Source organism: Cydia pomonella, chromosome 17, assembly GCF_033807575.1.
Source record: "Cydia pomonella isolate Wapato2018A chromosome 17, ilCydPomo1, whole genome shotgun sequence".
NCBI classification, from domain to species: domain Eukaryota; kingdom Metazoa; phylum Arthropoda; class Insecta; order Lepidoptera; family Tortricidae; genus Cydia; species Cydia pomonella.
The window spans coordinates 2,200,033-2,272,121 of record NC_084719.1 but is presented as its reverse complement, the minus strand read 5'-3'; the positions used below and the strand labels follow the sequence as shown (position 1 = coordinate 2,272,121).

At 38.8% G+C, this 72,089-nt stretch overlaps 4 protein-coding genes and 1 long non-coding RNA gene across 7 annotated transcripts in view; 2 read left to right on the top strand and 3 right to left on the bottom strand.

Annotated features, from left to right (window-relative positions):
- LOC133527192 (uncharacterized) overlaps nt 1–9,920 on the top strand; it is a 16,443-nt gene extending 6,523 nt beyond the window's left edge. Inside the window, exons 2-4 of the long non-coding RNA XR_009800836.1 lie at nt 362–428; nt 929–1,033; nt 8,838–9,920. This is a non-coding gene — a long non-coding RNA (uncharacterized LOC133527192). The remainder of the gene's footprint in view (nt 1–361; nt 429–928; nt 1,034–8,837) is intronic.
- On the bottom strand, nt 1,724–5,132 carry LOC133527298 (uncharacterized). The gene is made up of 2 exons (XM_061864276.1): nt 4,544–5,132; nt 1,724–3,503 (listed from the first exon to the last, which is right to left on the bottom strand). Exons 1-2 carry the CDS (start codon nt 4,866–4,868, stop codon nt 2,542–2,544), a joined length of 1,287 nt encoding a protein of 428 aa, XP_061720260.1. The 5' UTR covers nt 4,869–5,132; the 3' UTR covers nt 1,724–2,541.
- Nucleotides 9,921–12,895: 2,975 nt separating the features above from the next.
- On the bottom strand, nt 12,896–55,038 carry LOC133526975 (heterogeneous nuclear ribonucleoprotein 27C). 2 transcript variants are annotated; one of them, XM_061863849.1, is made up of 11 exons: nt 54,905–55,038; nt 49,030–49,233; nt 41,886–42,076; nt 40,769–40,851; nt 34,947–35,155; nt 34,295–34,491; nt 30,721–30,887; nt 27,620–27,689; nt 20,098–20,174; nt 16,506–16,587; nt 12,896–15,373 (listed from the first exon to the last, which is right to left on the bottom strand). In XM_061863849.1, the coding sequence occupies exons 1-11, from the start codon at nt 54,940–54,942 to the stop codon at nt 15,255–15,257; spliced, it is 1,437 nt and encodes a 478-aa protein (XP_061719833.1). In that variant the 5' UTR covers nt 54,943–55,038; the 3' UTR covers nt 12,896–15,254. The 2 variants fall into 2 exon arrangements, with proteins under 2 accessions (XP_061719833.1, XP_061719832.1); XM_061863848.1 differs by lacking the exons at nt 16,506–16,587; nt 20,098–20,174; nt 27,620–27,689.
- LOC133526976 (arrestin domain-containing protein 5-like) lies at nt 54,905–57,130 on the bottom strand. Of its 2 annotated transcripts, XM_061863852.1 has the most exons (6): nt 56,945–57,130; nt 56,582–56,716; nt 56,292–56,497; nt 56,020–56,187; nt 55,764–55,937; nt 54,905–55,678 (listed from the first exon to the last, which is right to left on the bottom strand). In XM_061863852.1, exons 1-6 carry the CDS (start codon nt 57,060–57,062, stop codon nt 55,583–55,585), a joined length of 897 nt encoding a protein of 298 aa, XP_061719836.1. In that variant the 5' UTR covers nt 57,063–57,130; the 3' UTR covers nt 54,905–55,582. The 2 variants fall into 2 exon arrangements, with proteins under 2 accessions (XP_061719836.1, XP_061719835.1); XM_061863851.1 differs by having other exon boundaries at nt 54,905–55,937.
- Nucleotides 57,131–57,532: 402 nt separating this feature from the next.
- LOC133527056 (importin-11) lies at nt 57,533–67,446 on the top strand. The gene is made up of 9 exons (XM_061863942.1): nt 57,533–57,749; nt 60,613–60,753; nt 61,320–61,540; nt 62,107–62,266; nt 62,964–63,210; nt 63,756–64,034; nt 65,194–65,375; nt 66,487–66,687; nt 67,162–67,446. The coding sequence occupies exons 2-9, from the start codon at nt 60,619–60,621 to the stop codon at nt 67,282–67,284; spliced, it is 1,548 nt and encodes a 515-aa protein (XP_061719926.1). The 5' UTR covers nt 57,533–57,749; nt 60,613–60,618; the 3' UTR covers nt 67,285–67,446.
- The last annotated feature ends 4,643 nt before the right edge of the window (nt 67,447–72,089 follow it).

Below are 72,089 nucleotides of genomic sequence, written 5' to 3'. Positions count from 1 at the left end.
TATTAAATTAAACATTTGAAACTACATAAGTAGATAAACTTTTGAAATCTGTTTTGTTGCTAGAATTATTTTTAGATACGGTCGAATCATAGTCCGTTTCTGATTTAACAATTTGCTTAAGTTTTCATTTTGTTTTTCCACGAGTCTGATTGCTGGCGTTGCTCGGTATACGCGAAATACAGACATTTGGCATTTCGCTCGCGCTTATGAATGTCTAATAACATCAAAAGCAAATAGTTAACGAAGAAATTACAAATTCAATAAAAACTAGTAAGCTGCCCAGTTTTTATTGAATATTTAATAGGTGTATCTTTCCCACCGTGCTGAGCTTAAAAGTGAGATTGCTATTGTAACGTTGCAGGACCACTCGGACGGGGCGACCACTCCGCGCGACAAGTCCGGCGGACACTCGCCCGCTGCCAGCGAAGGTAAGGCCGCGGACTGGACGCAAATCGAGGCCATTCATACATTTCGCTCGACTAAATATATAAACTTTGTGTCTCTCTGTCGCTCTTCCATATTAGTGCGAGAGTAACAAAGTGAAAAAGTGCTACTATAAATTAAATTACTATGAATATTTTACATTTATTTTTCGCTTACATACCTATTCGCTTGTACACAGTAAGCTTAGAAGGACTCTAGCCATTATTTTACAAAACTATTTGTAAGCGGAAAAATTAATACTTATCTAGTTAGAATACATTTTAACCAGCTACAGCTGTATAGTATTATTAAAACCGGGCCATCTATATAAGTATATTTGTTCGTGTAAGTTCCCCATATTTCGACATTGTTGCAATTGACATGTCATCTTCTCAGAGTACCTACTAGTTACTAGAAGATGAAGGTGCGATATGGCACGAGCGGTGCATTGAAGCAAACTAAACGCACTTTAAGATGACTTTAACGTCTGTTTCTAAATCCGCAGGTGTAGAAGGCGAGGGCGAGCGGTGATGGTCGGCGACAGTGCTGTTGGACCGCCTGGCGCAGCGCGGCTTCGCGGCCGACACGCGCCTCGCCCTGCCGCCCACAGGTGGGACACTAGGCCAGGCCTCACTGTAGTGAGCCATATGTAGAGCAGTCCACGGCCGATCTGATGGACCGCCTGGCGCAGCGCGGCTTCGCGGACGACACGCGCCTCGCCCTGCCGCCCACAGGTGGGACACTAGGCCAGGCCTCACTGTAGTGAGCCATATGTAGAGCAGTCCACGGCCGATCTGATGGACCGCCTGGCGCAGCGCGGCTTCGCGGACGACACGCGCCTCGCCCTGCCGCCCACAGGTGGGACACTAGGCCAGGCCTCACTGTAGTGAGCCATATGTAGAGCAGTCCACGGCCGATCTGATGGACCGCCTGGCGCAGCGCGGCTTCGCGGACGACACGCGCCTCGCCCTGCCGCCCACAGGTGGGACACTAGGCCAGGCCTCACTGTAGTGAGCCATATGTAGAGCAGTCCACGGCCGATCTGATGGACCGCCTGGCGCAGCGCGGCTTCGCGGACGACACGCGCCTCGCCCTGCCGCCCACAGGTGGGACACTAGGCCAGGCCTCACTGTAGTGAGCCATATGTAGAGCAGTCCACGGCCGATCTGATGGACCGCCTGGCGCAGCGCGGCTTCGCGGACGACACGCGCCTCGCCCTGCCGCCCACAGGTGGGACACTAGGCCAGGCCTCACTGTAGTGAGCCATATGTAGAGCAGTCCACGGCCGATCTGATGGACCGCCTGGCGCAGCGCGGCTTCGCGGACGACACGCGCCTCGCCCTGCCGCCCACAGGTGGGACATTAGGACCGACCTCACTGTAGTGTGCCATATGTAGAGCAGTCAACGTTCGATCTGTTGGACCGTCTTCGCAGCCGTCTCGCGCCTCATCCTGCCGTCTATCAGGTACCTTATCTATTGGACCCTCAGTTCGATACCTTGGGACTTTTGGCTGCATGCTGTTTGTTGTGCTCGAGCGTCGGCGTCCAGCGGGGCGTCAATGTCCGGTCTGACCTAGTTCTCATAGTACAAGCTTTGATCTTTGATTCGTTTGGGGCTAGGTTGATCTGTGTAAGATTATTCCCAAATATTTATTTTATTTTATTTATTTAATGTTAAACAAATGCAAACATAAGCGTGTAGCCTTAACATACACTGCCTAGATTCTTTCCCAGATCGGCGGAAAACATAGGAATAATTTTATGGACGATTTACCCACGCCACGCCTTATTTTTCGAGCACCATTAAAAAGATTTAGAAAGTGTGACGTTTCGCTTTAAGGAGACATGAGTCCTTGCAACTCCCACAGGGCACTGTCACAACATTTACTTTTAACCATACACACCCAGCTTTTGGGTAGACCCAGGGGATCGAAAAAATCCCTAAGAGCGGTGGTATTTAAAAAATAATAAACTTTGTGATTAAAATGATATATATATATAAGATGAGAATTATGACAATAACAGTAGAAATACTTAAATAGTACAATAGGCTATAGGTCTAGCTATTTTCCTATAGATATCTTGTTAACTAAAATTCAAAATCTTAAAATATCTCTTTTATATTTCAATTTCGTTTTCATTTAGAATGTATTGTTCAATAAACTCTTCAAGCACTTCCAGTATAACATTCTTGTAACCGTCATCGTTTTCCATCATGTTCTTCATAAAAGTAGTTTTGTCATTCAACATGATCTCGTCGAACAACGCAGAATCCTTGGATATGTTTGTCATCATATCATCATTCAGCCAAAACGTTTGCATTAAGCACGCGTGCGTTACAAGACCCCACAGATTCAGTTCTTTTGCTGAACTCATAAAGTCATCCTTAGTTAAAAATTCTTCAATATCGATGTTCTGATTCCCAAGCACAAGTTTAAGTTCGTCATAGTAATAGGACAGAAAGGTGTCGAGATTTTGTTTGCGATAATGAGGGGTCAAGTTACAGTGAAGAAGTTGCATGACATCGCCCGCCGGCGGCATGCAGCGCACAGCAGCAAAGTCCACGAGCACACAATTGTCAGGCACTACACTGCCGTCTTCTAGTTTCTCATAATGGAACAGCATATTATTATTCCACAAATCCCTATGACATAACACGTTCCGATGCACCTTAGATGGCTCGGCTAGAATCAAAATGGAGTTAAACACGGTGTTCCACCGTTTTTCAATGATTTTCATGACATCCAAGTTCCTATACTTTGAGAAAGTTTTAACAGCTTCCAAAGCTCCTATTCTGCATTGAATAAACCAGGAATCGGTTTCAACGAAGCCTCCTGTCCCCAATTTTTCATTATACTGCTCTTCAAGTGTGTAAGGTCGCTGTAATTCTTTACTCCGGGTCTCCTCAAAGATGATGGAGCTAGCATGGAATCTAGCTAGAGCTTGAAGTGCTTGCTTTGTGTGCTGCTCGTCAAACTTGGCAAATCTACTCCTCATTTCGTATTGTAGTGCTGACAAATCTTCGAACACCACTGCGTTTTCGAGGCATGACACAAATTTTGCACTCCATGGCTGCATACCTAGAATTAAATATAATTATGAAGTACAGTCGAGTTAATAAATATGTATACTATTATTATATACTAGACTAAATATGGATATATATATATACTAGATGCCGCCTAATACCATTACAAGCATTGCTCAGTTGTTAATGATTACGTTTTCCTATATCACTATTAATTTTGAAAATCGCTTTTCCTTCGCCTTGCATTTATAATATGCTCTGCCACTAGTAATACGTATCCTAGTACGTAATGATGGGTGGTAAGATAATAATTATGCTCGTTACTAGTATTCGGTCTCTATTCTATACTGGTATTCTATAATGGTAAGTACTAGTATTCGGTCAGTCGGAACAATTCGCGCCATTGTCAACTGCGTCTACCTTAAATGTACACAACTGTAAATAAAGGGCTAACCCTGTTTTCCCTTCCACCTTAGCCGTTTAATAACGACAGGACCAGGTTGATCACGGTGGAAGGTTTTCTAACCCTTTATGCCGTACCTATGCGAGAACGGGGATCCACGTACTAGAAAACTATTTGAAATAAATCCCGACACACGAGAGGTCAAGAGGATAGGCCACGGCCGCTTCTATACTATACGTAGTCCCCATTTTCTTCTTTGGATATTGACATTTTTCTTACACATTTTGATGTATTTTTACAAATTAGAAGCGAAAAATGATTTCATACTTGACTGGTAGAATTGACTTTTAAATGATGATTTTGAATGATAAATATTTAATAACATTAATTTTCAATTGATTTGGTTTGATATTTTACAATTAGTATTTTCCTTTCGTTGGTGTGGTAAAAAACTTTGTATTTCACTCGGTGGCAAAAATTTGTTTAACCCTCGTCCCTTGAAACCCTTAAGATTCCACTTTTCGAACCACTCGCTAGCTCGCTACGCTCGTGGTTCAATTTTGGAATCTTGCTTTCTAGGGTATCAATATTAGCACGAGGTTAAACAACCTTGCCCCCTTGTACAACAAATAAGCAAAAAGCTATGTATTTACTGTAGGCAGACAGGTATCATCGAAGGTATTTCTTACCTGGTATTGCAATATTCCTTTGGATAACATCATGAAATAATCGTTCATTATCAAAGGTCCCCATCTCCTTATCCATATTCGCCTTAGCGGTATTCGTCTGAGAAACCGCTTTGATGAAAAAGTAGTGCTGCCTTCTCTTATTGTTGGATGTCACAGGTACTTGCAACTTCAAGTAGTCGGCTCCAAATCCAACCATTTTATCGCCAACATAACGCACTGAGTAGTTTTCTATTACACTATCCCCAAATCCGTACTCGCTCAGAACTAGTTTGATATCTTTTTCTGATATATATTGGACATCGCAAGAATCCCCTTGAAAATTCATTATTGCATTTGATTTCACACAGAACGTTATGGGATGAAATTTCGATCTGTACTGCGTTAGGCAGGAGATAATCCAAGTGTGGTTTGCCAAAAATAGACTGGAAAATCAAGATCAACATTTTGTTTGCCTTAATGTGACGTTCGTGCCCTGACCTTCGGTTCTCACCTTTTAGTGTCCAGTTTTTTTTTTACCGTGAAATTGGTATTCTTAATTAAAGATGCCACTGCACCAGTGGCAGAGAGATGAGGTGCTATTAAGTTTAAAATCTGAACCCTCCTCCTGCGTCGTTTACAAACAAGTCGTCGCAAACAAGCATACGGCCGGCCTTATGGTAAGCAGTCACCGTAGCCTATGGACGCTTGCAACTCCAGATACTGTATAATGAAATGTATTTATTGTGGATATTGCAGCGCTCGCACTGCGCCTCCACGCCAGTCTTCTGCGTTGAACTAAAGTGGTTTGTGTCGCAGCTTTTATGAGGTCTGTCCAACACGTCTTTTTTTTTCAGGTGTCCCTGATTTTGCGATTTTTTTAATTAATTACGCATTTATATATATTGTTATGCCCTCTGATTGTAGAAATTTCTTAATTTTAATCAACATTCAGTATTTAGGTACATATTAGGAGGTTCAATCAGTCGCCATGTATATAGTATCGCCCGCGTCAAGGCTACAATGCAACAGCAACGATTCTGCATGTCGGGATGTAAGATCGGAACGTACTTTAAATTACGCGATGTGAAACCCAATGAACGGGTTAAAAACGAGTACTTCGCGATATCGTTACAAATACAAGTATATCGTTAAGTATGTACTCATTTTTAACACGTTTCAGTGGGCACCTGCCTTAAGGATGACTTGTTAGGGTTCCGTAGCCAAATGGCAAAAAACGGAACCCTTATAGATTCGTCATGTCCGTCTGTCTGTCCGATGTCACAGCCACTTTTTTCCGAAACTATAAGAGCTATACTGTTCAAACTTGGTAAGTAGATGTATTCTATGAACCGCATTAATATTTTTACACAAAAATAGAAAAAAAAACAATAAATTTTGGGGTTTCCCCATACTTAGAACTGAAACTCAAAAAATCTTTTTTCATCAAACCCATACGTGTGGGGTATCTATGGATAGGTCTTCAAAAATGATATTTAGGTTTCTAATATCATTTTTTTCTAAACTGAATAGTAAGAGCCACTTCCAAAGTGAAAAAATGTGTCCCCCCCCCCCCGTAACTTCTAAAATAACAGAATGAAAAATCTAAAAAAAATATATGATATACATTACCATGCAAACTTCCACCGAAAATTGGTTTGAATGACTTGAACGAGATCTAGTAAGTAGTTTTTTTAATACGTCATAAATGGTACGGAACCCTTCATGGGCGAGTCCGACTCGCACTTGGCCGCTTTTTGTTGCTAACATATCGTCTGTCTGCATCAGTGACTTAAGCGACCGCGAACTCGTTTGACTCCTAATTTATTTATAGGTACATTGTAGTGGTCAGTAGTCGAAAAGGTATAGGAAAAATACTAAATATAAAAACTAGATGATGCAATTTATTTTGATTACGACGGTGCCAAACAAGCATACGGCCCACCTGATGGTAAGCAGTAACCGTACCTATGGATGCCTGAAACTACAGAGGTGTTATATATGCGCGTTCGTACACTCCTTTTTTGAGGAACCTCATACTGTAGACCCTCGGCAGGTAGCTCATTCCATAGCCGGAGCGTCCGCGTGAGAAAAGTTCATCTTAAACCGCACAATCGCGTGGTCGTAACTCGTAATTCGTTAATAATTCTGTTGACAGTTCCGGTATCAGGTACCTCCTTCGCATAAGGTTTTCTTTGGTGAATTTTTACTTACTAGAGAGTTTTTTCCTAAATAAAGTGTGCGAGCTGTAGACCTCGCGATAAGCTTAGAAAATGTAAAAGTGTAAAATAGTTCGTCGAGTCATTATTACAGTGAACTTACAATGGTTTTTAGCGCCGCCAACATACGCATTTAAAAAAATACAAAAACTGAGTCGACAAAAAAGATATCTTTAATCATAGAATCTGGTCACAAAATTTCACCAGAATCGGTTGAGAATTGCGATCTGTATAGGAGAAGAGAACATCTGGATATAGGAAAAGCAAATTGCCAGAGTTAAAACAGAGACCTTCGCTAACGCTTTGGTCAAAAATACTAATGCTAATTACTACTATTAGGTACCTATATATATACTAATACTTTATTTAATATTATACCTAAATGCAAAAGTACCTCTATCTGTCTGTTACCTCTTCACGCGCTTCTTCCTCTTCGCTGAACTGATTTAGGGGGAAATTTGGGATGGAGATAGCTTGAGGATCGACGAAGTCGCTGATACGATCGGTAGATTAGGTAGTTCGCTCCCTTAACTCAATTGCTTTTTCGAAATCTGATTCGGGAGTCGGAATTTAATTGTTCAAAATTATTGTTTCTCAATCCGTTCAGGGGGCCTAAGACAAGATAGCAATCGTTCGCAGCGAAACAAAACTAAACCCTGTCTCTATCGCACTAATAAAAAAGTGATAGAGACAATAGCGTTTCGTTACGTTTTCTGCAAACGCTTGTCTTGACTAGGCCCCCAGAACGTACACAATGGCATGCTAACGCCATCTATAACTATTTATAAGAAGCCCATAGTCACTATGATACGCTCCTAAGACGAAGTTTTACTATGAAGTTGAGGGTAGCGGTAGAAAACAGGACTATAACCGCGAGAATCGAAGTTCGTCAATTGCGGGCATTTTTCTCTGTCACTCTAATTTGCGAATTTCGGTTTTCGCGGTAGGCCCCCAGGACCGACCCGACATAAACAATAAACGAGGAGAGATACGTATGAGGCGTATGTAACTGCAATGTCAGACGCAATTCATGCAATTAAATGACGCATTACATAAAACAACAACAAGCAACAAAATATGTTTTATTATTTTCTTATTTGTTTGTTTTATTTTTTTAGGTATATTTTTCCTGTTAGAGAGTTTTCCCACTGTCCCATCTCATAATGTCGGTCCGACAGCTGACGGGGTCCAACATGGCTGAAATTATCGGCAGTGCCTCTCCGATATCGGATGGTGCCTATGAGAAAAACAGCTGCTAGGGCCCTATGGCATCAAATCCGCCTTTTTTGCATTATGTTTTTCTTTTATCAATAAAGATTTCTTGTTTTAATAAATAAATACAGAAAAACACATTTTACTTTTATCGGATATCGGATCGGACAATGTGAGAGACCTCTTAGGGTACCTAACTTTAATCTACGCTTTATTTTTAAGGTTTTTTTTCCCTTTGGCCCACCTTGATTTTAATTTGCTTGTAGGTTTCCGCTGGCCTTTTTTAAGTACCTAATTTTTAATTCTACTCATAATTATTTTTTGTAAACTACATTTATATTCATTAATATAATTATATAGATTTGGAGTACCGCTTGCAGACGTATCTGCTTGTTAATTGGTTTATAATAATATGTTACTATCAACTTTGTCAAGTTTCTTTGGTAAATATACAGTTCCCGAACCCTGACCATTAGGTACAATATTATCAACACAACCTAAGTTTTCCTCGAAACAGCTATTAAAGCTCGACCAGAAATATATGATCATTGTCAAGAGGGCGCTGTTATTCTCATGTATAGGGTGACAGTTCAGTTTAGTATGAAAAATTTAGTTCCAATGAAGTTCCGCAATATGGCGCGTGATCATGTATTACTGGTCAGGCTTTAACTAGGTATGACTTTGACTAGAAGTTAAAACCACCTTATGAATGGGTTTTACCCTGAGGTAAAATTCACCATTTCATTTTGAGGTAAACCCTGAGGTTTATTTCCTTTCACACACAATAGCCTTGTTTTACAAATTAAGTTCGAGCCAAAAAAATCACCTATCTCTACTACTTACTTATAATTTTATTATGTTGCCCTAACAAGGTTATATTGTGGCAGGTTGCGCGCGCTACCGCGAGCTGTGCTACCGGGCGTCGCACGCGCACCTGCCGGACGAGGCCGCGCCGGCGCCGTGCGAGTGCATCAACTGCCGCCGTCGCCCGTGAGACTTCCCTCATCCCGTCACTGTCGCCGGCCCCGTGCCGTCCGTCCTGTGGCGCGGATGACATTATTTGACTGCGAACGTATCAACTGCCGCCGTCACACGCGACTCCACGTCACCGTCGCCGGACCCGTGCCGTCCGTCCTGTGGCGCGGATGACATTATTTGACTGCGAACGTATCAACTGCCGCCGTCACACGCGACTCCACGTCACCGTCGCCGGACCCGTGCCGTCCGTCCTGTGGCGCGGATGACATTATTTGACTGCGAACGTATCAACTGCCGCCGTCACACGCGACTCCACGTCACCGTCGCCGGACCCGTGCCGTCCGTCCTGTGGCGCGGATGACATTATTTGACTGCGAACGTATCAACTGCCGCCGTCACACGCGACTCCACGTCACCGTCGCCGGACCCGTGCCGTCCGTCCTGTGGCGCAGATGACATAATTGACAGCATTTTGACTGTGAACGTACGAACTATGTACGAACGTATCAAATGCTGCAGTCACCCATGAGACTCCACGTAGCTGACGCCGGACCCGTGCCGTCCCTCTTCTCTCAAAAGTTTGCTTTCATTTAATCATCTCGTTTTGCTTTATACCTCTAAGCGTGTTCACAAAACGCAATACAACAACCAAGAAAACAATACAACAACGTCAACAACCAACTTGGTATGTAGTCTCGTCTCTACGCCAAGAGTATGAAGAGCAAATTGTAGAGTCAGACCAAGATAAGCTGGCAGCGATTTTGATAGCCCAGTGTAATTGTTATTTTAAACGTTTAACTTCTGGTTTGCAATATCCGCCAATTTTTCAGATCCGGATATTTCGGATATTAAAATTTTACGGATTCGGATATCCGGATAATACGGATCCAACATATAATCTAGACTGCTAGAGTGAATTGAATAGCATTCGATTTTAGTTTGATATATCATAATCATAGTTTTTTATTTGCTAATTAACGTTTGACTATCAAAAACATTACTCACTTTTAAACTTAAATTTATACAATATCTTTTCAGCTTCCAACTGCCGTGTTCTTCGCGTTCCATGCACCTTAGTTAGATTATGATTATTTTATGTTATAAATTGAATTATTTATCTATTTTTAACGAGTTGCCTTTTTATGTATATATGCTCTACTACCTATATATTAATATTGACTTTACCTGTTTATATTTTTATATATTTTTAGATATTCCCAACCCACTCACTTCCACTTTGAAATTTTTCCGTGCATTAGTTTCTAACTTGTGTTAAATATTAATACTTGCTAAATCACTGTCTGACACTGCCTTTACTGTTCCGAGCTATCTTCTTGCCCTGGGCTCCACGGAAGACCAGCGCTGTAGCATATATATGTTAGATCATATGCTGAGTGGTGTCCAATTGTAGCCTCTATTACAGCATCATCACTGTAACTATTGCATGTTAGTATAAGTTACAAGTAGTTATAACTGTTTAGTGTATTAGATCTTCTTTCTTACTTTTTTTGTTTTCTAATGTGGTGCTATTTGTAGATGGTTTTGCAATAAACGTTTTTCTATTCTATTCTATTCTAAAACATGGCGCCGTACAGCGCCATCTAGTTAAGCTGTCAAAATCTGATCTGCATATAACCTAGCCTTCCTCATCACTGTTGTATATTAAATTAATGTTATTTTAAGCAGAAACGTGTGCAAACGATATCATAATGCTTAGAAGGAAAAGTGCCTCAGGCGAGACTCGAACTCGCGAGCCCGGATCACTACCCCATCGCTCTGCCAACTGAGCTACCGAGACTTACCCGACGACGGCGAGTGATATTTCTAAGAATTGCTGTTGTATATTGTTGCCAGCAATTAAGAGTCCCCAGCAAGCTCGGCCGAATTTCTCCTTCCCATACAAACGGACTTTCCTTCTCATTTTAAAACTACGTGTTACATTGTAATGAAACTTTGCACATACATATTGAAATTAGTTTATATTGCTCCACCTTATGAAAGAACCTCCACCTTACAGAAAACCGCAGCCAAATAACATTAGACCCTACTCATTGTGTTGTGTTCCTGCTGGTGAGTAAGGTTGCCAGAGCTCAACGAGGGTGTAGTGTTAGGGTCGGCAACACGCATGTAACTCCTCTGGAGTTGCAGACGTCCACAGGCTAAGGTGACCGGTTACCACCAGACCGGCCGTATGCTTGTTTGCCACCGACGAGTATAACAAAAAAAAGAAACGAAATAAAGTAAAAACAAGTTTTGTGTGAAAAACTTAAATTCGCTGTCTTTTTTTAACTAGGGTATCTGAAGCTTTTGGGCCAGGTGTTCAAGTCGAGCTTCTTCGAAAGTAGCTACACCTTCTCTTACCATATTGCGCCATTCTGATCTCTGAACCGCAAGCTCCTCCCAACGCTCTAATGGAATGTCGCAAGCTTTGAGATGACGCTTCAGAACGTCTTTATATCGCAGAAACTGTCCCCCGTGGCTACGCTTCCCATCCTTCAGTTCCGAATAGAAAACAGACTTAGGGAGTCTACAGTCATCCATGCGACAGACGTGTCCACTCCATCTTAGTTGGCTTTTCATTAAAATGGTCTCCATACCGGACATATAACCAAAAGCGCCTTCAACGGAAGTCTCGACCTAAGCCGTCCTACGCATACACATATAACGACCAAGGGCAGCTTTATTGTGCACAGTGCGACCGGGCATTTAAGACTAAGTTCGGTTTCGCGAGCCATATACGTGCTCATCACAGGAAATTGTAAAGGTCGCCGTTGTCGGATACGACATGGAGGACTATATATCTGAAGCTACATAAACTAATTATATATATATATATATCTGAAGCTACATAAACTAATTAAGGCCTTAGATATACTTTATCCTATTGTAAGTATCAAGTTTCGGAGCTATCTAGCGAGTCGTTTTAAAATGAGAGCATAACTACGTTTGTATGGAGAACCGAGCTTGCTGGGGACACTTAACGTGTCCGTTTTGTGATAGAGACCTGAGGGAATTTTTTGCACAAAATGTATTTAACTAAAACGTAACAATATTTACTCCGAAGCGGCGTCCAATATAATAGTGGCCTAATTTTATGGATGTATTTAAACGGGTCAGTACTTACGGTGTGATGCGACTCAACAGGGCATTTGCATTCAAAAGGACCCGTATCATGCACTTAATCTTGTTGTGTAGCAGAGGATCGAGGATCACCCAGAAAGTCAAAAATCAAAATTTGGTTATAGCTCGAATATAGACGCTGATTTTTTATTTTTCATTTTCGCGGTAGGCCCTCTGGATCCTGGCGACGGAATGACATCCTGGCATTTTACAAAATCCGTAATATATATTGTGATAGATATACGTACCTTTTCCAGGCCGCACCAATCTACAAGGTTTTCCCAAAAAATTCAAATATATGCCAATAACTCCAGCTTTGATGTTTAATTTGAAGACAAGTCACATTTTCCGAAAGTGCAATCTAATTTGAACCTTAAATCGGATGGCTAAGGTTGAAATTCTGTTGGCGCGTATGTGGTCGATAAATCGTACTATGCCTGGAAAAGGATTAAGTGATTGGTGAATTTGCTTTGGCTGGTATTTTGACCATATTAAAAATATTAATCATTTGATAATGTAATGAATTAAAAAAAAATTGTGTGAGGTCAAGACGGACCGTCAAGAAGTTATTAAGTAATAAAATAAACAGATGGCACGTTTTATAAATAATCTCACGTTTTGGAAAATTAATGATTGTTATATAAATTATGTTAAATACATAAATATTTTGCAGATCCAAAATCGCTTTTATAATTAAGGAAGTAGCGCGCAATTTTGTGTGCGGAATATATGTAATGCCTTAGCTTACTACTACATGTCAAATTCAATTTGTCTGTCCATTATTGTACTAATAAGTATTATTATTATTACCGTAGAGTAAGTTTACTGTAAACAAACAATGTGGGAATTCTCTTTACATAATTTATTCAGATTATACATAAGAATTTTCGTATTCTATTACTCTATTGCAAGAACATGTTTTTATAATTATAAAAAATCTAAGCCAAAATAGAATACTTAGAATTAAGTGTAAAATTAGTGTAGGTGGCTAACTACTCCGTGGCGTGGTCCAGAAGTGCTAACTACTCCGTGGCGTGGTCCAGAAGTGCTACCTACTCCGTGGCGTGGTCCAGAAGTGCTAATCTAACGTAACGTAACCCTGGCTGCTAAGTGTTAATCCTCTTCATTTTATTAGTGCATAATATTAAAGTATATCTAGTAATTTCTATATTATAAATCTCAGTAATCTCTATGCCTGTTCACGTGTCCGAAGTCTATTAAATTAATTAAGAACTTTATGATAATGTACATTAAATCTATTTTATATTACATCGATATAAATATAAACATTAATTTTAATTACATGCTTACCGATGTTTTTAAAATTTATTCGTACAGTATTTAAATATATTCACAAGGCCTACCTACGCGCGTTGTATAAAATGTAGTTTAAAATGATTCAAAAATAAAAGGATTATTATAAAAAAATATCGTCTAGTTATTTATACCCGTCGTCGAGGAGCGCGGGCCCGAGCCCGCCAGTCTACTGCCAGTGATTTTAAATAAAACTTATAATTACTTATTACTTTTATTGTAAATACAAGAAATACACAAGGGAACCCAGTGCTTCGTCACAGGACACATCTGATTTGACACCAATTATCGATCTTAGGTACCATTTGTTTGTCGTCCGCCAAATGACATCGGAAAACGGAATAAGTAATAGATATTTCATGTCATTGGAACTTGGAACATTAGGTATTAATGATGTGTCTTTTTATCAATAAATGCATTCCTAGCTTGGCCAGTCCATTGGACACGATTCTTAGGCGATTTACTTACGTTAGAACATGCATTTCAGATAGATGCAACAATTACAAATAATTTGTAAACCATGGATATGGTTACTTTTAAATCTACAAGTAATATGTATAGAAAAAATACCGATTCATTCAACATTTCTTGGCAACATTAAACGCCCAAAACATTTAACCGTGACGTCACCAAGTGATGATCCCACAAACTCCCTATTGCTTTAAATACATCGCAAAAATAGTGTCTGCTTACAGGAAATATCTTTATATAACAATACTAAAGTATACAAGATTCGGTATGTGTTTAAACATTCACTGGATCGAGTCATCCCACCCACGCTACACAAATGTATGTCCAAAAAAAACTAAACTAACTTAAAAGTACGAGACAAGAAGTATATAAGATCAGGCTTCAATTGCGTTTTCGTTCTAAACATATGCACAATTTCATTAAATATATGGGGTCAGCACGGAACATTAGGTACATCTTCATCAACAGACAGAATCGTCAAAATAATTTAGTTTGTATTGAACCTCCTTATATACTTCAGCCCATTTAAACAACATTTACAAACACAATGATTGCCTTCATTGAAAGTAAGGTACAATAATATTTTACAAGTTCAGTAAATTGACAACTGCCTGACAATTAGATACTGTAAACTGCATGCTGATGAATACAGATGAAGATTTGAAATAACCGTTTACATTTCTATGGACAATATAACAGTTAAACATGACGTAAATATCAATTTGTCCAGAAAAAAATACTTAATCAATTGATGCAAAAAAAAAAACGTCTTGTTGAACTTAATTTTGGAACTAGTGGTTTTAAGTAGGGGTCTCCAGACTACAAACCGAGAAAAATAAAGAGGTCTGGCCATGGCCCTTACCTTAACCCCAGTCTAAGCTAATTACTGAGCCCTTGCGAAAGGAGGGGGGGGGGGAGTCAACGGGTGCTACCACCTTATAGTTAGCAATAACAGCAGTTTTCCGATCCAGGTAATATTAGGACTCCGTTACCAATATACTTAAAAATAAATATAAATTACTTCCACAATCGACATTTCTAGTTAAGTTTAAATGTTTCAAACATTGCTAACGATGTTCTGATATTTTGTGAAACGGAAAACTCAGCCCGGTCATCGGACATCCATAGATACCGGCTCCCTTTCGCAAGTGCCCAACGTGTAGATGTAATAAGTGCTCAAGGATGCGTTCTCACCAGAGCCGTGCAAGCTGTGCGGGGATATTTGGTAAGAATCAATAGAATATTGACCACTAGAGCTGCGCTGAGAATGGAGTGATTCTATAGGTTCTAAACGCATCCCACGCGACGCATCCTCGCACTTCTCTAGTGCAAACTCGACCTAAAGAGTAAGAATGGTAAAGGAAGTTTCGCAAGCAGTTGTCAGTTGATTGTATACCAGCACTCGATGCGGGGGTCACTCGTTAACGCCGATAGGGATGGTACGAGGCGGCGGCGGAGCCCGAGCCGGCGCCGTGGTAGCCGCGCTTGGCCGAGCGCGGGCAGCCGTCCCCCGACCCGCCAGTATACTCGTAGTCCTCACCTACGCAGAACACCAGGTTAGCGGGAGTCTAGGGCGTGAGAATAGCAATTTCATAAAGCGATTGTAATGGGTTTAAAAACAGAACTTGCTACAGAGGGCGCCACTTGTATTATATATTTAAATTACAGTACGATTATCCATAGACTGCTTTCAACTGTCATTAACACAAAGTCTATGCCTAGTCTGTGGGTTGTGTTTCTACGAATTTGGTATGACCGCTAACGATTGAGGCCTTTGTGAGTACAAAGTTTTTTTTAGAAAGAATCATTGTTTAGCCATTTTTAATGCGTGGACAATAAAACAATGTTTATAAAATCGGGCGGCATAACTAAGCGCCAATTAAGATAAATTAGCAAAAACGTTCAGAAGAGTTTAAAAATATTTTTTGGTGCATATGTAAGTAGGTACCTCATTAATCTCATTATGTTTAATATAATAATTTTGTGGCTTCAGTAACGCCCTCTGTAGCTGTCAGTTACTAACCCGATTTACTGTAGCGAAATAAAATAAAAACTTACCGCACCACGCACCAATCCGAGCATTCAGTTTAACCTTTTTTACGAAAACAATTCTAAACATAGGTACGGCTACAAACTACATGCCACCATATTGTACAAACAATGCTATTCAAATGTAACTTGCAACATTTATTTCACCTTTATCTCTAATATTAGGTAGGTACAATTTTTCAAAATAGCGCTCAATAGAAGTGTAAACATGTACACAAACATGTTTGTTAAGGCAGGATTCCACCAAAATGCGTTACGAGCATATTCAGTACAAAAATGCTTGTGCCGTACACTGGAGATCTTTAGTAAACATAAAAATTTTAAACCTCCACCACTTCAGTTGAACACTATAAGAGCGGTTGCAGTTTTGTGAAATTCTATCCTGTAGGTACATACTCGTACTTAGTTTGAACATCTACTCTAGCTAATATAGGTATTTAGAGTTATCGCTTAACTCAATCAGTTTCCTAGGCAGTAGGTTGCGAGGAACATCACGTAACACTTCACGCTACGCGTTGATACTTCCAACTGAACTCTACTCTCACGTCAGCTAGGGAACCGACCGAGTCAAGCGGTCGACTTGGAAACTAAGTGAATAGGGGAATAAGGATAGAGCAGGTAACCTGAGGCGGACGCAGAGATGTCGGAGACGTTACAAAACGACTGTTGGGGGGACACCATGGCACCACAGTATATCATGGGCACCTGTTAACAGTTACAACAGTCAGTACCAGAAGTGGTTAAAAGGCAACTCAAATAAGTTGTAGCGATCCCATACCAAATTTTTGTAGAGAGCTCTTATCTTTGGTGAGCTCGATTGTATGTGATTCGTCTAGTAGTTGAGGTCTGTGGTTCAAAATGTAGAAGACCTCTGCTTAGTACACTTCTGTTGCCGAGTGTGTGTTCATAATTAGAGGGGGGCACACTAGTATCTAACACGAGGGACTAATTTCTCGTCAGTAATATTATTTTTCTACAATCTGACAAATTAGATATTTTTATCTATCCGAACTAGGTATTTATCATCCCAAACATCCCAAAGATGATGTAAGTTTAAAAAAATTCTATGATTTCAAATTTCTTTCTCGAAACTCGGCCTAACCTTGATGTTTCATGCTTGTCTCGATTTCCCCTGCTAGCATCAGTCTCTAGTTAAGCCATTATTTTTACAGGAATTACAGCCTGTGTAGTTTATGGTTTTAGGTTTTCACTAAGCCCGCACTGAGGTTACACGCCCAATAAAGATTCCTAGACATTTGAGGATGAAGTTATTCTTGAGCCCATGGTCGCATTATCACGAGATAAAGACAGAATAAAGCACTCGCCTGTTTTTGGATCACAATACGGTTGCCATACATTTAATTAGCAATCTTGAGACCTTTCTCGAAGGACTGTATCAATTCGAATCCTGTCTAAGACTTTCGCTCCATAGAACAAAATCACGAACATAGGTCTAAAATGCACTTTAAAAATTTGTAACAAATTATGCACAGAAGCTAAAAAATGAAAAATGCTTCTAAAAATCGGCAATATCATACAGAACGTATCGATTGTTTTTTTATTTAAGCGCTCCCGGGAACGCACTTCCATCTCGCTCATACGCTCAGTGAGAGTTAGATAAGAACACGCACTTACTGAAATGCAACAAAACTCCAAAAATGGTGGAGAATCTTACGTCAGCGCATTTAGTGACAGCAAATGAAAAGGCTGAAACTGCCATTTGCAAAAATATTACAAAACCAGTAATACAGCTACTTATCTCGTTTTGTTATTAAATCGAGCACCATGATCGCAATTGAGACGACGCACTTTTCTTACCGAAACAAGTCGCGCTTTCATCACGCTGAAAATTGTAGTGTTGAATCTGTGGAACATTTCAACTGTTTACCTGATAAAGGTAGCTGTCACAATTTATTCTGTGTTTATCCCTTGAACACTCGACCAAGGGCCAGCTCATAAAATGCATGTAACTTGTGATACAAGCGAGTGTCTGAAGGAGGGGACTAAGTCTATCTCCTTTCATTGAACGACAGCGGCGAGAGTTACCATTGTTCACATCTTAACTGACCATTTGTAAAACTTATTACAAAGCCTAGACGAATAAATCAAGAGGACTGATGCGAGTACAAAATCGCGTTCCTTCGAATTTAATGTTTTCTCAGGCTATTTTGATAGATTCAATTCAAGCCTTGGAGACCCTCTACATCTCTAAGGATAATTTAATATCTTTTTTTTTTATATTTCATCTCTTTAGACTTATACATCTCTAAAGAATTTTAGTATTTGTTGGTTTTATTTTTTATCATAGTTTTTTTTTGTGTAATTTGACATTTAGAGACCGTATACATCTCTAATAAAGTATTTATTATTTCATCGATTCCATATTTGTAATTGTTTTTTGTAATTTTTATTGTTTGTAAAAATGGACATGTAAAAGTGCCCCTGTGGCCTATTTGGTGAATAAATGTTTGATATTTGATATATTTGATGGCGTTAGTAACGTTGATCGTAGGTCAATTCATTTTGTTAACAGGTTAGACCTCTGGGGGCTGATTTTTGAATTTCGAGCGCTCGATTTAGTCACTCGCAAATCTGTGGAAAACAGCGAAATGCTATTTTTGAAATACGAGCGATAGAAAGTAGGAATCTAGTGGTATTGACTGTTCGTTTTCAATTTTATTAATAGAATTTAAATGGCTAGCAGTGGAGATAGTACTGAAGGGAGCCACACGAAATTTAAAAAGCGCCACCCTGGTCGTATATTTTGGGTTTCACTGGCGCCATTTAAGCACCTAACAAAATGAGTGGAAATACCTACATCAGTTGCGCCATCTACCATCTATCTAATAATCTTGCCGCTTTGCCGACTGGTGAGTACGAGTACAAAAACGGTAGCACTCATTGTCGAGCATTAGACTTCGTTTCGCGCGACATCTATTGTCAGGTAGCAGTACTGATAAATCCGCTACTTGGCGGTAGATGTCGACTACTAAAATAATAATCATTTTGGTAAGAAAACTGATGTATGGAGTGAGCGCTCTATGCTTACTTATTGTTATTTTTCTGTGGTTATGTGCGAAGTTGGTGGCGGGGGAAATATAAGCGACGCCAACGCACGACGTGGTGAAAATAAAAAGTATGACCTTCGTGGGACGATATCTTCACACTATTTAGCAGCTGTCACCTGTCACATAAGCAATATGTCCAACTCCCTAGGGCGGCGCGGTCAGTCCTCTCGATTTATTCGTCGGTAATACAACGTAAGATCTATAATATTGATGTAGTACTCCGCTTATATCGCAAGCTAAGCGTTTACGAATCTCGCTAATGTAATGTACCATCGCTCACACTGTTAACTGACTATTCGTAACCCTTATTACAATGACGTAAGGAGGCCAATTACAACTTGCATTCTGATTCCAATCCGATCCGATTGTGCGTACGTATTCGAATACCGGACGCACGGGCAAATCACAATAAAATTGACAAAAAAAAAAAAATTTTATACAAGCTTTTATAGCTGACTGTACTTTTCTTTCAACAGGCAACTAATGTGTATCGAAACAATTCTAGCAAACCGAAACACAATTAGGTTGCATTATTTTATCAAAGCGTCCCTATGGCCACCTGCTGTGTCCATCATCAGATCAGCTCGATGGTACTATCTGAAGTTTTAACTCAATCGAATAATCAGCAGTCTTTCTCTTCTAAGATTTGACCCAAACAAACAAATAAATAACAAACAGAGAAAGCAGAATAAAAGCTTGTAATAAAGTAAGGACACTTAGCACGGAGAATTTCGTACATTGACCCGCCATTTCCTATCTCTATCGCACGCGCATACTTATATTGGTGTCCCGCTCGCACAGTGGCATTGACCGCAGGCATCATCGGCGGGACAGCAATATAATTATGCCCATGCCATAGATAGGTACAGTCAGTGTCAAATACTTTGTAGCAGTCAAAGTGGCCAAATAGTTCGGTACACCATACTAAATATATGGTGTACCGAACTATTTGGCTACTTTGGTTGCTACAAAGTATTTGACGCTGACTGTACAGGCGGGTCAATGAACGAAATTCCTCGTTCAGTCGCTAACGTTACTTTAACAACATTTTGATATCGCAATGGGAGTTGTAATTGGCCTCCAGGTCCGATGGTCAGTCAGTGTAGTTGGTACTCGTACATTGAAATACGAGTACGTGGCTATCCACCTGGGGCGGCGCGCAGTCGCTCAGCGGCCCGGCCATGAACTTGGGGCTGCCGGCCGAGCTGCCGACGCCGTCGCCCTCTGTGCACACAGCTGTTACTTCATTATACTACCTACTTTATTCAATGGTTTCTACAATTGTTATTCATTATTGATGGTACTAGTAAAAGAAAAGATCGTTTGTAAAAATAGCAGTGTCATTAAAGTCATATTTTATAGAAAGGAGGTTGGAAACTGGCCTATGAACCACTAAGAATAAGCGGCATACCAACGGAAAGGTTTTTTTATATATTCAATTTTTTTGTATGGCAAGACTTGACAAATAAGTAAAAAAAATAAGACATAAAGGTAAGAATACGAATAAAAAAACTAAAATATCATGACACAAACTCATCGACAATAGCTAAACCTTCATGATCATGAACTCCCTATCGAGTGAAAATGATGAGAAGTATGAAACTTTGATGTTTTTTTTTTTTGTAAAATATGAATTTTAGCCGAAATAACAAAACACGTGTCCATTATTTTTTCATGTTCTCCAACATATATTTAAAGTAATTAACTAGCTATTTGCTTAAACAAAACTCTACGGAAATTAGGGGGCGTCCATTAATCGCGTCATATTGTATAGGGGGGGGGGAGGGGGTCAGCAAAAAATCACCAATGATCACCACAGGGGACGGGGGGTTATGGACACGTATCACGTGTATTTTTTTTTTCATCTGTGCTATACTGTATTATAGTCAATAAAATAAAAATAATAGTTTTCCGCCCTTCAATTAACCAAACTGTCAAAACACGTGTACTTAGGTTCATTTGTTAGAAAACTGTTCTTTAGTTATCGAAAAAAATACACGTCACATTGGATGGGGGGGGGGGGGTCCTGAAAATATCACCAAAGATCACCATGGGGGAGGGGGGGGGGGTCTAAAAACAAGCCAAAAACGTATGACGCGATTAATGGACGCCCCCTTAGAGGGTTTTGTCACTTTTCAGTACTTTGGAGGCCAATTTCTCCGAGTAAGTTGAATTTGGGCAGCTAAAAAAAATACGTATGTTATTTTAGATTACTCTATAACATATATAAAAATAAATCAAATCGGAGCCTGACAGTTGGGTACCCTTCCTTGTTAGTATCGAAAAAACTATATAGTTACGTTTCACACAAAGATTGGGGCTACCTGCCATAGTAAAAGTTTTACAACTTACAAGGAAAGGTACCCAACTGTCCGGTTCCGATTTGATTTATATTTATATATGTTATAGAGTAGTCTAAAATAACAGACACGTATTTTTTTTAGCTGCCCAAACTCAACCTATTGGGAGAAATTGTCCTCCAAAGTACTAAACCTTCTAACTCCTATAGAAAGTGATGTTCAAGCAACTTGCTAGTTAATGGCTTGTTTGAGTATATGTTTGAGAACAGGAAAAAATAATGTACACCTGTTTTGTTATATCTACTTAAACTCAAGTTTTCCTAAAAAAACATGCGTCTTTTTGTGTAACTTTAGCGACAAGATATTATAAAACTTCAAATGTCGATTTTTTTAGGAAAAAAGAGTTTAAGCTGATATAATATAACAAAACACGTGCTCATTATTTTTTGCTGCTTTCAAACATATACTCAAACCAGCCATTAACTAGCAAGTTGCTTGAGCATCACTTTCTATAGGAGTTAGAAAATGTTGTAATTTTTTAGTACTTTGGAGGACAATTTCTCCCAATAGGTCGAGTTTGGGCAGCTAAAAAAAATACGTGTCTGTTATTTTAGACTACTCTATAACATATATAAATCAAATCGGAACCGGACAGTTGGGTACCTTTCCTTGTTAGAATTACTTATCCGGTAACATACCGCTTGCCCTTATTGGTCAAATAGACCAATTTGCCCACCCTCCTTTGACATGAAATATGACATTACCACACTGTTGGAAATGCAGTTAACTGGATCTGACTATGCTTAGCATTTATAATGGTATTCTGAGGGCGGAAAGTGGAGCCATCTACAATGTCGCTTACGAACAAACCATAACTTCTTCGTAAGAATTCTCAAGCGACATTCTGATAATTCTATATAAACGAATATTACTGTTTAAGATTTGAGAACACCGACTAGTCAGACCACGATAAGTTGGCAGCGATTTGATAGCCCAGATTATGACGTTTACTTGACACTAGCACCGTCTGTGCTATCAAAATAGCTGCCAACTTATTTTGGTCTGACTCTAGATAAAATACCATTTTCATGGCACGACAATCAAGTATTCCTACTACGCCGTTATGGCGTGGTGCGTGGTTTAATTCGTCACAGGGTGGAAATTTACGAATCAGCAGCTTTTTTAATTGTTGATAAAATGCGAAAATATTTCTTAAAAAATTTAACGGGATACCTACTAATAAATATCAATTTTCGTCAGTATTACCTACTTACTCTCAGTACATCATTAAAAATTAAGATGGCGATAAAAAAAATACTCGACAGATGGGGTAATATTTTTTTCACTTTACCTACACTTTCCGCCCCTAAAGATATATATAAATTTTGATAGAAAATTAATCTACTAATCAAATAATGAGGGTAAGTTCTCTGAAAATACTGTTTCTATAGTGGTGGTTACGAATTATTACATATTATGAGATGGTTTGAAATTAGATGGCAATAATGTTACACTATGACAAATCATACGATTCTACATCATTATGAAAAAGGGCGATAGTTGATGAGAATGGAAAGTGTTAAGACAGGACAAGCGAATTTACAGCAGGAAATGTAAAAAATATGTAAATAAATAATTATGGAAATAGATATAGAGAGTGTTGGGAGAGTTCCTGGTCAGTGGACACTACCTAGTGTTAAGTTATTGGTTTTAGTGGTGTAAGACTATTACGCGGGGTACTCTATGCCCAAATATAAAAACAAAAATTATGATGACCCGCAGTGCCCCGGGGTCAACTAAGAACTAAGGGAGGGACTCAAACATTAAAAATGCCAGTTTTATTTTGAATTTTTTGATTTCTTTTAATTATCTACGTTTTATAATGTCCTTAAAGTAGATATATATTTCATCATAAGATATCTCAAATATTTGCAGTGGTAGATAATATTAATATTTTAATTAATCAACCAGTAGTATTATTTAATTCATTAAGATAGAAGAAGCTTAATAATAGGAAACTACGACAAAACTGTTTTTTTTTTTTCATTACAATTACAAACTACGTACTTATATTTACCAGTTAAATCTAACACTAATATATACCCAAAATACCTAATATGAATAATGCATAATTTCTACTTCAAAAGACCAGTGTTATATTCTGTGATAGCACTTTAATCATTACATCAAATACTTATTAGCTTACAAGCTTTTCGTCTTAATATTTTAGAGTTTCGGTTAAATTAATAATTAGAACCGTAATTAACTAATTATCATTAGGTAATGTAAAAAGAACAACAAGGACGTTCTCGAGAGAGTCTATCATAATTTTCCTTTTTATAAACGAACATAAAGTAACTTATGTAGGCCGCCGTGCGGCCACTAGGCTCCCCTGCACGAGGCGCTAGGGCTAGCTATAGTAATATGTAGTTACATTAACATTACAACACATCTAGATAATAGTCTTACAATCGTAACATGCTGACCTGCGCAGGCGCCGGGCGGCGGGCGCGGACGACGCTCTCATACATTTTAGGAAATTAATACAAGTCTGTATAAATACAGCCCGAGGAGGGCGGCGTAAATAAACTTATATACTGCCGTAAGTAAATATTACTTTAAATATTGTACATCAGTCGATACTTCACCTAACAATTTTGTAATCTAATCAATCGAGAATTATGTACTTTAATTCACTATTAAGAAATCATAGTTTAAAAATAATCAACATCATTTTTAATTAAAACAGAAATAAATAACAACTTGCCCTAAGTTTTTTTTATAATAATTAATGTTATAATTAACTGTAAAGCCCGTGCATATTATTTTACGATAAAATGGGTCTCATAATTACATTTATATTTAAATTCTAGTATAAATATGAGGTTGTATATTAATAATACCTGCATATTAAAATAAGTATCGAAAAGACTACAGTAAATCGACTTCGCGGGTACATTAAATGCAGAACTAAACAGTCGAGTAGAGGTCGGGTCACTCTCGGCTAACCTAAAGTTAACACTAGGGTCTCTTGTATAATTAGTCAATTACGATCATAAATATAGTATAATGGGTCGCGGCCGAGCGAGTCGACGGCGAGATATCAAATACCAAAATACACTTTTACACAAACATGTTTCCTTTATATTATACCTACTACAGAATAAACATACACATATAAAAACCGCGTACACTATAATATAAAGTAATACAAACAAGAGTCGGAAGGTTAACTACACAACAGTACTACAGTTAAGCCATGATTAAAATATTATTCCATAAGACTACAAGATACATGTATATGTATAGCAAGCAGCCGCCGTGGCGCTCGGGCGGCGCCGGCGCGTGGACACTTGACAGACGAACCTCGAACGAGTCTTAACGTATTTGTATTTTGCTAACTATTTTTAATTAATAAATTCATCCAATATTTTATGCTCATCTCCTATATAATAATAATTAAAAACCCATATAAATAGTCTTCGATTGATTTCCACAATAATTTGCACTAAGTTTAATGTTGAGTAAATCTAAAATTTCTAATACATATTATACTTTATTTTAAATAAATTATACTCTTTATGTTAATTAGAAGATTGCCACGACGGTTCATTACAAACTAAGTTCTTAAATTGTTCCGAAGGTTTGTGAGTGTGGCCGAAGGCCGCTTACGCCTTAGTGCTAATCGTTATCACTGAAATCAACACAATATAAAACATCTCTATAATCACTTAACTTTTTGTAAGGCATCGTTTCCTAATATTAAACAGATGTGAACAATTTTATCGTATTATATCGGTGGTTGTACATTAGCCTACGGTGTCGGTAGCGGTACAGAGTACAGTACAGTAGGGTCCCGCGCGCCCTACTGTACAGAGTACAGTACAGTAGGGCCCCGCGCGCCCTACTGTACAGAGTACAGTACAGTAGGGCCCCGCGCGCCCTACTGTACAGAGTACAGTACAGTAGGGCCCCGCGCGCCCTACTGTACAGAGTACAGTACAGTAAGGCCCCGCGCGCCCTACTGTACACAGTACAGTACAGTAGAGCCCCGCGCGCCGAGCGGAGCGTCAACAAATGCGAGTAAAAGCTGGAGGTACGACCGAAACGAGAGACAGTCACAGGAATGGATAACACAAATTATAATCTAACTAACGTAGGAACAAGAGCAAACGAAACGATACCAAGCCGTACTATATACGTAACCTAGTGGGCAGTTAGGCACCGACGTTTAGTTAACATTATTTCATTATTGTTATTAAGGTACGAGTCGATTGGCTACACACTGATCGCGTCAGTCGAGTATGTACTATATAGAGCTATAAGAATGTACCAATATGCGAGTTACCTATGAACATCACAATGTAAGGCGTTTCACTATGTTTTACCGTTAATTTGGGACTACGCACCCCTCGTCGCAACGCATTACTTATAATTTGCTTATACATCTCACAATACTTCTCATAGATAAATTATAATTTACTTATGGAGCGATCTTACATAACCCTATTCTAAACGATCAAATTATGCATTCATTGTAATCATCAACAATTCGTCTATTTAAAAGTTATAACAAATCCTATCGGGCTCCGCCGCCGAGTGCGCAGGCGCGGCCGGCCGAGGCGATGCTTCGGAGCCGGCGCCCGAGGCCGCGCTCCGCTCCGGATTACTTAGCTTACCACTAAAATTTTAATCAGTCGATCGGTCAAATGATTGAGCGATATAATACAGTAAAGGACTAATATTAAATTTAATCTAACAATGTTATTTTAAATTATAACTCACTTTGTGTGGAGCGGGGCGGCTGGCCCGAGGCGGCCACCGCCCACGGGACCGGGACCGATAGCGACGGACCGTACCGCCGACGGGACCGGGACCGATAGCGACGGACCGTACCGCCGACGGGACCGGGACCGATAGCGACGGACCGCATCGCCGACGGGACCGATAGCGACGGACCGTACCGCGAACGCGGCCGTCGCGAACCTCGCGGCCGGCGGGGCCTCTATATACTTTTAAAATTATTTGGCAATCACATAAATTAAAACTTTAAAACTATGTGACGAGAGACTTGATTAAAATTATGCTTTACACACAAGTAAGTATATATATGTATATGTACAGGCGCGGGGACGAGAGGCGGGCCGCTATATCCTAGTGCTTGAGCGTCATCACTTAACAAATACGTCATATTATCATTTACTTTTGCTCATTTTTAACAATTTGGCAGGTAAATTTAATTCATTAAAGTATAAAATCCGTATTATCAACTTAAAGTGCGTTAAAAAACTAAAATGCGTACTAGAAAACGAATTAAAATTACGAATATTTATACAGAATTGATCCCTTTACAAAAAAAACGGGAAAAATTAAATATTAAAATCACGTTCAGTCATACTATGTTTTGTTAAATATTAACACATAATTATTTCATTACATCCCTACCGTTTCCTAAGTCTAGTGGGTGGTAAATAACCAAAATTCTAATATTAAACATACATACCGATATATATATACCATATTTATACATAGTTATTAGCTTAAGTTAAGTTGTTTTAGGTCACTTCCCTAAATTGGCCTTGTATTAGAGCGTCTGTCAAACGTCACGCGAGCGGCCGGCGCGGCGCGAGCGCGGCTGCGACCGATAGAGATCCTACCGAATCTACTCACAAATATTAAAAGAAATCATTTAAGAACTACAAAAAAATAAACGACAATCTGAAAAAGTGTAAAGGGGGTCCCCTTTACGAAAGCCCGCATCCAAAAGAATAAAAGCAAAGTGAAAAAAGTGTATAGTCATACACTGTCGGGTCTGCGAGGGAGGTCGCTTGCGGCCTTCGCGTGTCGCGGATACTTGCAACGTCAATACTCTTACGAAATTAGTATACAAGCTTAAGTTTAACACCTAGGAGCCTGAGGTTCGTTAGACTATGTTAAATTTATTAAAATTAACGTCCTTACTTACGCGTGTGGGTTTGTGTTAATGCAGTCGATAGCGAACTATAACAATAATGAAGTGAGTTCCGACGCGTCGCATCCGATCCAACGAGTCTGATATCGATTACGTCGCATATGTAAACTTACTCTTTTAAATTTATTGATAATTCGCTCGTAAAATATTATTACTTAATTTAGTTTCGAAAAGAATTGACTTTTACAAAAAACTTTTAAGAGCTCGAGAATTGTATAAAAATGAACTCTATATCGAACCGTTAAACTACAATATGTAAGACGTTGTGTAACGTTGCCGAGGCGTGTGTGTGTGTGGGGGGGCGGAGGAGGAGTGTGGAGTGTGAGCCTACGCGGCCGGCCACTCCTTGCTAAACTCCTGGTTGAAGTGTTTGGGCGCGTGGTGCGGGTGGTGCACACCTGGCTGCTGCGCGGGCGGCGCGTGGTACTCGGAGCTGTAGGCGCGCGCCGCGCCGCCGTACGACGAGCCCTGCGGGGGACCGCGGGGGTCAGCGGGGGCGGCGGGGGCCAGCGGGGCCAGCGGGGCCAGCGGGGGCCAGCGCGGCCGGCGGGGGCGGCGCGCGCGGGCGCCCCGCACCCGCCGCGGAGGATCGAAATGAGGCCATCGGTTCGTACACTTCTCAAACTTTTTATTGTATAAAAATCGAGAGGCCGCATTCTGAGCGCCCCATGATACTGTTATGCTATTCTAATTTAACGTGATCCCTTTACATACGGTACGGTCGAGTCATCTCTGAACACTTAAAGTACAGCTCTTAAAATTATATTATATAGATTATATTAACTGTTAATGAACCTGTAACAATACGAGAAACATCCAAATTTTACTAATTTGTACTTTAAATGCCAATTTACAGGTGTCGAGATGAAACGGAGCGGCGGGTCCGTCTCGCCCGGCCGGGCCGGCCGGATCGGAACCGGACGCGGGGGTAACAATGTAACATAGTGCGATGCGATGCCTTTTTGATGAGCGTAACCGTCGCAAGAACCGACCCGTCCTCGGGGGGAGACCCCGGAGTTTCGCGACTTTCCCTCATCCGAGCCCCGCCCTTATTAATTGTCTTTCGGGATGAGCCAATCTTGGGGGCCCTGATCGACCAACTGGAAAAGAAGAACACTCTGTAAAGTCCCAGTCGCCAATGTGTGAGGCGTTAGCATGTAAGTAGCGCAGCGTGATCATGGCCACAAGCGTGAACCCCGGGGAGGGAAGGGAGGGCGGTGATGAGAGACCTTCAGCGAAACGACTAGTACTGCTGCCCCGGCGGGCGGCGGCGCCGCCGGATCAAAAAGACATCGCACGTTAACCTTCTGAAAACATGCAAAGGCGCGTCGTCTGCAAGCACTCACACGGACACGGCACACGGATGCAGGGGTCAAACTAGTGGCTCTATCATGCGCATTCTGCCCGATCGGCTCCTTGGCACCGATGTTCGCTGAATTTCACTCGCTCACCGACATTCTTACACCGTTCATTCACAAGACGGAAGTACAACCAAATGGAGCTACTCGCACACTCGCTCCTCGTTCACTGTCGGACGGATGATACGAATGAAAGGAAAATTCATCACTCATGCACTTCATACATACTAAAAATCACGCCAAATAAATGAGGTAGATGCGGGATAAATCAATGAGTAAGCGAGGGAAAATGGATACTATGGAAAAGGATGCAAGCCCCGAGGTACTCGGCAAATTAGATCGTAACAAGTAAAGCTGTTCCAACTTGGCTGTACTTTCGTAAGATGCATTTCACCATGGCCATCGTAAACGTAATACAGTAGAATTTTACCTTGAATATCGAATTGGCTATGCAATTTAATAATCTTCAATATATTTTGAAAGGTATTTAACTTATGCATTTCACGGAGCGTTATTAAAATTCATGGTTACATCATTAGAGTAAGAATATTTCAGTATGTATTTGCCATTCTGATATTCAAAATAAAAGCATACATAGCATTCCCTCGTATAAATGTTCTAATTAAATGGAAATTCATAGAGTGTAAATACAAACGAAATGAAAGCAGAATTTCCAGTCGTTTTATTTCAAAACCAAACATGGAATATCTTCATTTTGACGTAGCGCAAACAGGGAAAACACTACAGGGAGCAACTCAATCTAAATTGTCATTAAAATCTTCATTCCAAAAACACAAGTGTTGTTCCTTGATGAATAGGCAAGTCATTTTATACGATGCAATGTCTCTTGAATTGAGTTGAGATATTCAGCAGGTCGTCCTATGGAAACCAACACCGGTAACTAGCACTCGCCAAAGCACTGACCTGACTCAAGGAACTTGTCTCTGTGTGCCGGTCCAGCGTCTTGTCTCTTGCGTTAGATCAGGCCGATACATGCTTCATGGCAAATCCTTATAGTATGCCTTCTTTTGGATACATTTGAAAGGGTAGAACTCCAAAACTAGCCGCTTGATGTAAGTAATACATGTTTATAGGTGTAAGTTTGTTGGCTTTTCAATCGAACATATCCAAAAGATGGGAGCCGACGACGGCCAAAGTCAGTATTATGTTATTTGTATACCCCCTAGTACTACGACGGAAAAAGCACAATTCTTGAATCCTTTTTCTAATGACCAAGAATATCTGTCAGTCACAGATGTTCTGGATCATGGCATGACAACATTAAGGTCTCCATTTGAAACTTTAGTGTTGTCATGGGTGTTAAAATTCTTGTCTTGTTTGTTCTGAAAGATAATTAAATTAGAAGGAAGCTTTCAAGTCTTTACTAAAAAAAGCTACATTTTGATAAAATCTGGGAAATGACTTCTTTATTACATACCTTTTTGTATTTATTTCACACGATTTAGTAGAAACTTGAAAGTAATTTTAGTTAATGTAATCTATTATAGGTTTATTAGTGTTTCGAAATTTTCGTTTGCTTATTGTCCTTAAATTTTTGTGTTTATTTTGCGTTCACAGTAAATAATTGCAAACGATAATTCGGAGACACGTTATATCGATGCATGTTTTAAGTGTTATTCATTAATTTGATGCGAGAAAATGCCGACAAGATGATATATAATATTATGAACGTGTGGCAGAGGAAAGGTGGCTAAACTTTTGTTTAAGAATTGCTTACGTAGATAATTTAAGGGTACCTGATTTTTATTTCCATATCTAACGTGAACGTTCGCCAGGTGTCATCACGGTCAAGTTAAGATCGCGTTTAAAAGACCATTTAAGCGACGAACCATCGCCAACAGCTACACTGTTAACTGATTATCGGTGGACCTTATTACAAAAGGCATAAGGTCCACCCGTCGACAGTTAATAGTCCCGCGTTTGGAGACGTTTCGAGTCTATATTACCGCGCGTTTTATTGACCCATGTAGTTAGTTGCACACGTTTAAAATCCGTCTGTCTGCTCGCAGGCAAAACGCAGGCAGGGTGTCGACTAATTGTAAGCCACAAGTTAAAGTTAGGGGCACCTTTCCTCGGTGTGTTCAGGTGTAGGGTGCAGGGTGCAGTCAGCAGCGGGGTACCTGGTCCTGCTGGTAGGCGGGCGGGTACTGCTGGTAGGAGGAGTAGTCGGCGGAGGAGGACTTGGAGAGCGCGGCGGCGGAGGACAGCGCGCCGGCGAGCGCGGGCGCGGCGCCGCCGCCCGAGCGCCCGTACATCTCGCCGCCCTCCGACAGCGGCACGTACGAGCCTGCGCCAACCACCCCGCTTAGCCAACTCCACTTGCACGTCACGTCCGTTCCACCAAAGTGGCCATTGTCATTTTTTCTCAAAAAACTAACAACTCTTGAGTTATTTCGACTTTTTGTGACGGTCCTTCCGAATTATGTGTAAAAAAAGCGTCACAAAACTGTATTTATTATTTCGATTATTACCGAGAAAAAAATATCTTTAAATCAATCGTGACTCGGAGTACAATTACCCAAAAATTGATGGTTTCGCGAAAAAAAGTAAATGATACTTTATATAAAAATGCCAATTTTCAAAGACCACACTCGAATGCTACCCTGATAGATCACTGGATAATCTGGCTAATCTGTAATGACAACTTGTTCTCAACGAAAATATTATACTTCTTGCATCAGGCTTGCTAAACCATCAGGCAACTAAAGCTTTAAAGTTAACATTCGGGTGGATCTACTTACAACTAAAATTATAGTTCAAGAGAATTAAGTTGCCGTATATCTTGATAAAGAGTAAAAAACACTAATCATAATCAAATAAATCAAACACGACTTAATCCTCCTATATCACAACAATATTTAACCAAACATGTAATTTCAAACGACTTACAATTACTCTATTATAATTTAACACGCCTAAAAAACCTTACATATAAGATTTTCTTAGCATCTATGATGTGTCCGTTTAAACTAAGTCTGTTTACACTAAAAAGCAGTCACCAATGCTTTACCTGACATATGACTAAATAAAATCCTGGTCTGGGGCCCTATCATCTTCCTAAATATCCGTTATGACCCAACACTCGTTAGTTCAGAAGTGAGGTGAACCAAAGCCTCGCAATGAGCTATTTTCTAAACGCAAACGCTCGCTACCGACACTCACCGGAGGCGGTGGAGTTAGAGTTAGTGACAATCCAGGAGCTGCACGAGCCCGCTGCTAGTCCTACTTCAATGCAGAATGTTTGAACCACAATTTTAAAAGGCTTCATGTTACTATCCAGGTGTGGAGTATACGTGAGATAACATACAGTCAAGGACTTAAATCGTTGACCCATTTTAAATTTAATAATTGGACTAAAACATCGAACTCGAAATAACTCAGCAGTTCGACTGTTCTAAACATTGTTTATAATTTCATTTATAGATAATTTCAAGGAGTACTTTCTGTATTAATCATGTGCCCCTCCCCTTGATCGACATCAACTTCTCCACATTCTACTAACATGTCACTATTGGGACATACTTGTACCCAAGTGTAACTCCGATGCTAAATGAGTCTGATTGGCCTTTTTAATAGCTAATTCTTATTTTGTACTAAAACAGCAGATCGGTTAGGCAAATTACGACCATCGAACTAACATGTTTGTATCTGGATATAAATACACATACATACATACATACATAGGCTACGGAGACTGCTTACCATCAGGCGGGCCGTATGCTTGTTTGCCACCGACGTAGTATAAAAAACTTAGATGAGAAGCGTATGTCTCACATAAGCGGAGATATGCACCTACTATCTCGCGCACGGTTTGATTCCCATTCATATCCGCTTGGCATTCACCCGTGTAATAAGCCATTGGAATACTTCACTGATGAACACGAAGCGTATACAAATAGAAATAGCCTGCGGGTTCCACTCGAGCGTAAAACTCTGGACTTAGCCTTCTAACTACGCGTATTATTCTGTCGTAAACCTTTTAAGACTTTTAATTCAGTGGAACAAAAAGCATATGCATTTTGCATTGCTTTCCCACAAGCATCTGAACGTTCCGACGGCGATTTAGGCGCGGCTCTGCCTGGATGTGGCCTAATTATTATTAATGTCTAACTACGGATAGATAAGCGGTGGTGGCCGAGTGGATATGACGTCCGACTTTCAATCCGGAGGTCGTGGGTTCAAATCCTGGCTCGTTCCAATGAGTTTTTCGGAACTTATGTACGAAATATCATTTGATATTTACCACTAGCTTTTCGGTGAAGGAAAACATCGTGAGGAAACCTGCATAATATACATCTGCGAAGAAATTCAAAGGTGTATGTGAAGTCCCCAAACCGCATTGGGCTAGCGTGGGGACTATAGCCCGAGCCCTCTCGCGCATGAGAGGAGGCCTGTGCCCAGCAGTGGGACGTATATAGGCTGAATTATTATTATATTATTATTATTAACTACGGATAATTCGCAGTGAGTGTAACTATTTTAAATTAGAATTTCATGAGATCGAAAAGTGAAACTAGTAACTCGTTTATTTTTGTAAGTAGCCTAGCGGGCGCGCGGTCAGCTGATGGTTATCCTGGCTTTATCTCGCAGTGTCTACATTGCTGTGGCTTAATCGAACAGCAATACCAGTTACTAGCTTACCTTTAGTGAGATTCGTGGTTACGCCCAGTAAAGCTATCGTGATTCTTCACCATTTGACGTGCTCCGGTAATCGTGATTGTGAAAGCACTACCGAACCGTTGATTTTATTTGTTGTAATTAGTACCAGCGTTGACGCCAAAAACGTTAAATGTAGGTGATGCTCAGCGGATACGTTGGTGTTGCAAGTGTCTGCCGCAGGCGTCGAGATCTGTCGAATGCGCCGCTAGCACGCCATTCGTAAATCGCTCTCACTCTCACGTCGCTCATAATACTACGTCACGTACTGGAGCAGCAGCAGACGCGTCCGTCAGGTCGACGCACCGAGACAGGCAGCACCGCCTCCGGCCCCGACTGCTGCATTTGCTACGAGTACGAAACCGTGTACCTGTCTAACGAGGTCATCAACCATGAGGATCCGCAGGCCGCTCTCCCTGCGTGCGTGACGCAGTTGTACAGGGTGGCCAAATAAGAAGTATACATTTTGTTTTTAAATTTTAACTGTATTAAGTTCAAAAATTATTAAGTATTGTTTTCAAAATATATTCTTCAGGGTTGGCAAATTCATGCGAAACATAATGTCTGACATATGTCCACCTCTAACAGCAGGCAAATGTAAGCCCTTATCATCCCAATGTTCAGCATCTATTCGCACATTTTTGGCATTATCTTAGTACATTTGTGTCGAATAGTCGGTTTTAACTGTTTAAATTTCATCAGCTCGTTAGCATAGACACGTAATTTTAGATAGCCCCACAGAAATAAGTCAAGAGCTGCAAAATTTGGGGAATTTGAGTGCCAATCACTGTCACTTTTTTTCAAAATTAATCAAGCAAACAACGTGTTTTAAACAACAGAAACATTTGAGATAAAATTGCTTGCTGCTAGTGGTAGACATTTGGCAGAAATTGTCTTCCGTATACAATTGCCAACCCTGAATAATATATTTATGAAAAAATATTTAATACAATTTTCACTTAATGTAATTAAAATTTAAAAACAAAGTGTATCATTCTTATTTGTCCACCCTGTATCAGGGTGGGCGTGTGTACTGACCGTAGCTGCCGTAGCCCTGCGCGGGCGGCTGCGTGTGCTGGGAGTAGTTGTTGTTGGCGGGCCAGGCGGGCGCGTGGGGCGGGGCCTGCTGCGGCGGCGCGCCCCAGCCCTGGTAGGAGCCGGGGCCGGCCGCGCCGCCCGCCGCGCCGTAGCCCGCGTACGACGTCTGGCCCGGCGACGTGCCCCAGCCCTGGTACCTGCCCGACACGACCACATTACTCATTTCTTCACATACAACATTGTTTCATCTAGAAGCTTGGCTACGCCCCTTCGCAAAGTGAGTCGCCCCGCGCGACGACTCGTTCGCATTACGTACTCGAGTTATTTAATCCCTGACGACTGTGCCGGCTGCGTTTATTGAAAAATGTGTAGCAAACCTTGTAGACTTTCGAGTTCAAAGGAACACGAAGTATATGCTAATTTGCATTAATGTCCCACAAACATCTGAACGTGCCAACGGCAATATCAGCCTTTAGGCACTGCCTGGATGTGGATAGGGATAATAAAATTAAAAGATGAGAAAATTAGGATTTTTTTTAGAATATTCTAAAATAATTCACAGGAGTTAAGATTCTATTTTGAAAAATTTCCCATTTCATCTTGTAACAAAATTAGTTGACATATGACGTGACATCTAGTCCGTCGGACTCACCCCTGCATGATGTTGGGCCCGGCCATGGGCATGTTGATGGGCGGGCCGCCCATCTGGCCGTTGTGGCCCTGGATCATGTTGATGGGCGCGGCGGCGGGCGGCCCCCACTGGCCGGCGGGCGCGTCGCCGGGCGCGCTCATGCCGCCGCCCATGCCGCCCGAGCCCAGCTTGCCCGACCCGTCGCGCGGCTCCGCGCGCTTGATCTCCACCTGCAACGTACCGACCTCAACACGCGCGTCCGGGTACTCCGACGCCCGGACTGATCGACGACACTAACCCCCTTATTCATAAACGTGTACTAAAGTTACGATGCCGCTGATCATCGTGTCCCTTTCCGACGTAATGGTATGATGGAAAGGGACAAACGATGATTAGCGACATCGTAACTTTAGTACACGTTTATGAATAAGGGGGTAAGCGTTGCGCGGAATGAATCCATCGGCGATTTTTAATGCGCGATTTTGGATACGTAGGCGATTGCGGATCAGGCGCCGATTGACCGGCGCCCCGGCCTACTACGCCCTACGTCACCGGAGACGCGGACGTCACATAAAAGTACGTTGACCCCCCAAAGTTCCTTCCCTGCTACTGCCGCTAAGCCGCCTGCTATGTCCGAGTCTAAATGGCGGCCGAAGAAAGGGGTAGAGGGTAGAGCCTTCGTGAACACGTTTTGACGACGATCTAGTCATTAATGCAATGCAACCGATTGCTAGTAGACTGTCCTATGTTGTAACATTAAGTACTGTCATTTTTGAAAGGAAGTTATCACTCATTCGGGTGTAATTATTCGAGGGGGCAAATTATCTTATTTGCATTGTTTACCCTGGTACGCCCCAGAGATCTCGGAATATACCCCTCATTAACTCGAATATGAAACCAACCAGTTGATGAAAGTGCTAACTATATAAATTGTAAGTAATTTTGCAATGTGTATAAGTGTAAAATTGTAACAAATTTCATTGCGAATACGCACATACGAACATTGACTGTCTGTGCCGGGTACAATAATTGCAGTCTAATTTTATTTAGTAGGCGAGCCGCCGAAGTGAAATATGTTATTATTAAACCTTTAAAAATGATGTAGCAAACCTTGTAGACTTTCGAGTTCAAAGGAACACGAAGTATATGCTAATTTGCATTAATGTACCACAAACATCTGAACGTACCAACGGCGACATTCACCTTCGGGCACTGCCTGGATGTGGAAAGCTAGAATACTAAGGCCGATACTAAGGCTGTGTGCGAGGTGTGTTTGTCAGGAATCAATAGAACCACTTCTTGATTTGCCTATCGTCGCTCTGCGCAGCTCTAATGGACATATTCCATTGGTTCTTAACAAACATCTCTCGCTACGCACTCGCAATCTCTGGTGGAATCGTAGTCCCTAAACAATAAATGCGGTTCCAATGAAAGTTGCCCTATTTTACAAGTTGTTTCAACTGTAAAAATTGTTAACCACTAACCACTAAAGCCGAATTCTCATTTGTCTGTCGCGATGCATCAGAACGGCAATCGGTTTCATTCATTTAATATGGTGGCAGACAACACGACACAAATATGAATCCGGCTTAATACCTAATCAATAGAGAAATATTTTTCAAACGTCATCATAGAATAACTACTTGCTTACTTCGCGTTTCTATTTAATGATAGTTTCGGTACGTGATGTAAAAGCAATTAATAATAACAGGTACACTGATTAATAAGCGGTTCCGATTGAGTACACAGGTCCGCTGGCTTATGCGACAAAAAACTAAATAGCCATATAGTTAATTCGCCATAGATCAGTATTGACAGTATTAAACTAGGGCATAATTAAAGAGTTATTCGGAAAAGAATGTTAATAGTCTTGTCTGTCTTTTTTATAAACTTATATACTTGCATTACATACACAGCAATTTGAAAAAAAAGTGATTCAGAGGCTTTTTAGGGTTCCGTAGCCAAATGGCAAAAAACGGAACCCTTATAGATTCGTCATGTCCGTCTGTCTGTCCGATTCTGTCACAGCCACTTTTTTCCGAAACTATAAAAGCTATACTGTTCAAACTTGGTAAGTAGATGTATTCTATGAACCGCATTATGATGTTCACACAAAAATAGAAAAAAAAACAATAAATTTTGGGGGTTCCCCATACTTAGAACTGAAACTCAAAAAATCTTTTTTCATCAAACTCATACGTGTGGGGTATCTATGGATAGGTCTTTAAAAATGATATTGAGGTTTCTAATATCATTTTTTTCTAAACTGAAAAGTTTGCGCGAGAGACACTTCCAAAGTGGTAAAAAGTGTGTCCCCCCCCCCCCCCCGTAACTTCTAAAATAACAGAATGAAAAATCTAAAAAAAATATATGATATACATTGCCATGCAAACTTCCACCGAAAATTGGTTCGAACGAGATCTAGTAAGTAGTTTTTTTTTAATACGTCATAAAAATTAAAAAAAAAAATTTTTTTCATCAAACCCATACGTGTGGGGTATCTATGGATAGGTCTTCAAAAATGATATTTAGGTTTCTAATATCATTTTTTTCTAAACTGAATAGTTTGCGCGAGAGACACTTCCAAAGTAAAAAAATGTGTGTCCCCCCCCCTGTAACTTCTAAAATAACAGAATGAAAAATCTAAAAAAAATATATGATATACATTGCCATGCAAACTTCCACCGAAAATTGGTTCGAACGAGATCTAGTAAGTAGTTTTTTTTTTAATACGTCATAAAAATTTTAAAAAAAAATTTTTTTCATCAAACCCATACGTGTGGGGTATCTATGGATAGGTCTTCAAAAATGATATTTAGGTTTCTAATATCATTTTTTTCTAAACTGAATAGTTTGCGCGAGAGACACTTCCAAAGTGAAAAAATGTGTGTCCCCCCCCCCCCTGTAACTTCTAAAATAACAGAATGAAAAATCTAAAAAAAAATATATGATATACATTACCATGCAAACTTCCACCGAAAATTGGTTTGAACGAGATCTAGTGAATAGTTTATTTTAAAACCGCCAATAAATTAAAAAAAAAATTTTTTCATCAAACCCATACGTGTGGGGTATCTATGGATAGGTCTTCAAAAATGATATTTAGGTTCCTAACATTATTTTTTTCTAAACTGAATAGTTTGCGCGAGAGACAGTTCCAAAGTGGTAAAATGTGTGTCCAAAGTGGTAAAATGTTGAACAAGATCTAGCAAGTAGATTTTTTTTTAATACGTCTTAAATGGTACGGAACCCTTCATGCGCGAGTCCGACTCGCACTTGGCCGCTTTTTTTAATTGCATGGGAAGGAGAAGAACCATGAAAGTAAAAGATACTGAGTCATAAAAAGTATTGGATCCGTGCGATGACCTCATTACTTACACGCCTGCAAAGGTCAGACTACTCTTTATAATTCGTTGGAATAATAAATCATTCCCATCGACATCAGACAATGTAATGTAGAATGTGCCTTTTGACTGAAAATATCACAAATAAGGGCCAAGGCAATTGACATGAACACAAAATTGTGCAACACCACAAGCTAAAAGTAATTATATTGTAATGCGAGAGAAAGCTAGCATATATTAGCGTCTAGACAACACAATTCGGAATCAGGTAACGAACTGCACGATTACTGCGACAGACATATTTCCTTATCGCTTGTTTTACAATGGAAAATAACTATGATTGTTTATTTCTAGCGTATGCAAATATACATTGGGTAATTAATTGGTACCCATTTTACTTGCTAATTAATTGAATGCGTTTTTTGTGTCAGGAATCGAAGATGTCAATATTCTTATAAATTCAACATGAATTTGTCTAATGAAGAGTAGATAAGCATTTTTTTTAAACAAGTAATTAAATATTTGTATGTAACCTGTATAGTCCGCAATGTAACTAAACTCACATGCCAGTTCGCACGCCGTATAAGGGCTCATTTAGACGATGCGAGAACTCACATGTGAGTTCGCACGCCGTATAAGGGCTCATTAAGATGATGCGAGAACTCACATGCCAGTTCGCACGCCGTATAAGGGCTCATTAAGACGACGCGAGAACTCACATGGCAGTTCGCACGCCGTATAAGGGCTCATTTAGACGATGCGAGAACTCACATGTGAGTTCGCACGCCGTATAAGGGCTCATTAAGATGATGCGAGAACTCACATGCCAGTTCGCACGCCGTATAAGGGCTCATTAAGACGACGCGAGAACTCACATGGCAGTTCGCACGCCGTATAAGGGCTCATTAAGACGATGCGAGAACTCACATGCCAGTTTGCACGCCGTATAAGGGCTCATTTAGACGATGGGAGAACTCGCATACCAGTTCGCACGCCGTATAAGGGCTCATTTACACGATACGAGAACTCACATACCAGTTCGCACGCCGTATAAGGGCTCATTTACACGATGCGAGAACTCACATGCCAGTTCGCACGCGAGTTTCATTACATTACGGTATTTGATCGGTCGGCGAATTGGATGTAACCTCAATAGTCCGCAATGTAACTAAAATGGTATGAGAGTTCGTGCGCCGTCTAAATGGGCCCTTAAGATGGAAATGGATACATTTTAATATAATTACCATACAAACCGACTATCATCGCTCGTTATAGATTTAGCCAGCCTAACTACAACATAGTTAAACTATCTTGTATTGTATAAGCAATTCTTTTGATTTAACTATACCCCTTTGAAGCTGGAACAAGCTCACACGCTTGCAGTAATAACCGTTTCAAACTTCAGCTTGCAAAATTAAACGCACAGCAAGTCTTAAGCTAATAGCAAAAGTTTTAAGAGCGCTGAGATTATCATGCAGCTAGTTTTTCTTTGCCAAGTACATAATTTGATTTTTAATATAATTTTTATTTTCAATGCTTTTATTGCAGCGCTGATGGCCTAGCGGTAAGAGCGTGGGACTTGTAATCCAGAGGTCGCGGGTTCAAAGTTTCAAACCCCGGCTCGTACCAATGTATTTTCCCAAACTGATCAACGAAATATCATTTGATATTTACCATTTAATCCAGTAACTCTGTCGCATTTTGTAATGGGGTTCTTTTGTGTCAAATCCTGTAGTTCTGATTTTTTTCAGACTTGTTAAAGATGTTATCCCAATGAATAATCCAAATTTGTTTAGTTTTTTATCTTACCTTCGTTACGAGACTAGAATTATTTAGGGACGAGAATTCATTTTTGAAATATCGTTATACCTATTCACACAAAAAAAACACGTGTGCAAATATCAAAAAGATGAAGCAGTGTCGAAAGATGGCAGTAAATTTACTGTTGCTACAAATTTTTCTTTGACAATTCACCTCTATTTCAAATTCTCTTTGATATAGACACAACTGCAAGTTCGTATTAAGGTGCAGTAGGTTTACAAACCATATATATTAAAAAAAACTCGTAGCGCTTTTTTGTATCACATTACGGCTGCCATAAATTTTATTAGCAATCTTGAGGCCTTTCTCGAGGGACTGTATCGATTCGAGTTTGTGGGTTTCAATCGATAGAAAAAAATCACGAACATAGGTCTAAAATGCAATTTAAAAATTTGTAACAAATTAGGAACAGAAACTAAAAAGATGAAAATTGCTTCTAAAAATCTGCAATATCATATGTTTGAGGGAATATATCGATACGACGATATCGACTTTTTTTAAAACATGATATTCATGCTTCTGGGCACGCACTTCCATATCGCTCGCGGTTACGCTCAGTGTGAGTGAGAGAACAACATGAACTTACTGGGCCTTAAAGATAATAAAAAAAAAAAAAACAACGATGGGCCATCTAGGCGCAAGTGACTGACTGGAAGTGAAATGATAACATGTAATTACCTGTTTCCCGTTGAGGTTGATGAAGTGCTCCTGGGTGACCCTCTCAACGGACATCTCCTCCTCGAACGACAGGAATCCGAAGCCTAAAACAAATCACACTATTAATCTACCGCCACTTTAACAACTATACTTACATTAACAATTGTTACTATTACAAAATGTTAATATAACAAAACTATGAAAGGAAACATAAATCTAGTGAGGAAACCAGGTTGAAAAGTCAGATAGCAGTCGTGTCGCAAAACTATACTATCCACAAACCAAACTGACGACCGTGGACGTCAAACTTCTCATTTACGCTTGCGTGACCATGACAAGAGTGAGGGAGATAGTTATATGACCTTGGCGGAGTTTGGTTTGGTTTTGCGGAGTGACTGCAAACCCCTTAGATCGGTTGCTAAACGGACCTTAGATTTTTAAAGGAGCCGGGACGAAATGTAGGCATTTTGTTCTGTTTATATGTCGCAAAAATTTTAGACTTTAAAGCTCATAGGAACGTAAAGCATATGCAATTTGCGTGACGCTGTCCCACAAACATCTGAACGTACCGACGGCGAATGTTACCGAGAGCACTGCCTGGATGTGGTAATATTAACACATTAATATTTGTCGTGCTAGATACACTAAACATGACTTGTCGTGGCGTTCACTAGTCTAGTTTGTCTAAGATTTGTAACACTTTTAAAATATGACGAGAAGGTAATTGGTTATTCCCAGTATTTAAAACCAAGTTTTTACCACTGTTTGTGAAATTACTCACGCACACGATATGATGTGATGTAGCGCTCGTCTTTTACCAACTCGAGGTGTCAAATGATGCAGAGTCAGACCAAGATAAGTTGGCAGCGATTTTGATAGCCCAGACGGTGCACGGGTTATTTTAAACGTCAAACTTCTATGAAATTATAAAGTTTACTTGACACTTGCACCGTCTGTACTATCGAAACCTCTGCAAACTTATCTTGGTCTGACTCTATGCTGTAGCTGTATCATGTAATGGGGTAGAAGTTGTCATACTTGTCATAACACGGAACGGACTAGTCTGTCTGTGACCCAAGGTCATATTCCCTGTATACAGAGAGTGTTACCGTCGAGTTCGATGACGGTATGACGTTACCTCTGGACTTCTTCTTCTCCTGGTCGTACATGATGACGACCTCCATGACCTTGCCGTAGCGGCCGAAGAACACGCGCAGGTCGGTCTCCGTGATGTTGGAGGGCAGGCCGCCGAGGAACACCTTGGGGTAGCCGCCGCCGCGCTTCGGCTTCTGCAGGGTGCGAGGGTTGCACGGCTTCGGGTCGATGGTTCTGGTGGAAAACACATTTGTTTGTAAGTATATTGTATATATACATTGAATAACATATTCATTACAGAACCCATATGTTTTTTTTTAAACTTCAACATTTATTCAGCATATAGGCACTTTTACACGTCAACATAGAATTTACATAATAGCAATAACAAGCACATCAACAATTATAAAATACAATTCATTGAAAATATTAATGCAAACTAAAGTATTATTGTTTAAAGAAAAAGAAAATATTATGATGAGGTACTTAGAGATGTATAGTCTCTAAATGTCGACAAAAAAAACTAAAATAATAATAATAAAAAACAAACAGATACAAAAAAAATCTAGATGATTTAGAGATGTAAATATCTCTAAATGTCAGAACTAAATTACATATTTTTATCAAATTATCCTTAGAGATGTATAGAATCTCTAAGAGTCAATATCCCGTATTATTAAAACATTCATTAGGATAAAAGAAACACGAGAACCAAATGAGGTGTCTCACTGTAATTATACTCAAAAATAAAGTTAGCTTAAAGAGACCAGTCGCCACAAACACATTTTGGTTTAAATTGTATTTTTGAGCTTCTATAGCCAAACTTTTCAATTCGCACTAATTCTATAAATAATTTTATCAATAGTTTGTAGTTTTTTTTTTTACTTAAGAAGTAGATAGTGTATAAATGGAATCATGTATTTTTGTGAACCGTTACTTAATTTTGCCTTAACTTGTACTCTAACTTTACTTGCCACAATGATACAGACAAGATTAAATATTTATTGTCAAAATTGTTTAAAAAGTTATAACATTATAAATATAATGTATCAACAATGTTTGCCATTTCGAGCGGACAATATGTTAAGTACTTAATTTAATAACTAAAAGAGATAGCTGGTTTTAATTATAATAAACACTCATTTACATCATAATAACTTTTACTCTTTCTAATCGTTTAATCTTTAAATTAACTTAAACTCCATCCAACGACTACACACTTTCTGTCACTAATGTTACTGAGTGTGGTGACTGGTGGTAATTAAAGTGACACCATTAGATCGGTCTTTGAAAATAGATAACTTGAACTTCTCATGTCTTCTGATGAAGGGAATATTTTAGGTAATAATAGCTCCGAAGGCCTCAAAACACATCTATTGCTCTCTCTCTCTCTCTGAATCGCAACAATTGATATTCTTATGCCCTCCAGAAAGCCAGCCACAATGATTTCTTAATTGCATTGCATACATGAATAGTTTAAGGCTGTGCAGCGACGTCACAGGCTATAACTTTATTAACATTTCAGGAGTAAAATCAAAGATTGCGTGTTTTAGTCTCCGAGGCATACCAAAGTGTCACCTGTCTGTGAGATCTTAGTTCTAAAATAGATGATTTAATTAAGATGATGTAGATTTCGTTCTGTTTGGAAAATAACTGGATTGACGATCGTGCTTATAGCTTACGATCGTACTATTATTTTTATCTATAACCGAAGGAAATCGTACGACTTTGTTTAAAAATTGATTAGTTATCCGACTTATCTTTCATAGATAAAATATTTGGTATAACATTAGGTCAGGAAACTAACCAAACATCTGTGTCATTTCCATTACTAAAACGAAAAAATCGCTTAAGAATGTTTCCGCATCTGAAATCCGACGAAGCATGGGCGAATAAAGTAGACACGTAGCGAATTATCGCCGGAAAGATAAGATGCGATAACACTCCCACCGTTGGGAATCAATTGTCAGGCCTACGAGTATGCATGAAACTATGTACAATGTACCTACTTCGCACACGCTCGTCTAACAGTAAAGTTGTTTTAAAATCATTTTAACCAACAGTAAAGTTGTGTTGAAATCATTTGACCACCTCGTCAGCTTAACACTTTATAGTTCGTGCCATTCACGAAGACGCGTGCCTTCACTCGTATTGTCATGTTAGATTTGACAAATCTGCACGTCATCGTGGATGACACGAACTATAGCGCAATAACATTTTTCCAATTTCCAAAATTCTCTTTTCACTCTTTGAAATCAGTGTATAAAGCTGCATTTCTATTTTTGAGCCTTGAACCAAGGGTCCTCTGCTCTCCAAAGATTTATCCGGCTTCAGTTTAGTAAGTAATTGTAGGTATTTAGTGTATCACTTACAAATTTAAATTCACCTTTTTATAACGCACTTTCCCCTTTTCTATACGTTATACGGTGTAGGTTTATTTGTAGTCAAAGTACAGTCTTTGTCGTAGTCAAAGTAGCCCCGGATTTACCCGCGACCTCGTGCTGAAACGGAAGACCCCCACCACCTGGTGGACGACGGTCCAGAGACCTGTACTTTAAAGTTAGACCCAAAGATGGCTATGGTACTCAATCGTGCAGAGTGAAAAAAAAGACACGGAAGGTCGACCCCAAGTAAATGGGATAAGGTCCAGGCAGAAGAAGGTGTAGGTTTATTTGAGGTTTATAAGCGCATTGTAATATGTTTACCTGAATAATAAACTACCTTTATCTGTACATGGTATGGTGATAGCTATAACCATACAATTCATAATCATGTGAAAAATACTGCAATGTAATTTGATACGAATTTAAAGTTGTTTCTTCACGCTATCGCTAGCTGAAGGTATAGATAGAATTTAAAGCATTAATTTTGAATTATACATATTCCACAAGATTCCACTTTTTTATGTCTGAATATTAGCAGGGGTAAACAACAACTTAGCTCTTTTAACTAGAACAACACTAAATTATTAAAATACGAATATTGAATGTTACTACTCCTATATCCTACTTATAATAATGTCGCAAACATTTTAGACTTCAATGTTCATAGGAACATAAAGCATATGCAATTTGCGTAACGCTGTTCCACAAACATCTGAACGTACCGACGGCGAATGTTACCGAGGGCACTGCCTGGATGTGGACGTTTAGTTCAGATGAAAAATTTGTCGATACAACGACCTAGCCTGAGGTCCTAAGGTAAAAAACCAAATTAGAAATTTATCTGCCTTTCAGTCACTCGAATATGCAAGAGCGATAGAGAGAGCGATTTTTCGATAGGCCCTCTGAAACAAAAGATCGGATAAGATTACGACTAACCGAATAAATCCTTAAAAACAAACCGTCAAAATAAATCTACGGCAGCAGTTTACCAAGTGATACCTTTATGAGAGCGCACGTAAAAGTTTCTTTAAAAATTCTGGATGCTGCTTGTGCAGTGTGCCTGTAATATTTGAAGATCTTCCCCCATTGGTGCAAGATCTCGTCACCAGATCCTTACTCGATGAAAATATGACAAACAGTGAAGTACCCATTTATACTTGTAGGATTTAACAAGCGCAGTCGCCTCTAAGAGCTTACCCCTCTGTCGAAAACCTCGCCCGATGGTCAAAGATTACATACAAATAGCCATACATTTGACGTGCCCCTCCCCCGCAAAAATCGGCAGACTGTTTTGTACAGAAAATTACAGACAATGCGTCTTCAGTTGTTAAATCCTCCAAAAAAATACACAAAAATATTTGAGACATGTTTTATTTACAATCAAAATAACAATATCCCATTTTTTTTAAACAATTATAGCCTGGATGAGAGTCCTTTAAGAAAAACAATTTTCCAAATCGGTCCAAACTACTCCAAACGTCTTGGAGACATTGAGGAACAACACCTACTCCTTCAAAAATTTTATGTCGGTTAAAACATGTGTTATATTCTTTGGCGCGCCGTTATCCGATTGCCAATGCTATCCTCATTACACCTATACGTTGTTAACTGGAAAAAAAGCAACGCATAGACTTTCACCTTTCACCGTGATCTTTGCAAATATAAGTAGGTCGTGTTTATGTAATCTTTTAAGATACAAATTTGGCAATCTCATTTTAATTACTTTACATTGGATAAAGTAATAGATTATTCGACTGTAGTCACCAACAGATATATCAGGGGTGCCAAGGGACTTACAAATATTTAAAGTACTCTACATGTTTCAATTGTGAAGGCGTTAGTACATTATTAAAAAAAAAAAAAAGGTTTTTTTACATTAACCTTTTTCTAAATAAAAGTAATATCGATAAATTTTGCAAATGCAATCCAGAGACAATACAATCATTTGATCATGATGACTTTAATCTGATGTTGGAGCCAGAAGATAGATAGTGGAATTTATTTGGTACTAAGAAACTCGAGTTTGAGCTCAATGATTCGTTTTAAATCGAGTCCATACTTTGGAAATGTACAATTGGCAATCAGTTTTTTTTTTTTTTTTTCAATATGTTTGGCTGATTTTTTGACAACCTCGGCTTGATTTCGATGACGGGCGGATCAAGCTGAGCGAGTTACAGTTTGAGACAGACTTTAAGTTAGGTATATAATTAAAAAAAAAACTTCGGGACGCATTTTAAAGCGAGGTTTAGGCTAGCAAGAACTTGCATGCCATTTGCATTACATTGCTGTATCCGATCAAAGTTTCGAATGCAGAGTAGTCGGCAATGTAACGTAACTTGCAAGCAAGTTCTTGCTAGTCTACGCCTCACTTAATATACACTATCCCGAACTGGATTTCTCAAATTTCGCGACATGATCAAATTCCGTAGCTCGGCAAAAACGGGACTCCCAAAATATTAGGACATCTGGGCACCCTACTTGAGGAATGAGACATAATATCTTTATAAGGCGACCTTATTTCACCAAAACTTACAGCGTCGTTATTGATAACGGAACACTCCAAAGTAGGTATTTAATGGCCATCGCGACATTAATGGCGGACGGAATGACAGGCGAAATTCATTGCGAGGAAGTGTAAAAAATGACCAAGTAAAATCTGCTAAATGGCGAGTTACGTACCTTAAACAACAACAAAAACATTTCACAGATATGACCCTAAGTATGAATGACCATATATATTTTTTCGAGAACCCCCTCTATGGGTGTCATGGTCCTTACTTTTGGGATTGCCGTAGTCTAAATAAATATGTAACCTACTTGAGAATCAGAGGTATACCCCAGTGAATTAACTGCTTTAGTCATTGGAACAACCAACACTGGAACCATTTTGAGAGTAACAAGCTAATTATCTGTGCGCGACGTGAGTAGACAGTTTTTTGGTAATTCCCGTCGCAGTGGGCATACAACTCGTACACGTGTGGAATTCTCTCACGGAGTAACTGTATGTATAAGTAAGGTATAGCATTATAAAACAATGCTTCGTGTACGTATAAATCATACAACCTAGACATTTGTGGCATTATCTATGAAAAGGGACCTTATTGTCGATGGCGCTTACGCCGCACTGCGTCGCGCAGCGTTGTATTTGTATCGGAGCATCGTTCATAACGGCGGAAGCGCCATCGACAATAAGGTCCCTTTTCATAGATAACGTCACATTTTAAATAGAACAAGTATCCCAGGAATTAAAAAGTATGTATATCAATAAATTAACTCGTATAAGAAGTTTTTATAGTTCGTGTCATCCACGATGACGCACAGATTTGTAAAATCTAACCTTTAATAACATGACAATTCGATTCAAGGCACGCGTCTTCATGAATGACACGATCTATAAATATACAAGCCAACGTTCCAAAAGCATATTTACACGCCTGAGATATTGACAATATGGTCGTGTAAATATATTTTGGTAGATGTTTGTGAAATCGATTTGTTTCGTATAGTTTAAGCTAAACCTTTGTTTTTACTCCGCCAGTTTTCGAATTAGGTCACATTTTACGTTGACACAGAGTTATTTTGATCACTCGAGGTAAAAATAACGTGCGTAGGTTCTAAGACAAGGAAGGTAAAAATAACGAGGTTTTATTAAGATAAATTAGTGACTAACGATTTTAGTATCGTAAAAAAATGTAATTGTGACGTTTCACGGGCAGGCGCGGATACAAGGGGGGGGGCCATAGGGGCAATGGCCCCCCCCTAAAACCCTGGCTCTCACATTACTAAATTGAGTAAATTTTTTTTTACCTTATTTTCTGTGCAAAAATATATGATTTTCTCAAAATGGCCCCCCCCTAAGCCAAATCTTGTATCCGCGCCTGTTCACGGGTAAGGTTATAGCGGTTGGCGCTTATGCTGTTGTAAACGACGCTCTAACACTAATGCGGCGCTACGCGACGTAAGCGCCAACCGTCATGAGGTATTTATATTTAAGAAAATAAACTTGAGCATCTTTCGGTCACCTTAGGTTGATAATTTTGACGCTCACCACTGTCAGTGTAAAAATGAATTTTAACAATAAACAGTAAATATTTCGCTGTCACAAAAACGTGCTTCTTTCATTAATAATTTGAAGTCGCTCTAGTTCCGTTATAACATCTGAGTCAATAACCATTCATAGGTTATCTTAACATCGCCATTTTGTTTTGTTTTCAGTGGACGAATGGAATAATGCCATAAACTGAGTCATATACATAATAAATTACCGCCGCAGACTATTAAACCTGACCCTATACGAAATCAACCGTAATTTAAAATACTTAAAGCAATAATTGAAGTGATCAAAAACACAATACATTTTGTGAGTGAAGAACCTCTATACCTCGTCCGTCTAATGACGGTCCCTACCTATGACAGTTCATTTTATATGGAGCAGCTGTCACATATAATGATTGTAGTGATTTTTTGGAAGTATCGCGTATTAAATACCTAATAAAAATGCGGTAAAAACATACTTCTACAATTTTTTTTTCAATTAAGCCTGTAAAAAATCTAACTTGGAGGAACTGTTATAGGATTATCCGATGCGTCAGATATAATTATTTAATTTTCTTGTTTCACGATCCCGAATAAATGTGTAGCTCCCAATTTTGTCTTCTTCCGTTTGGTGATCCTAATGAGATCCTTACTAAATAGAACAGACCAGATCGGCGGACTAAGCATCTCACTGCTAAAACAGTCTTGCTTCTTCAAACGACGGGGCGTCGCTAACATGAAAAAGTGTCAAAAACATGTAATCCATACCTGCCGTCCAACTGGTGAGGCCCGTTCTGCAGCACTACATTGACAAGCGACGGTTCCGCGAAGGTGACGAAGCCGAAGCCCCGGGAGCGGCCCGACTCGCTGTTCTTCATCACGACGCAGTCGATCACGTCGCCGTAGCGCGAGAAGTAGCGCTGCAAGTTCTCCTGCGACGTCTCCCATGATAGCCCGCCCACGAACAGTTTTCTGTGGAGATAACAGCTACGTCAGCAGGAGTTTAGGTAAATTATATATTTCATGACGATGGGAATGAATTCGTGTATAACATTGTATATTGTAAAAATAGTTACCTAACTGTAAACTAAATGTAAGTAGTACGCTCCAGAAGTCCTTAGAATTGTTAGAATAGTTCCTGTTTTATAGGTTTTCCCAATTTTATGCCAAGTGTAAAACATTCCCGCTCAGTACCGAATCGTCTGTGAATCAAAATGCCCACGACCCAGATGGTATTTTAAAGCACATGTCCAATTATGTAAATTGTCAATTGTGTGAAGATGTAATAATCGTAAAATAACCAATTCGCATAACGTCCATGAAGGGATATGGCCAGATTTCATCAAGAAGTATGTAAAATGTCCAATGTTTAAACCGTCCAAAAAGTAAGTTGCATAATGTCGCCTATAAATATAAACGCCAAAATCGCAAAACGTCCAAAACGTATAAGCTAACCAACATTATGGATGCGACTGGCTCGCTGTCGCCGTCGCCCGCATGGGTTTGTGCGGGCAGTTTTTTACCATCTAATTTTTTTTTGCTTTTTGGACATTTTGCTACACAGACGAATTAGACGATTCGGTACTGAGGTAACATTCCCGCATCCAAACCGCCAGGGTATATTCATGGCTTGGCTAACAAATTGGCAGCATGTTCTCAAGCTTCACGCATTGAGTTAGCTGCCATATAAGGCAGAAGCATTTCGTAAGCGACATTCTCGTGGAATGCCCCACTAAAATCAACAAAAATTATAACACTCTTTTATTATTCACGCGCCAAGAACTATTAGCACGCCAACCCCGTTTAAATAGCCCGAAAGATAATACAATGGTAGGCTATCAAAATATCTTGGAAACGTCGGCATTTTTGCCTCATTCTGTCATTTTGTTGATTAAATTTTGCTACCATAATGGGAATGAATATTTTACCTCGTCTTTTTACCTGCTAAGTATGTACTTATAAGTACCTATTTGAAGCAGTGGAATGAACGCTTTAGTAATAGGTATATAGGTATTTTATTTATTAGTTCTTGGCGTGTGCAATCTGTTAATTTCGAATCAGCACATTCGTGGTCACGCTATATAACTTCTTATGAAGTAATATATATAATTAGTATAGGTAAAGAGTTAAAGATTGCAGAAGAGGAGTGAAGTCTGAGAAAAAATCGTGCCCCCGAGTTTGACAGCTGAACTAGATAGCTATACTGCTACATTGCTTGGTTTTTAATACGTATGCCACCGACGTAGGTGGCAAACAAGCACACGGCCCGCCTGATGGTAAGCAGTCTCCGTAGCCTATGTACGCCTGCAACTCCAGAGGAGTTACATGCGCGTTGCCGACACTAACACTGCGAACCCTCTCGTTTAGCTCTGGCAACCTTACTCACCGGCAGAACACAACACTATGAGTAGGGTCTAGTGTAGTGTAATGGGTATAGTGTGTGTGTTGGTGGGAATTGTCAAATGGAAACTTGACAACCAGAGTAACCGCATAATATATGGGGCCGCACAGCGACATCTACTCAGCGAGAGCTGTCAAATTCGATGCACGAATGTTACACCTCTTCTACTTAGGAATGGGCCGTATGGGTAATTGGGTAGTCATTCAATTGCCGATTTCGCAAACAAATTGTGACAAATTACGAAAGATAAGTCTGTTTAAAAATGTTTTCGTTAGACTTTAGAGATAATGTTGGAGGTCATCATTTCAGGGTTTCCCACTGGGGATTACCGGAATCGGATAACTTTGAATTCAGAGTAATGAGGTCCTACCTAACACGCCTGGCAATAAATTTTAGGACTGAACCAGTATTCAATTTAAAACACTACGCATTTCTGTTGACAGTTCAGCAACTAGTGTTGGTAGGAACTCAAATCTTTTGAGTCTAAATTGAAGAACTCTGCTCGTTCTTACGAGACTCAGCGCTTAAAAGTCTTCCGAGTCTTTTAAGTCCCGAGTCGAGTCCTTTATTGAGTCTTTTTTAAGCGCAACTCAAAAGGACTCGAGTCTCCGAATAAAGACTCAATCAACAATTTTATAGGTTTTATAGGTTCTATAAAATACTTGGTACTCTAATAAGTCGAATGGTATAAACGCACCAAGTTCTGCTTTTAAGAGGAAATACCAGCCCGTTCTCAGATTTGAGAATGTTAGGTAAATATCTCCGTCGCGCTGACGGGAGCGGCTCCTAAAATTAGTGCGATAAGGACAACTGCAATTTGGCGAACATTCTCGACATTTCCCTCATCCAAAACCTAACCAATCAATGAAATTCTCTTAATTTTTATATCCTAGCTAAAATGCCAGTTCGGTCGGCCAATTATTGCCTAAACATCCTGCTTCTGTACTAAAGTGTCTGCTCGATTTACCCAATTAGGTATTTTTTTTAAATAGTGCGAATATGCATATTAAATGCGTAATTTGCGTAATGGTTAATATTCAAAGCTGGGTATTTATGGAGAAAGGATAACTTATACGATAAATATTTGAAATTTTCGAATAGACCATTTTTTTAAGTAAAAAATGTATTGAGAGCTTCGTCTATATTCATTCCATCACTAGTAATATATTTTGGCGCACTACGTCGTGCAAAATATAGCAGGTGCCGTTATCAATATGTACAAAATAATTGACATATCAAATATTGAAGACAAACAATGGTAACATTTCAAGACTAGTTGTTAAAGTGGTAAATTAAACAGCTTCCTCTAGCCTTGACTTTTGTGAAGCAGGTTAAGGTCCTTACAACCTTAACTGTAAAAACAAGTGCCCTATAGAAGCAAGCATTACAATAATTCGAGTTTTTATTTATGTCAATGCATATGAAAATATTAAGACTACACATGGTAAACCGTCTATTACTGGCCACCTTCCAACAATTGGTCACCTTATGCAAAAAAAAAAACTGATCATATTCACACAGTCAAAGTCAATTTAAATCTAATGCATGTGTATTATAGTATAGTGTTTAAGTCTACTGTTGCGAATTAATATGTATGAGTCATTATGTTACTCGAAATAAACTTTAATTTAATTTTTATTTTAGAACAAATTTTTTTTTTACATTTATATGAATTCCGTGAATAAATAAATAGAATTCTTATTTTAGGCATTTCAATATAAGTTGGTCAGTAATAGACGGTTTACCCCACTTTGATGTATCTATTACATTTGCTGACTATTATAGAAGTTAGGGGCAAAAACAAATTCCATACAAATTTTAACTCTTATAATAATAATAAAAATCTAACAAAAAGGGCATAGTTGTGGCAAGTATTCATGAATTTGTGTAAAAATATTTTCTTTTGTATCAATATCCAAAAAAGAAAATAGGGAATATGTTTGCATGGAGAAGCGGTTGTCCACCATCCTCTTACACTCTTCCTCTAGTTTTGTAGAGCCTAATTGCCCTAGTCCCAAATATTTAACAAATTGTTTTAATGATTTATCTTATACAGTATACACCCATGTAAAAATGCCAAAATATTTTCGCTTATGTACTGCATGTAATATTCTTATAACACTTACGAAATAAATACAGTTTAAAATATTTTCATAGAAAAGTAGGAGATTTAATATATTCATAGAGTGATACTCGCAAAATTATAACTTTATCTACACATTTTAGGACATTTCCTAGGTTTCAGTTACTATTTTTCTTTTCTTGTACGCCTTTCCTTTGTATCTTAAAGATCTACAATTTAATTTATTCTTGTACAGCACAAGTCTACCCACAGATGATATATGATATACAATCCCTAGGTAATTAATGAATAGCAATTACTAATGACTTATTACTTAATACATTAATGATAAAAGAAACCACATGGCTAGGTAAGATGTTATAACTCTTCGAATGCTATTTTAAGAACAAAATGCGTGAACATGTTGAAAAATAATGTGACATGTGTGTTATTTGTCACGGGTTGGTTACAGTCAATCCTATTATCTGTATGTTTTACTAGTACTAAGCCATACACTCTCTACAAAACACAAATGAGGGTTCCATACTATTTCCTATGGGCAGTATTTCATAATTAACAAAAAATAAACCCAGGTGTAATGGTGTTTCAAAATGTGGACAAGGTGAGAAGCTCTTACATTTTAAGGTGGTTAAAACTAACCCATACAACTTAGTGTGCATGCACAAGGTTGTTATTTTTATACAATATTAGTTTGTCTAGGTTTAGTCTAAGCTAAGCTTGCACAGACTTGAATAGAACTAAAAGTAAGGGAGTGTCATTATAAACAATGCCACACTTTGTCTTTGCTAATGGCATACAGAGTTAAGCTTAGTCCAATTCTAGGTAATAAAGTAATAAATACACAGCAAATCATTTTTGCTTCCCTAATATAGGAATGCAGATGAGGGCCTTTTAACACACATATTTAAAGATATATCAAGTAGTCTAACCTAAATAACTGATCATACAATTTATTATCAAATAGTCAACACCAAATAACATTGACTGGTGAACTGATAACATTAAAATTTAAACTTTTATTAAATTCAAAGTATTCTAGGCACAATGAAATTTTTTAGTTGTTTTGATCATGCTAACACTTATTTAAGGCATTGGGAATTCTAAGAAATAAGCAGACAGGAGCAGTTTACAATTTGGTCATATCTAATCTATGTAATTGTTTAATGGAATTAACCTGAACAGAATAGATAGTCTGTGCTTTCTGTGGAGCTAACTATGTAGTTAGTGAAAGTAACATTCACTTTAGTAACAGTTTGAAGTCATGGCACAGGTACAGATCATGTTTTTTATTTCATATACTATTTTTTGCAAGCAGATTAATACCTAGTATTAGATTTGTAGTTGTACGCGCATTATTTGCAATAGGTATATGAAAGATCTAAGAGAGTAGAACATTTTACCATTTCGGTAAATTAATTAGCACATGAATTATTTCGGCGTCGGCAGTAAACAGCCGTAAACGTGCTAACAGCGCGTTGGGAAGGAAGTTTTCGAACGCGCGACGTCGTATGTAACCATATGTAAATGAATCAGCACGTTTAACCGAACGCTTGCTCCAACCGAGCAACGCGGCACTTTGAACAGCCGAGCTCTAATAACCTCGATAGCGTTCACTATGATCCGAATCATTCTTCGCAAAATACAACGCTCTGAATGCCCTGACGCGAAATAAGCGATAAGAGAAAGCTACCGATGCCCACATAAAGGTTAATTTCGTAAATTGCGACGTTCCCCAACCGGCTAACTTTTACACAGGGATCTATTATATAAACATCCGCAAGCAATCTTTGCACGGTATCAAGGTTCCAAAATCTGAAATTTTAATATTATGCTATGGGAAAGTAATAGCTGCCATGATCGCATACACGAAAGTCACACGGCGAGGCTTGGGGTCGGTGGCCGCGAGCCGGTAGAAGGCTAATTGAGCAAACGTGAACTTTATCCAGATTTAAAAGAGAATCACAGCCCTTTCCAAACTTCTTAGTATTCGATAAGTATTTCAAAAAACACAATAAAAAGGGTAACGCTACCTCACAAGCCTCGCTGGCTATTAGTGAAATGCGACATACGAACCAAGCCAACATGCAGTTTGACCTATTATTGTTTGCATACCTTAGATAGCCCTGATTATTAAGTAAAAATGTTCAATAATAACTTACCCCTTCTCATCATCGTCCATGTCTGGATTCATACGCATAACTTACTACTAATTAAAAATAATGGTTGGCACCGGCAATACACCCCAACCACACAAGCACAGACCCACACGATTATGGCGGACCAACCATATCCGCTTTCTCAAAAAAGTCATGGAAAGGGGAAAGAGTCGTATGACTATTTGATTATTTCGGTCAGTCAAATAACTTATTTATGACTATTGCCAATTTTTAAATACGGAAATAAAATGATAAGTATTATTTTATTTTGTTTTATTGTTCATATTTAGTAGAAATATTAATAATATTATTTTAAAAGTAGCTAAAATGTTGCTAGTTTTCTGTACATGACAATAGATGGCAGTGTAATGGCACTTTAGGGTTACCACATATATAATTCTATAGTGTAGCCAGTGGAAAACCCTGATGAATCGTTAAAGTAAACCGAGCATACCTATGCGTTTTTTTTATAATTATTATTCAATTCTTAATGGTAAAAACATGCCTTTAGAGTAGAAATTATTTTTATGGGATTTTTACTGAAACGAGCTCTGTTTTACAGAATAGAAACTGAATTCATTCATTTGGATTTAAATAATAAATAATCATTGGATCGTATAGGTATAAGATAGCAGTAAAAATATGAATGATGCTTAATCAAATAAATTTAATAAGTTTTAACTACTTAAATAGTTCTACATGCATAACTGGTACTGTAGAAATTGTCACAGGTATATCCTTATGTATGCAAAAATGATATGGAAAATCCAGTGTTACCTAAAACAAACAATTTGTATTTTAACATGATGTTGATTTTAAATACAATCTTATCTGAGTTATGTTGTAAGTATAACGAATTTACCGAGAATTTATATTCTATTTTAATCATAGAATAATCGCTTGATGGATTTGCTGGTGGTATCTTCATACTCAAGTTGCAAACTTCTTTTTCCTCGTTTTTAAATTTGTTGTATGTAACGTTCTCTATCCTTTTTTCTTCCTTTAAATAACCTGAAGATACATTATACTCTATTTGCTGTAACGTTACAAAAAATAGTGATTTAATTGCTTGCTTTACTTGTTAGCTTACTTATAATTTATCAAGTACCAATACCTACTCGTACTAATGTGATGCTGAGTTTCGATAATTTTACTCTACTTTCATTACATATCATTACTTCAAATGATATCATTTGATTTGGTGCGAATCCAGTATGAGTCTGCAATTGCATTGATAGTTTTGCCGAGTTCCAAAAAATTTTATGCATTTCCGTAAATGTGGGCACCTGTAAAGAAATTCACTAGTTTGTAAATTTATTAGTTGGATACTACAAAAAAGGTATTAAGTAAGATATTATACAAAAAGAAAGGGAACCAGATAAAGACGAACCAAAAATTCTTCTAAGTGGTTGAGATCTACATTTCTCGAGACATTAAATGGCACAAAAGTTTTCTTCTTAAATTTGTAAGCCGCTTTGCATTGCACTTTGACGAAATAAAATACTTTTGCTGTGGAACTCTTGAATGATGATAGTAAGTCTGGCGGTAACGAAAAATAAAATGGGTGTGTATATGTCCCAGCAGCTACAGATCTTCCTGAAATTACAATTCTTAGTGATTTCATCAGTTTATAAATAATACAACTTTAAACTAACTATCAAGAAACATCCGTATGCTTACCTTGCAATTCAGGAAATATATCAGTTTTAATACTAAGGACGACTCTTTTTTCTGAATATATTTTTATGTACGGGATTGTTGGCATTGGTCTAGTCCACGATGCCTTACTAATTCCAGTGACATCGAGATCAAAATCTGAGATCAAAGTGGTATTTATATGCCTATACCTTGTACAGTCGAGGAAATTGATTCTTTAGCAGTTTACGGTTCAATTTACATTGGACAGCTCTTAGCATAAGTATGTACAACAAAAATAACTTGAACCGCAAATTGCTAAAGAATCAATTTCCTCGACCGTACTACCCTTACTAACACTGCAATGTTTATACAAGAGAAGAGTAAAATATTGGAATGAAGTTTTACGTTCTATTTTTTGTTTCTGCTGAAATTTCACTACAACAGTCCCAGTTATAATATCACCAGCATAAAAGCAACCCGTTGAACCACTGTTCAAAATAATATCACAAGACTGCCAAGGCATTGTATTATTTGTTATCCAAAGCTAAGCTACGTAGGTAAATATTCAACACATCCAACGACACGAATAAATTAGATATGTCCTTATTTATCTTATGATTAAATTTATAAAGATAGCCAATAATTACATAAAGGCATTGAGGGACATTCGATATCGTTTATTATCATATCAGACCTTGTATTAGTAGTTTTGATGATGATAATAGAAAAGTGTGGGATAAAGAAGGCAAAGAGTGAAAAAAGGCTAAAACACAATTTAAATAGGTACTTATCAAGTACTTACTAACATAATTTAAATACATCTGTTAATAATACTTATGCTGACTGTACCTGCTAGGAAGTAGAAAACTGCTTTAGGCTCACGAATTGATTTTAATGAAAATTGTGAATCTTAATTTTTTTTATATATTTATTACGTTAATATTTAAAATTATGGTATGATTTAAAAACTTTTTGATGAAAACACGATTCCATTTCTTGTGTTTTACTTTTTGAACGGTGGAAGTGCTACAGGTCGAATAAAACTTGCACTGAGCTTGCAACACAAGCGATTAAAAAAAACACTTGACATTGACAACTCGCGGCTGGTTATTTCGCATCATTGTTACATTTTATCATTACAAAGAATTTCGGAAGCTTGTGTGGTGTTTACGATGAGTTACATCTTGAAATTACTTCAGTAACTTTCTAGGTAATCTGGTTGTTGCGTTTTTGTCTTTAAATTAGTCTGGAGATTGCAGATGGCATGTGTAAGATACGTAGGCCGTGCTAGGTTATGTTATGTCCTTTACCTTTTTGCGGTGAAAACCAAGTTTGTTTATGCGCTTTATATGTTTTGTTATTTAAATATCCTAGTTTTCCTCTTTCGTACCTTATTTACTATTGCAAGATTATTACTTACTAAACAATTTCGTATTATCTTTAGTATAATCTTTGATTTACAGTGTTAAATCTGCATAAGTAATAGATATGTGATGTTCGGTGTTCGTATGACGTTACAGCGGTAATGATGGTATTGTAGTGTTAATTACCTTGCTTAGCATCTTGTATTTAACCTTAGATGACCCTTAAGAGCAAGTAATCAATAAGTTGTTATGCCACTATGTTTTTACTGTTTCATTCAATATGGATTTAGAACCTTCAAAACTTCATTATGAATAGCTTATACATAATACATTCTACAGGAAGGATAGTTTTTACCTATTTAACTGTAATTATTTCTACATAGTATCAAATTTGAAATGTATTTTCAATGTTCTACCATATGAAGCTGAATTGTAATGTATTTTCAATGTTCTACCATATGAAGCACAATTATTGCAATCTTTACAAATATACACACAATGATTATTGTCCTTGGTTGCTGTTGTTACACCACCAGTTGTTACAGTCACATTTTACATAAGTTTTTTGTAAAAATAGTAAAATAGTGTTATTATTATTATTATTTATAAATGCACAGGCAGCTTATAGCTGATATGTGCACATCAATGTCCTGCACTTGTGTTTTGTCCATTAATAAAATGTTTGTCGAGTCTATTTTTAAAAGAATTCACTGAGGGTGCACTGATTACGGATTCGGGCAAACTGTTCCACACTTTCACTACGCTCCTTGTTCGATATACTCCTCAAATTAAGCTCTTCTGATGAAGAATGAAGAACTCCAGGATAGTACTATCATATTTTTTACTAACTTAATAACTATATACAGTAACGTTTATGTATTTTTTGGTAATCTATAAAAATATGTGTAGCCGCATCGGCTGTATGGTGCAGTCTAATGTAGGTACACGGAGCGGGGAGCCGTGACGTATGTGTGTGACGTCATGTGTCGTCAACTGGTCTTCGTAGGAGTATTTATGTTGCGTCAACAAATAGTCATTTTTGCTATTTTCTCTCAATGTACTTTTCTTTCAATAGGCAACTAATACTTGTAGAGACAATTCTAATCAACCCAACCACAATTAGGTTACATTGTTTTATTACAGAGTTCCCATGGTCACTTCCTGTCTCCATGATCAGATCAGCTCTATGGTGCCTTAAAATTGCATTGTCACCCAACTTACACATGTGTGTGAAGTTTCAGCTCAATTGAATAATGGGAAGTGGGTCTAATTTTGCTTGCAAGATTTGACCCGAACCAACATAGTTAGGTACAGTCACATCTGAATACATTGACACGATCAAAGTGCCAAAAATATGTATACACAACCTTATGGCCCATCTATTAGGGTAGTAGTACATATTTTTGGCACTTTGTCCGTACTGATATTTTCAGACGAGACCGTACATATGTTGCAAGTTAAATAAAAACTTGTATAAAGGCCTGTATTTATTGAATAACTATTGTGGTACCATAAAACCACCCAAGTTTAATCCAAAGCTCCCGACTATGTTTCAAAATCTTGAATAATCTTTCTTTAGGTGGGAATATTATTTGAATGTACTAGGCTGTATGTCAGGGATCACCAATTAGTTTTTTCTGAGGTCCAGTTTTTGAAATAAAATGACCATCGCGGTCCGTTTCCTCTTGAGTTTATTAAATAGGCAAAAACATAAAATACATTGGTGGTCCGGAGACGGACCATGGTGCGCCATTTGGTGACACCTGCTCTATGTCATATATATTCTGCATATAGCTAAGCATCTGTACAGTGGTATAGTTAAAATTAGTCTGAAAAAGATGATGTCATCTCCTCATGAGAGCTTCATGAGGTTACAATGAATTACATCTTGAAGTTCTGGACTATAGTTGAGTGGTTTTATTTATTTATTTATTTAATCTTTATTGCACAATACATGAAGATACAAATGGTGGACTTAATGCCTTAAGCCTTTTTTATGGTGACTGAAGACAAAATTATGGTGAGATATTGCAAGCAAGGATTTTACAAAGCTTAATTTTTAGAGCTCCACACGAATCTTTGGTCTTGCAAATCGGTTAAATGCGTTTTTATATCTTAAATAAAAAAAATGACTGTTTGATTGGCCAATTAACTAGCAATGAACGTTCTTTTGGACCAATATTGTACTAAACGATAGATAGGTTGGCCTTTTTTATGACAAACATTTTTACAAGACAAAAATATATTTATACGCCTCTAAGGTACTGGCAATAAGGTTGTGTAAATATATTTTTGGAATGTTAACTTGTATAGATATTATATACTCGAACATACCTGGAATATAACAACAAGTTATGTGTATTTATGTGTGTTATAAAAAAAAAAATCGTTTATTTCAGACATAAGTCCATCGGGGCTAGCATCATTATTACTATGTACTTAAAATTTGAGTTGACATTATTACAAACTAAATAATACAATAAAACTAAGAAAATAACAACTTAGCCTATGACCCATTACGTAAGGAACTGGCGCATGCAGATAGCCAGTGTCTCATAAGGGGTCTGTCCCATGTTTCTGAGACAACGCTTAAGATTCTATTGGGGCTGTAACCATGTTATATATAAGTTTCACACTTTTGCACCTTAATGTAGCAGTGAATGAACTACATTATATTTCACATTTCTTGACATAAAATGTTCTCCGTAGTACACCATGGATCCAAATATCTACGCGCTGGTGCTAGACACCCTGAACCGAGCCACCAGTCAGGATGCAGAGGTGCTGAAGCCAGCTGAGAAAAAGCTGCAAGAATGGGAGATTGAGCCCGGCTTCTACTCTGTCCTGCTGGTAAATATCCAGAGCTTTCCAGTCACTAAACAAAATATTTGAAAAACGTTTAGGTACCATACTGTATTTCCTAGAAAAATTGAGGTTCTTTCAAAGTTATTAAAACAAATTGATCAAAGCGCTTAATTTACGACTTGATCGATCACACGGCATAAACTGCTCATATACTTACACAACAATGGCAGCGCATCTATCATATTCATTGGATTTAGAGCCAGTCTGAGCTAACCTTGTGCCGATTAGGTAGATATATCTCATTTTAATGGATTAATCTCTCGAGTATCGCGTAAATATTCGCGCTCGGGCCAGGAAATCGCATGGGCCGCCTCGGTCGAGGCACGTCTACACTAGCCGGTTTGTGCGTGAGGAAATTGCCTCGCGCGTATGCTCGCTCTGTGTGGACCCGGCTATTAACACATAAATAAATGTCCTGATTAGAACTCAGAATCTCCAGTTTTGCTGGCAGGGACCCTACCGACTAAGGCTAGATGGCCATTGATTAGGATATTGACTGTAGCTACTATTCATTTCATATTTCTTAGTTAATTTGTCCATATTTCTTATAGGACGTCCTCTCCAACCACACCATAAACGTGAACGTCCGCTGGCTCGCAGTCATGTGCTTCAAGAACGGCGTGGACCGCTACTGGCGCCGCAACGCGCCGCACGCCGTCTCCGAGCAGGAGAAGGAGAAGCTGCGGCTCGGGCTGCTCACTCCTAATGTTCTTAGTGAACCCGTGGCGCAGATAGCGACACAACAAGCAGTTCTCATCGCCAAGATCGCCAGGTAACTGTAACAGATCGATAATTATCTATAAGAATGGCATGGAGCGCTACTAGTACCGTCTCCGAGCAAGAGAAGGAGAAAGTAGTTTCTTGCGCTCAACGTGCTCACTAGCCACACAGTAAGCCGTGCTAGGTGGGACACTTTGTCTAGTGTTGTAAGACTAGTTTTGAAGACTTTCAAACTTTATAGACTTTGACGCCTCTATCTCCTCATCAAAGCATTTTTCTATTTGTCTCCTAAATGAGTAAGCTCTTTTAGGGTTCGTATTTTTAGCTATCTAATCCAAAGAATTGGTGCAGAGTTTTTACGAAGCAACTGCCATCTACCAAACATCTAATACATAAATCGATTAAAGAAATAAACAAAAATCGACATTGATCAAGCCATTAACTTGTGATTGTTTGTCCAGGGATAGAAACAAGGATTGATTTCTAGCCTAGTATAATAATTTGCGCCTTGAGATATAGGGTACTGGAGAAAGAGGTCAGAGGAAAACATAATATCCTTTTATGATTAATTGTTGAGAGCTGGAATCTTATCTAAAGTTCATATATCTTCTTTGTCAGATTGGACTGCCCGATGCACTGGCCGAACCTAGTCCCCGACCTGCTGGGAGCATTGAAAGCACCTCAACCACTGGTGCAGCACCGTTCTCTGCTCATCTTCCACCACATCGTCAAGGCACTGGCTTCTAAGAGGCTAGCTGGGGATCGCAGGACATTTCAGGTATGTGCTATCACAGTTGAAAATCTTGCTAAGTGCCGGTTTTCATTCATTTTATGTGGTACAAACAGCAACTCTCTTAATTGTCCATTGGTGAACATTATGCCTTTTGTAATAAGGTCCACCGATGGACAGTTAACAGTGTGGGCAATGGTAGGTTAAAAAGAACTGTACCTAACTAGAAAAGTCCGATAAGTCTCAATCATTTAAAATGTTTTTCACATTTTGGTCACTGGACATTTTTATCATTTTCGTGGGTTGTGAGTTGTGATGCACTGTGATGAATAATTTATAGGCTAGAGAGATAGCCAAAAGTATTTGTCATGTGACCAAAAATATTCCATCCAAATCAATTCCAAGGTTACTATTTAACTTCTTATAAATTAGAAGTTTAGTTTACCCTTTCAGATATATTTTTTCAGTTTGTTCCTTGATTACTCAATGACCGCTGGACCCATTGGGAAAAACTTCCGTTATTGAAAGGTTCTCCTTTTGATTATTCAAATAACCACTACACCTTATGATACTAAAGTCCCCTGCCACGCCTGTCTGTCTGTACATTCGCGATAAACTCAAAAACTATTGAACGGATTTTCATGCGGTTTTCACCGATCAATAGAGTGATTCTTTAAGAAGGTTTAGGTTATGCGTAACCCGTGCGAAGCTGTGGCGGGTAGTAATATCTATATTATTTCTCCAGGACCTCACACACACCGTATACTCCTTCATCTTAAACCTCTGGCATGAGAACACCGAGCTCTTCCTCCGCCACATCCAAGAGGGCGCCACCACAGAGCTGATCACGGAACACCTGGAGAAAGCCCTCCTCTGTCTCCGTATCCTGAGGAAGCTGACGGTCTTCGGTTTCAAGAAGGCCCACGAGAGTCAAGATGCCGTGGCGTTCCTGAATGTGGTGTTTGACCGGGCTAAGACCAGTTTAGAGTGCAGTAAGTAAAGAAGTCGATAAGTAACAGAGTAACAACTTCCAAGAGAGATACAGTCACTGGTCAACTGGAGAAATCTCCTCTGTCTCCGTATCCTGAGGACGCTGACGTTCTTCGGCATCAAGAAGGCCCAGGAGAGCCAGAATGTCGTGGCTTTCTTCAATGTGCTCAAATAATGGCCGAATTTAAACTGGACTTGGTGAAAACTTGCCAAAATTGGTGCATCTCACTTCAAGCTGTAGCTCTCTTCGGACGAGAATGGTCTGGTCTCTATGGTCATTAAAATTAGGAGATGCAGTAAAAGGTTGGTCCCCCACAAGGAATCTTTTCAGGGATACTGCGGAGGTAGTATTGGACATTAATAAATACAATGTAATGTTTAAATTGAACTATATAAATTTTAATTTTTATTTCATGATCAGTGAGAAGGATAACGTCTACGATACGATTCGATTTGAAGATGTAATAGCCCCCCAAGCGTCTCTCAATTCTCCCCACCAAACGAAATATTCGTATTCCTAGTGTCTCAAAACCCCTTTTCTTTCCAGGAAAACTCCTCAAAGGCCGCGGCATCTACCCCCTGGAGCTCTGCGAGAAGTTCATCATCCACCTCACGAAGGTGGCCCTCGGGGTGCTCGGCGTGCAGCCCTTCTCCTTCGTGCCGCTGCTCCGGCCCTCGCTGGAGTTCGCCATCTACTACTGCTTCACGGAGCAGGGCATGAGCTTCGTGTACGAGCGGTTCAACATACAGTGCCTGAACATTGTCAAGGGCATACTGCAGTGTGTGGAGTTCAAGCCGCCCAAGGGGGATCAGGTGAAGGAACCATGTAAGTTTTTTTTTATGTTACGGAGATCCAACAGACAGAGCAGTGCCATCATTACAATATTATAGGATCACATTAAACCTAAATACCATATTAAATAAAAGTTGGCCATACGGGATGTTTCAAACTATTCGCTACAATTTGCAAGGTGAATACACTGGCCTTTATAAATAAGGCACTAAGGTTAGTTAACATAGTCTTAGGAGCACTTTTCTAACTTTTTAAGGAAAAAAGACTGGCATTTAAAGAATTTGGAAAAATTGTCAGTCAACGACAAAATTGTTAATTTTAATCCAAAAACGTTTTCATGCCAATTTGTTCCATTTCTATTCAGTATCAAAAGTTTTCTAGAGACCAACCTAGGTTGGGGAACTGAAAAAGCAAAAAATGAGACAAAATGTTATCCATAGATATAATAAGCTTTCGAGGGTGTCCCCGTTATATATTAACTAGGGCAGCCGGGGGGACGGCACGGTAGAATGGTCTCGCGACCCCGTGGCGTCCCCCAATAACGGTAGAGCGAGCAACGCCGCAGGGGATGTTAGTGGGTATTCTCTTCCCCTCCCTCTGTTTAACAGAGGGAGTACCGGGAGGAGCGAGTCCCACATACCACCCCCCAAGTTGGCCTCCCCAGCCAGGGGTGAGATGCGTAAATGCATTTACCCCTGCGAGAAAAAAAAATAATATATATATATATATATATATAATAAGCTTACAGGATGTTTGGTTTTGTACTGCGTCGATCTCATTGTTTTACGAACATTGGAGCAGTTGCGGCATTATATAATGCTCTCGTCCGCAGCAGCCTCGAATGTAACGTCATCTGGGCTCTGCATGAGAAAGTCCACATTGTTCACATTATGTTATATGCGCCATAAATTAGAATATTTTTTTTTGTTTATAGTTACACTATTACAGTCTTAGGTCTAGTAACGGTAAAGATAGTTGTAAGTGTGAAAAAAAAAATGAACTAATTATAATATTATATCAATTTTTAGTATGAAATAGTGAGTGATATAGGCGAGCGACGTCACTAGCATTGTGAGTAATTGATTTAAAACGTTTAAACCCACGCGACATTCTAATTATCTTCCGTGGCAAGTTTTTTCTCTCCTAACTGGCTTTACATTTAATACGAAACTAATATCAGTCATCCTCGCAGTGACGCTGCAAGCCCACCAGATCAAGACTTCAGTCCTGGACACGGCCACCGTGTGCCACATGTGCCAGGTCCTCGTGTCGCGCTACTTCCTGCTGTCGGCCGACGACCTCGCGCTGTGGGACGCGGAGCCGGAGAGCTTCGCCACCGACGAGGCGGGCGAGTCCTGGAAGTACAGTCTCAGGGTGCGTGCGGGATCATTATTGTTACTTGCCACCATGCTTCAGTTGCCCATTTACGATTTGAAATTGGTTCACATACCATTACCAATTCTTAAATTCCGTAGAAACGTTGCTGAAAATAAAGATAACTTGACGCTACTTTTACGTAGTTACGTTCATAATTGTAATGAATCTAAAAATTTAGATGAGAGTTAAAAATGTTTGATGACGTACATTCCATTCCACTACCAACTCATCTACATTCTACATACAACTCGTCTATATTCCACATCCAACAAGTCTACATTCCACATACAACAAAGTCTATATTCCACATGCAACAAGTCAACATTCTACATACAACTCGTCTATATTTCACATCCAACAAGTAGTCCACATTCCACATCAAACAAGTCTAGATTCCACATTCCATACATTCCACATACAAGGTATACATTCCATATCCAATAAAGTCTATATTCCACATTCAATCAGTCTACATTTCACATCCAACAAGTCTATATTCCACATTCAATCAGTCTACATTTCACATCCAACAAGTCTATATTCCACATCCAACAAGTCTACATTCCACATCCAACAAGTTTACATTCCACATCTAACAAGTTTACATTTCACATCCAACGTTTACATTCCACATCCAACAAAGTTTACATCCCACATGCAACAAGTCTACATTCCACATACAACTCGTCTATATTCTACATCCAAGAAATAGTCCACATTCGACATTAAACAAGTCTACATTCCACATTCCACTTGTCTACATTCCGTATCCAATAAAGTCTACATTCCACATTCAATAAGTCTACATTCCACATCAAACAAGTCCATTCCATTCCAACCTCGTATACATTCCACATCCAACAAGTGTACATTTCACTTCCAACTCGTCTACATTCCATTCTCAACCGCCCACATTTAAAACACTAGATTTCTTTTTATTTAATTTCTTCTTTAAAATCATCATCATCATGAACTTAAGAGTTATTCTCTTGTCGGTGGAGTATCTTCCAGCTTTTCCTATCTTGCGCCAACTCTTTGACTTTTTGATACGACACGACCCCTACTTTTTCTTTCTTTAAAATAATTGTAATATATTATTTCCTTACAGCCGTGCACGGAAGCGGTATTCATGGAGCTATTCCACGAGTTCCGCGACACGCTGGCGCCCGAGCTGGTGCGGCTGCTGCGCGCGCTGCCCGCGCCGCCCGCCCCGCCCGCCCCGCCCGCCCGCGCCGACCTGGCCGCCGCCCTGCACAAGGACGCCGTCTACAACGCCGTCGGCCTCGCCGCCTTCGACTTGTACGACGAGGTACTGACGGCCTACACGCCCGATACGTACACTGTACACCTTATGCCATTGACGACCAGTTTAGCCTAGTGGGTAGTGACCCTGCCTACGAAGCCGATGGTCCCGGGTTCAAATCCTGGTAAGGGCATTCTATTCGTGTGATGAGCATGGATATTTGTTCCTGAGTCAAGGGTGTTTTCTATGTATTTAAGTATTTGTAAATATTTATATATTATATATATCGGTGTCTAAGTACCCTCAAGACAAGCCTTATTGAGCTTACTGTGGGACTTGGTCAATTTGTATAATAATGTCCTATAATATTTATTTATTATTTATTTATTGCCCGAAGGTGAACATTAGCGCCGGGGCTACGTACACCCTGCTACGCCTTATTATGTCGCTGCAATAACTTCCACGTTAAGGCTGCGTTTCTAACTCGTAAACTAGCCATTTCAGTCATATTTTTACAACTACCCTAATATTTGTTGACAGGTGGACTTCGACGAATGGTTCACGAACGTGTTGAGCCAGGAGCTGAAAATAAAAGACGACAACTACAGAATAATTCGGAGGAGAGTTTGTCAATTAATAGGTATGTTTTTTAATTTTTTATGACGTTGTTTTCTTGGTGAAGCATCAAATTTTAGGCTCGAATTGAACTGTATCGGGTACTATGAATGATTATATAGTTTTTTTTAAATACCACGGCGGTGGCAAACGTGCGTACGGCCCGTCTGATGGTAAGCAGTCACCGTAGCCTATGGACGCCTGCAACACTAGAGGCATTACATACGCGTTGCCGACCCTTTAAAAACCTGTACACTCCTTTTTTGAAGAACCTCATACTTTATACCCTCGAGAAAACCTCGGCAGGGAGCTCATTCCACAGCCGGAGCGTCCACAGGAGAAAATTCCTCTTGAACCGCACAGTACGCGACCATTTAGGTTCTAGGGTGTGAGGATGAACACCCTGCCGACGGCGGGCGGTGCGGTGGTAGAAAGCGGCCGTTGGCATCATGTCAAACAATTCTTCAGAGCACAGCCCATTGTGTATATAGTAAATACAAAGTTGCATACTATGTATACGTATGATGGTGTCTTACCACTAAAATTTTATTACATTGAAAATTATCAAGTTTATATTTACTATTCATGTTTTTAGAATTTGCATTAAATGGGCTATCGGACATTATTTTTAAAAAAACCAAGTTCAATATAAAAAATATGAAATGTGAGGGTTTGTTTGCATTTCGTTACTACTAAGTTTATTATTTTAAGTATTGCGTCATATTTTGCTACGGAACCCTAACAAAACTGGCATGGAAAATTAATTGGGCATCATCTATAGTATTTGCATTCCTATTTGCGTTATTTGACACATGCCACTCACAACAGCAATACGACGTAAAATGTCTTGCACATCGAAATCACAAAGGAAGACAATTACACTGCGGACTATGGAGTGTGGAATTAAAAGGAGTAAAATCTCTTATGGTAGAACTGTTGCAAAAGTGTCCAGCTGTCAACTATAAATAATAGTTCCAAATCTCTCCAGAGTAGCGCTAGAGTAGATAAGAACCTAGGCATTATTGACGGAGTGAAGTGCGCTGTCTATGATTTAATTTTTTTTGTTCAAGTATTCTAGGTATTGTAGCGCCACCTATTTAAGGTTTTTTGATGACACTTTTGGTTACATGGAGATTTCATTCCTTACCTCCATCTTCCATACTGTGGACATTTATGTTCTACATCTTTTTTTTATTTTTATTTAGGGTTGGCCGGACTCCACCGTTATGAATCGGCAGTCATCTAAGTAAATCGATTTGCATTTTTAATTTAAGGTCACAACAAAACATAATATTTTTTTTTTTTTAAACATTATTTCTTACAAAAAATGTATCTAAAAACTGTTTTAACACATGTTTAGAAAAAAAAAAACTTAAACTAGTTTTATTTATTTTACATATAGATACACTACGTATCGATTTCTAAACGATCCGGTATTGACGTTTGAAAATAACTTGTTGTGTTGGTGCAGTTCGTCGTATTTTCTCCGTCTTACTGTGCGTTTTTTAGGGTTCCGTAGCCAAATGGCAAAAAACGGAACCCTTATAGATTCGTCATGTCCGTCTGTCTGTCCGATTATGTCACCGCCACTTTTTCCGAAACTATAAGGGCTATACTGTTGAAACTTGGTAAGTAGATGTATTCTATGAACCGTATTAGGATTTTTACACAAAAATAGAAAAAAAAAACAATAAATTTTGGGGGTTCCCCATACTTAGAACTGAAACTCAAAAAAACTTTTTTCATCAAACCCATACGTGTGGGGTATCTATGGATAGGTCTTTCAAAATGATATTAAGGGCCTACTAAAGCCGCGAATACCGGTTCGTAAGCCACGCCCGCTAGCTTCCTCACTCCCCGCTAGCACGCACACATGGAAGCGCTCCGCGCAGTCCGCGGCGCACGTGAAGGTGAAAGCTCCATCTAGCGTTACAAAAGTTAACTACGATTATACGCGGTCGGCCAGAAACTTAATTCTTAGAAAATAAAAAAGATGGCGTTATTACTTGATACTAGAAAATAAAAAAATATATTGTTGTAAATTGTAATAAATCTGAGACTACAATATAGCCAATTTTTATTGTTGATTTTTGGAAGATGTTAATAGTATAGTTAATTGTAAGTATAATTTGTTAGTTAGTTACATTGTTAGTTATCATATTTTATTTAGTAATATATTGTTGAGGCAGGAAATACAGGGTGCCGTTTTCCGACGACCAATTTTTCGGATGATAGTGAATCACAGTTGTCAGTGGTAATTAACTACCTACATATAAAAAAGAAAAAAGTAAGTAATATGGTAACAACGAAAACTACCAAAAAAAGTGAAGTAAGTATTTTTATTACGCTGAAATATGTAATATTCAACTAATAACTTTTAAACAATTACTCAAACAATCAGGGTGATTCTTAAATTGTGTCCAGAAAAATATTTTTTCATAAAAGCTTTTTATTTTTAACATATTGTTACGTATAAAAAGCATTTTTTGATGCATATGGTCAAGCTTAATACCCTCAAAAAAGGTAAATAAAATGAGTACATAATCACGGCTGTCACAAAGTGTCCCTCAGTCGTGACGTTTCGGCATTTTGGCGGCCAACTCTACTATTTTGAATTATACAATATTTTTAATATAGCCTAAGTTACTCCCATGACTTCTTAGTCATGACAGCTCATACGTTGAAATTCGTCAAACTAGCGCTGTAGAGCGTGACAAAGAATCGGATACACATCATACATCCACATACACGCGGAAACCATTTTTCTGCTTTGGCAGTTGGGCAATAATAACAAATGAACGTAGCTAAAAAAAATCCATTTCTAAAGAGTGAATATGCCTCTAAATTAATCAAACGAATTGAGAATGTCACGACCACGTGTCTATATGTCACGAACGTGGATTCAAAAGTCCGTGGCGGGGACAGAATTGAGGCCACTGTCGTGACAATTTGAAACATGTTCGGTATTACCTAAAAATTACCTTTGACTTTGCAAATATTAAATAATTAGCTCAATCTCGAATGTATTAGGTATATATTATGTTACAAACAATAACGTGAAATGAGTACAGACTTTTAAAACTCAAACACGGCGGTGACGCGTTAAGGTTGACCTTTTTTTTTAATTAACACAAATAAATAATTTTCGACAACACTTCTCCCTTCAGCCATTTGCAAATATGACACCAACACAGTATTGCTGTTCTAAAAAAATAGCGTTAAAAAGGCTGCCAGACATAAAGGTACCTTTCGACCGAGTACTGCATGTTTATGTTACTACGCGCGGCGGTGACACGAAAACTGATCACAAGATTTATGTTATTAAAATTGTTATAAAGTCGTTATATATCCATACAATTTATAAACCGTATTGTGGAATAGGTGTAAGTGTTAACATTTGATATAAAATTCTTCCAAAATCACTTTCAAAGAAAAATAAAATATCATAAATTCCGAGGAAGTCACACTACACGTTCCGTGACATTTCGAACTTCTTAATATGTTTCTAATAAATGCTCTTAGGATATTAGGTTGACATAAAACTAGAGGTAAATTACTAAGTATATTGATATTCAGTTTACTTATTTTCTTAAAAATATATGCTATTCTTACAGATAACACAAAATTGACGTATGTATTTATGATTGTTATTTTGACTGTTTTTAATTTAAGTTAATTTGTATTGTATTTTCGTTTGTTTGTGATGTATTTATGGGTCTTTCACCTGAAATAAACGATTTCATAATATCGTTCCCCTGGCTTTGGTTCACTGTGATTTTCATTCCCGTGTGTTTTGATATAAAATGTATTCTTCATGGGCATGTACAATGTTAAATCATATGTCAAGTAAATGATTATTTACTTTCATGGATTAAGTAAAAATTATCGTAATCATAACAGTTGATCAAAGACATACTTATTTCTTTTCCCCTGGTTCTCATTTCATGCTTTTGGACTGGGGTTTCAACTAAAATCAACGTTTGGCACTTCGTTCTATAGATCTTAAAAATAACATTAACTTGCTAAGAGCGTTCTATGATTCAGTGTATTATTTTGGAACTAATTGTTCCGAAATTCATTGTCATTATGTCATTCCTTGTCATTCCCTTATCGGTTTTTTCATTCCCTCGTCGCTTTTACTTTCTTTTTATCGATTTTATTATTCCCCTGATATATTGAAATTATATTTAATAATCTGATTTCAAAGAACGACCCTTCAATGCCCGCCATAAGCTAATTGGTTGGCTAATGGTTTCAAGAGCATGGACAAATAAAGTATAGCCTAACATTATCAACACAGAATCGCGTTCCTCTGAAATGAAAAGCTTGATCGGGATATCCGTAACTGCACAACGCCGTCTATTAGGAACTACTTTAATTATCAGACAGTTAGACAAGAGGTTGAAGCACCGAACCAAGTGTAATGAACTGAGTGCCTACCGCGAACCACGTTCGACGTGTTGCCTCCCTGTCACACTTACGTACGAATTTACAAGTGCGACAGAGAGGCAACCCGTCGAACGTGGTTCGCGGTAGGCCCTCTGATACTGCTGTTAAATGGTGGTATCTGCTATAGCAATTGCCTAAACTTACAGGAAAGCGATTTTGTAAAGACATTGTTAGTAAGCGAAAACTAAGTATAAAACTTTAATAGTCTTTGACAAGACTAAGATATATTAAATTATTAAGGTATAAAAGTAGAGCGGTATAATTTTAAAATCTGAAAAAAAAAGAAATTAAAAACAGTTCTAAGATGTACATTATCGAAAACCATCCTGTATATGTTAATATTTATAGTATTTTTAAACTCGATGGGGAGGGTGACAGGTGTTATCTCTATATAATTTTAAACC

Bases quoted from the DNA above. Each gene is read 5' to 3' on its own strand.
- LOC133527298 (XM_061864276.1), bottom strand. From the start codon at position 4,868: ATGAATTTTCAAGGGGATTCTTGCGATGTCCAATATATATCAGAAAAA. The intron at 3,504-4,543 runs GTAAGAAATACC...ATTTAATTCTAG, and splicing joins AAGGAATATTGCAATACCAG to GTATGCAGCCATGGAGTGCA.
- LOC133526975 (XM_061863849.1), bottom strand. From the start codon at position 54,942: ATGCGTATGAATCCAGACATGGACGATGATGAGAAGGG. The intron at 35,156-40,768 runs GTAATTACATGT...GGTACGTTGCAG, and splicing joins TCAACCTCAACGGGAAACAG to GTGGAGATCAAGCGCGCGGA. The intron at 30,888-34,294 runs GTCAGTACACAC...TGGTTGGCGCAG, and splicing joins GCAGGGCTACGGCAGCTACG to GCTCGTACGTGCCGCTGTCG.
- LOC133526976 (XM_061863851.1), bottom strand. From the start codon at position 57,062: ATGCCTTGGCAGTCTTGTGATATTATTTTGAACAGTGGTTCAACGGGT. The intron at 56,498-56,581 runs GTAAGCATACGG...TTGTAATTTCAG, and splicing joins TATATTTCCTGAATTGCAAG to GAAGATCTGTAGCTGCTGGG. The intron at 56,188-56,291 runs GTTCGTCTTTAT...ATTTCTTTACAG, and splicing joins ACCACTTAGAAGAATTTTTG to GTGCCCACATTTACGGAAAT.
- LOC133527056 (XM_061863942.1), top strand. From the start codon at position 60,619: ATGGATCCAAATATCTACGCGCTGGTGCTAGACACCCTGAACCGAGCC. The intron at 65,376-66,486 runs GTGCGTGCGGGA...ATTTCCTTACAG, and splicing joins CCTGGAAGTACAGTCTCAGG to CCGTGCACGGAAGCGGTATT. The intron at 66,688-67,161 runs GTACTGACGGCC...ATTTGTTGACAG, and splicing joins CCTTCGACTTGTACGACGAG to GTGGACTTCGACGAATGGTT.